The following is a 72,089-nucleotide window of genomic DNA, read 5'->3' as shown; positions in this document are numbered from 1 at the left end:
ACAATTTTTTTTTCCTTTTTAATTAGTATTTTAGTTTGTACATTTGATAGGATAAATGTTTTTTAAGTATAACTAAAATTTATAATAAATTATATATAAAAATATCACTATATTTCAATATATAATAGATTAAAAATTTTATAATATGTATTTTAATATATAAATTATATTTTAGATTTAAGATAAATAATTTATATTGCAGTACAAAATTTATTTTAAAATATATTAAATTTTAATTCATAAAACAAATATGAGATTCAATTAGATAAGAAGTTGAAAGAATTCTAAAAATTTATCTATCAAATAATAGTCTCTAAAAATATTTTTGTACAACATAGTTGTGTGCGCGTTATTTAATTCAATTTTGCTTAGAAAAAAAACATAGTTGTGTGCGTTTAATATATAAAAATTGATTATTTAACTATTTAACTTATTATTATATAACATTAGTTTAAGTTTACAAATAATAAAATTCAGTAGAACTCCACAATTTTGCAACATTTTTAACCATTAGCATGTAATTGTTTTTTTAAATTTCGAAATGTATAAATTTTTAAAAAAATTAAAATAAAATTAATCATGTTTATAAAATCCGACTTTTAAAATGGAAGTTACTTTTTGGAAACACGACTTCTACTTAAAAAAAAACTAAAATCATGTCTCCAAAACATGATTTCTTTATTTTTTTATTTTAGGTAAAAAAAAATATTATTTTAACAAAAAAATTAAACTTTATAAAACAAGATCTTCATTCGAAAGTTGTGTTTCACAAACACGACTTACCTATTTTAAAATTTTCAATTTGTCGTGCCAAGCATGTGAAATAGGCTGAGAGTAACTCTACATAAGTTATGTTTTTTTTAGGGATTAGATTAGGTCATTTTATGTTTTTTTCTAGCGGAACCTTAACATGTTTGGTTCATAGGGTCAGATAAAAACATATTCTCTTTATTGGGTGTAAGCTAGGGATGGCAACGAGGCGGGGCGGTACGGGTTTCATGATACCCGTCCCTGTCCCCGCAAGCCAAACTCATCCTCGTCCCCGTCCCCGTCCCCGTACCCGTCAGTTATGTGATTTTCATCCACATCCTCGTCCCCGTCGGGTATACCCGTACCCGTATCCGTACCCGTCAAAATTTTTATTTTTTATTTTTATTTTTAAATATAATATTTTTAAATTATTTTTTTAATTATATTATAATTATAATTAGGTTATTTCTCTATGTCATATTATAATAAATAATCACACATAAAAAATATTAAAATTCTTTAATATAATTAAATTGAAAGTGAGTATTAAATTAAAAATGGGAATGGGGACGGGTACGGGTACGGGGCGGGTAAGTACATACTCGTACCCGTACCCGTACCCGATTTAATATATCGGATTTTACCCATACCCGTATCCGTACCTGGTCAAACCGGGTATTTTTCGTCAAAGTCGGGACGGGTTCAGGTATTACCGGCGGGTATGAGTATATTTCTCATCACTAGTGTAAGCTTGCTTTACTTGGCAGGTGGCACCAAATTTAAATTAGGCACTACACTTCCATTTGCGACTCGGTGGGCTTTACTTCGCCATAGGCCCATACCCAATTTTCATTCTATTCATCACCCAACTCAACAATCAAACCAAACCAAACCATTTCAGGTACGCCTTCTAACTTTTAATCGCTTCTTATATTTTCCCCTCTTTTCTAATTAGTTCAAATTTTAGTGCTATATGGTGTTTGTGAAATTGAAGATGATCGCCTATGTATATGTATGTGTTACTTTGAACTTTGGGGGCTCTGATTTTTCTTTCCCTAGAGGCCCCATCAGGTGTTTGTGAAAATGCTGTAACGAGGAAAATAGTTTGACATGGTTTAATATTTCCGTTGTTGCTTGTTCAAGATTGTATGAGTAGGACGCTGGGTTTTTCACTTACATGGCATCATAGGAATGGTGGAAGTTCGTTGGAAGAGAGTATTTTGAATTTTTTGTTTTGGTAGCATAAGTTTGGGGTGGGTTATGTTATGTTATTGCTAGCCAATGGGAAAGGAATCTGGTTAGCATTCTCCTATATGTACGCAAATGGAGTCTATGAGATTTGGTCTCAACTTTAATTGTTAAATTTACGTTCTGTTAGGGTAAACTCTCAATAAATAGAAGTTAGAAAGTTTGAGAGTTTCTCTACGAAAATAAAGTTTTTTTTTACGGTAGAGAAGTTTTTAGAAACAATTCTAACTTGTATCTAAACATACTCAAAATGAATTGAGTTTCTTCCATAAAATAAAATCAACTTATGCTCAGTTTTGTGAAAAGTTAAATGAGAGAATTTCTATAAAAGGTGTTTGAGCACTCAAAAGTCTCTTAAAAATTTACACGTTACAGATATCTATTGATATATACAAATAGTATATATTTTCTCATTGCTTTAACTATTCCTATCGAGTTTTTAAGTTCACAACCTCCCCTCACTAATGGTTTCAGATTGCAACAAATACCCAGAAGTGGTACGATTATGGTCTGTTGCTTGTGATGTTTAAATACCTGTCTAATGGGGCAATAGTTCTGGGCTTTATTTTGGATAAAAACCTCTGCTAAAATGCTATGAATATTGAATAATGAGATAAGGTTTTTCCCTTAGAACTAGTGGTGATTGAACAGTCTGCCATAATTTAAATCTTTTCATTCTTTGAGTTTTGATTGATCTTAATTATTAATATTTTTCTTTCTTAAATTAGAGAGTTTGCTATGGTTGAAGTGAATATTTATAAGATTAGATACATGATATTTTATTTTATACCTGCTACTGAACGGGTTGGAAAATGATCTACAAGACTACAACCAAAGCTCAAATCCTTTGTCTTCAAAAAAGAAAAAGAATGATTCATATGCAAAATTTGTGGATTTTTGGCAGCCTTAGATGACATCAAGATTTTGGCACTGACATTAGTTATTCTTATTTGCCATATTTTCAGGGTTTTGTTCGTTTTGGTACAAGTTTTCTTATTTCTTATCATCTACCTATCATCATTGACAAACAACAATGACCACCTCTTTCCCTCGCTCAATGTCCTGTATAGCCAACACTGCTCTTCACCACACCAAATCTGAGCAGCTGAGACATTTTGTTTCCAACTCAGTTTCACGGCTCCTCTGCACTTCTTCGACTCAGCCACAACGCGAAAACCCTATCAACGAACAAGCACAGGCACCTCAAGAATCTCCCCATGATGAGAGCAAACAAAGCCATGAGCCCAAAGAAAAGGATGAAGATAACGATAGTTATAACAAAGAAACAGGTGAGATAGGTGGACCCAAAGGGCCCGAGCCCACTAGGTATGGTGATTGGGAACGCAATGGTCGCTGCTCTGATTTTTGAGTTTTTACTGCACTCTGTATATCATAATAATACACAATAATAATAAGTTCGATTAGTAATTGTGTGATTGTTCTGTTCAGTTCTGATTGCATGACTGTAAGTGATGATTATGTAATAGTGTTGTTGTCTTTTGATTCATTAGTCATTACTATTATGCAGTTAAAATTGAGTGAATTGGAATAAAGAGCTTGCTGCTTGCATATTCCCAACACTGAATTGATGATTTGATTTAGCAATTTTGGATTATAATTAGAAAGTTGATTGAATTTAACTTTTTGAACTTAACTTTAGTTAAAAGTGAGTTTAAGTTAACTTGATTTATGCTTGGATATCTTTTATCTTAAAAGTATTTTTAGCAAATAAAATTTGTTTAGATGATAATAATTAAAAGTACTTTCAAATGTATAATTGTTAAAATGGGTATGAATATAATAAAATATGAATGTTATTTTTTTTTCATTATTTTTTAGTTATATTTGAATTGATAATATATTATTATTATATAAAAGATGGTGATAATATTATAAATAAAGATTACTAAATTTAGTTTAATGACGGGTTAAAATAAGAAACAAGACAATTTAAATAATTTTTAATAAATTAAACTTCTTAAAGTTAAATAGGACAAATCAAAGTTTCTTTCTTACTCTTTCAACTTTTTGTTTCACAAAGCAATATATACTATAGAGAAGATTGGGAACTTGGTAAAGGGGAAGAGGCGTTTTGAGAACTTTCAAATCAAAGTATGTAGCTTTGTTCATACTGTGATGCTTTTATAGTTTTTTTTTTATTTGTGATGAATATTGTAAAAGAGAGTTTAATAACAAATAGTTAATGTGAATCGACTATTGGTAAGTTGAATTTTATCTATTTTCTAAATCTTGTTTACATGATCTAAGCCTTTAAGCTTTGCTCAAACTTTTAAAAGGCCTCATATGACCTGAAAGCTTATTTGAAAGTTTACTGTAGTTAAAAAATATTAAATAAGGTTACACATACATCTTAGACCTAATCAAAACTTCTCGATTTGTCCGAATCCGTGAAATCTAAAAGTAAAAAATGAAAAATCAGATGTTTAGAGTTCGGGTTACGGGTTTGAATGGTTTAAAAAAAATGATGAATATGGTTAAATGCTGTTAGTTTTGGATTAGAAAAGAATGAAATCGTCAGTACCTGAAACCAGTCGCTTCTCTTCATCTTTCTTTTCCCTTGAAAGCACTTTTTCTCCTCTCTTCTTGTTCCATCTTTCTCTTCTTCTCAATTTTATTTTTCACTTCTTCTCTCTACTGCTTGATGCTTCTTCTTCTTTGTTGATGGGTAGGTTTTTCTTTTTCTCTTCTTCTCTTTGCCACTTCTTCTTCTCCACGGTTGGGTATGTCTTTCTTTCTCTTCTTCTCTTCGCCACTCTACCACTCCTTCTTCTTTGTTGATGCAAATGAGAAATCTTACTTCTAATTCATAAAAATATGAAACAATTTTTTGTTGTTTTTGACTAAACATCCATTTCTTCAGAAGCTTTGAACACCAACACAAATACACACTAAGTAGGTTACAGAGCTTATATTTATATGTAGTTTAATAAGTTTAAGTCTTAAAAAAATAAATAAGTATATAAGTGTTTTGATGTGGATTAGGCAGCTTTTAATAATCTCTGACTTATTTTCATCATTGTTTATTTTTCTTTATCGTTTTTGAGTCAGAAATATTCAACATGGACTTGATCAGCATTCCACCAAGAGTCTTGCATGTTACAAGGTGTGGCATGGTTCAATATATTAATTTGGTTATTAACCAACAATTGTATTTTATTTATTAATTTAGTTCTTGTATATTGTGAAACTCCAATTCATTAAATAAGAACCTTCAATATATTTTTTCTTTCTTATTTATTAATTTGGTTCTTCTATATAGTTTTGAATTTCATAAAGATTGTCTCTCCTTATTTAATTTCAACATTACAAAACCAAGCCATACAACGAACAATACAGCCACAATGCATAGCTCATCCAAATTGGATATATACTCACTTAAAACAAATGAGAATTACATCAAGTTGTTTTTCAGAAATGTTTTTTGCACGTGGTTTTGATCCTGTATTGAGCCATTTAAAGCACCTAGTCAGAATATCTTGTTTCCTCTCATCTATGACCCTCTCTTTCTTCCAAGTTGGGCCGTGTTTGGTTTGTTTTCTCGACTTTTTGGTCATAATAAATAAAAAAAATAAAAAAAATATTTATCAAAATAATTTATTTTAGTCACGTAGGATGATGATGAAGAAAACGTCATCATATATGATGTGAGGCCCCGTTTCTTTCCTTTCAACTTTTCCCTTCACTCTCTTCTTCTTCCCCATTCATACCTTGTTTTCCTTTCTTTGACCATTGGTGACTTTAGGTGCTGAACTAGAGTCGGGTGGTGCTAGCTGAGTGCTCAGAATTTTCTCTCTTCTTCTCCTCCTTCATTGTTCAAGCTTTTTGGTGAGACCCCGTACGGAATTGTCTTTCTTTTCCCTAACTCTCTAACCCTCATTTCTCTTTGCTCACTTCTTTGCTTGGGACCCTTCTTTTTGGCTGATTCAACGTGGCAGTGCGGAGTAACTGAGGATTCCTAGCTGAGTTTCGGACCCTTCTTTCCTCCTTCTTCGGATTGTTCAATTCTTCTTCAACCCTCTTCTCCATTTTCTTCATCCCGAAGCTCGGAATCTTCTACCGAGGTAAGGGAAGTTAGTTTTACTGTAATTTGGCTGAAAACGAGCTCTAGAAGCTCAGATTGCCGGTTGATGATTGATGTTCCGGGATTGTGATTGCTAAAAATGAACTCTTGGGGGTTTTTGGGGTTCTTTGAGAAATTTGGGTTTTTCTCGATTGATGCATGCATGGGTGAAAAGGTGGTATTTTTGGACTCTATGATGAAAAGGTGGTATTGTGGCTGGTTTGCATGTGTTAGATATGTGGAATTTTGCAGGTTTTGGATGAAATCTTCGAACTTGGGGAAGCTGCTATTGTGTTTGCGTCGGGCGTTGTTCTTCGCGCCGAGCGCGATGACAGTGGTGACACATTTTCTGGTGCCGCGTTGGGCGCATGTTTCACCTCGCTGGGCGCGGAGGCTCCTTGGGAGTCTTTACCAAGAGGGCACTGGGCGCAATGCGAATTGCGCCGAGCGCGAGACCCTGTTAGGTCTCTGCCTTCCCCATGCAGCGCGCAGGTTAGGCTATGCCAGGCGCGTGAGGTCTCTGAATTGTGTGTGGGTTGCCCGGTTGTGGTGAATGAGAAGAAGTACAAGGTGAACCTGATTTGTTTACCTTTGGTGGATATTGACATAATCTTGGGAATGGATTGGTTATCTGTCAATTGCATTCTAATAGATTGTGCCAATAGACGGTTGATCTTTCCTCAGGAGGAGGATAAGGTGTTGATCTCAGCTGGCCAGGCTGAGTCATTGTTGAGAGATGGAGCAGAGTGTTGTCTTCTGCTTTCTGCAATGAGTGCGGAGACCGAGAGGGTCTTAGCTGATATCGATGTGGTGAGGGAGTATACCGAGGTGTTCCCTGATGAGGTGCCTGGGTTGCCTCCTGTTAGGGAGATGGAGTTCAACATTGACTTGGTTCCAGGTGCGGGACCAGTGTCAGTGGCTCCCTATAGGATGGCTTCTGCTGAGCTGGTTGAGCTGAAGGGTCAGTTAGAGGACTTGTTGGAAAAGCAGTTGGTGCGGCCGAGTGTTTCGTCGTGGGGTGCTCCGGTGTTATTAGTAAGGAAGAAGGATGGAGGTAGTTGACTGTGTGTTGATTACCGGCAGCTGAACAAGTTGACCATTAAGAACAAATATCCACTTCCCTGGATAGATGACTTAATGGATCAACTGAGGGGTGCGTCGTTGTTTTCTAAGATTGACTTGAGGTCAGGATATCACCAGACTAGGGTGAAGGAGGGTGACATACCGAAGACTGCTTTCAGGACTAGGTATGGTCATTATGAATATGTTGTGATGCCGTTCGGTATGACCAACGCCCCCGCAGTGTTCATGGACTACATGAACAGGATCTTCCGGCCGTTCTTGGATAAGTTTGTTGTAGTGTTTATTGATGGCATTTTGATTTATTCAAGGACCCGAGAAGAGCACGAAAGGCACTTGAGGACAGTGTTGGAGATTTTGAAAGTGAAGCAGCTATATGCTAAGCTTTCAAAATGTGAGTTCTGGTTGGATGAGGTGAAGTTCTTGGGCCACGTGATTTCAGCTGAGGGGATTGCTGTTGATCCGGCTAAGGTGGAGTCGGTGTTGCAGTGGGAGCGCCCGAGGACTGTCACGGATATTCGGAGCTTTGTGGGATTAGCGGGTTACTATCGGAGGTTCATTGAAGGATTCTCTAAGATAGTAGCGCCTCTGACCCAGCTGACTAGGAAGGAGCAGCCATTCATTTGGACTGATGCCTGTGAGCAGAGTTTTGTTGAGCTGAAGAGGAGGTTAACTACTTCTCCTGTGCTGGTGTTGCCGGATTCTGGTGAGCCTTTTGACGTGTATTATGATGTCTCTCATCAGGGTCTGGGGTGTGTGCTGATGCAAAACAGGAGAGTGGTGGCATATGCTTCAAGGCAACTAAAGATTCATGAGAGGAACTACCCCACTCATGATTTGGAGTTAGCAGCTGTGGTGTTTTCCTTGAAGATCTGGAGGCATTATTTGTATGGTGCTCGATTCAGCGTCTTCAGTGATCATAAGAGTCTGAAGTATCTGTTTGATCAGAAAGAGCTGAACATGAGGCAGAGGCGGTGGATGGAGTTTCTGAAGGATTATGACTTTTAGTTGATGTATCATCTGGGCAAGGCCAATGTAGTGGCTGATGCGCTGAGTAGGAAATCCATCCACATGTCAAGTATGATGATGAGGGAGTTGGAGCTGGTTGAGGAGTTTAGAGATTTGAATCTCTGTGTGGATTTAGCTCAGGATCACATTAGTTGTGGGGCGATTACCATAACTAATGAGTTCTTGAGGCAGGTTGGACTCAAGCAGTTGCAGGATGAGGAGTTGGTGAGACTTCTTGGTTTGTTGGGTACCGAGAAAGTTGCTGGTTTTGAGCTGGGAGAAGATGGGATTTTGAGGTTCAGAGGCAGAATTTTCCTACCTCAGGATGCTGAGCTGAGGAGAGCTGTATTGGAAGAAGGTCACAAGAGTAGACTTAGCATACACCCGGGTATGACTAAGATGTACCAGGACCTCAAGAAGACTTTCTGGCGGTCTGGTATGAAGAGGGAGATAACTGAATATGTGGCGGCCTGCCGGACCTGTCAGAAGGCGAAGGTTGAGCACCAGAAGCCGAGTGGGATGATACAGCAACTTGAGATTCCGGAATGGAAGTGGGATAGTATCACTATGGACTTTGTTGTTGGATTGCCTAGGTCGGCTAGGAATAGTGATGCTATCTGGGTGATTGTTGATCGGTTGACCAAGTGTGCACATTTCTTACCTGTCAACATCAAGTGGTCCTTGGAGAAGCTGGCACAGATGTACGTGAGGGAGATAGTACGGTTGCACGGGGTGCCTTCCAATATTATTTCTGACCGGGATCCGAGGTTCACTTCTAGATTTTGGCAGAGTCTACACCAAGCCCTAGGCACGAAGCTGAAGCTGAGTTCTGCTTATCATCCACAGACGGATGGTCAGTCAGAGAGGACAATTCAGTCCTTGGAAGATTTGCTAAGGGCCCGTGTGTTGGACCACTTGGGTAGCTGGGAGGAGGTCCTACCGCTGGTGGAGTTTACCTATAACAACAGCTTTCATGCTAGCATTGGAATGACGCCGTTTGAAGCCTTGTATGGCAGAATATGTAGGACTCCTCTGTGCTGGTACCTGGAGGGCGAGTCAGTGGTTGTGGGACCAGAGTTGATCCTACAGACTACTAAGAAGGTGAAGATGATTCAGGAGAAGATGAGAACTGCTCAGAGTAGGCAGAAATCATATGCTGACAAAAGGCGTAAGCCTTTGGAGTTTGCTGAGGGGGAGCATGTGTTTCTGAAGGTGACTCCAACTTCTGGTGTGGGGAGAGCGCTGAAGGCTCGGAAGTTGACACCGAGGTTTGTTGGTCCCTATCAGATCATACAGCGTGTGGGGCCGGTCGCTTATCGGTTGGCTCTGCCACCGTCTCTTTCAAACCTACACGATGTATTTCATGTGCCTCAGCTGAGGAAATATATTCATGACCCAAGTCATGTGGTGGAACTCGACGATGTACAAGTGAAGGAGAACCTGACCTTTAAGAAGTTGCCGGTAGCTGTAGTGGATCATAAGCTGAAGGAGCTGAGGGGCAAGCCTATTGCTCTGGTGAAGGTGTTGTGGGATGCAGCAACTGGTGAGGCTACTTGGGAGGTGGAGCAGCAGTGCAGGGAACGGTACCCGTTTCTTTTTCCAAGTAAGTCTATTTTCGGGGATGAAAACTCTTGTTGTTGGGGAGGTTGTGAGGCCCCGTTTCTTTCCTCTCAACTTTTCCCTTCACTCTCTTCTTCTTCCCCATTCATACCTTGTTTTCCTTTCTTTGACCCTTGGTGACTTTACGTGCTGAACTAGAGTCGGGTGGTGCTAGCTGAGTGCTCAGAATTTTCTCTCTTCTTCTCCTCCTTCATTGTTCAAGCTTTTTGGTGAGACCCCGTACGGAATTGTCTTTCTTTTCCCTAACTCTCTAACCCTCATTTCTCTTTGCTCACTTCTTTGCTTGGGACCCTTCTTTTTGGCCGATTCAAGGTGGCAGTGCGGAGTAACTGAGGATTCCTAGCTGAGTTTCGGAACCTTCTTTCCTTTTTCTTCGGATTGTTCAATTCTTCTTCAACCCTCTTCTCCATTTTCTTCATCCCGAAGCTCGGAATCTTCTACCGAGGTAAGGGAAGTTAGTTTTACTGTAATTTGCCTGAAAACGAGCTCTAGAAGCTCAGATTGCTGGTTGATGATTAATGTTTCGAGATTGTGATTGCTGAAAATGAACTTTTGGGGGTTGTTGGGGTTCTTTGAGAAATTTGGGTTTTTCTCGATTGATGCATGCATGGGTGAAAAGGTGGCATTTTTGGACTCTATGATGAAAAGGTGGTATTGTGGCTGGTTTGCATATGTTAGATATGTGGAATTTTGCAGGTTTTGGATGAAATCTTCGAACTTGGGGAAGCTGCTATTGTGTTTGCGTCGGGCGTTGTTCTTCGCGCCGGGCGCGATGACAGTGGTGACACATTTTCTGGTGCCGCGCTGGGCGCATGTTTCACCTCGCTGGGCGCGGAGGCTCCTTGGGAGTCTCTGCCAAGAGGGCGCTGGGCGCAATGCAAATTGCACCGGGCGCGAGACCCTGTTAGGTCTCTGCCTTCCCCATGCTGGGCGCGGGTTAGGCTATGCCGGGCGCGTGAGACTCCCTTGAGTCTCTGCCTGGGCTTGCGCTGGGCGCAATTGAATATTGCACCAGGCACGGGAGAGCCTTGGGTTCTCTGGCTGAGGCGCGCCGGGCGCGAGTATGCTTGCGCTGGGCGCGCTGGTCCCCTGGTGACCTCTGGATGTGCCACGCCGGGCGCAACCATGGGTACGCCGAGCGCGCAAGAAGGTGTTAACTTGATGTGCAAATTAACTGATAAACTTTGCTGAAATTGCTGAAAGAGGTTGTTTTACGCTGAATTTGATGTTATGCTATGCTGAGTTGGCTGTTATTGATAAGTTTAAATGCTTTATATATGTTATTGTTGTGCTCTAGAATGATGGGCTGAGGTGTAATTAGTAAGCTGTGTTGAATACTACTAGCTATGTTGTATGCTGATGTATTGTGTTGTGCTGTTAGCCACTATTGTGGTGCCGTTATAACCACTATTGTGATGTTGTTATAGCCGCTATGGCGGTGCTGTTAGCCACTATGGTGGTGCTGTTATAGTCGCTGAGCGGTGCTGATATAGCTGAATGGCTGTGGTGTAGTGTAAGTTGTGCGGGTGTGCTGATAGCTGTAGCTATTTCTATTTGTATATTATATATGTATGTTGATTTCTTTACACTAGCTTACCCTTTGTTGTTTCCATGATGTTTGGACTACAATGATCATACTATGTATGGGAGCTGAGCAGGAATAGGTCGGAGGCTGGTAGTTGGGCTGTAGCTGGTAGTTGGAGCTAATCCTCTTGGGATGTTTGTCTTTTTTGTTGGTTAGCTACTCGGTGTAGCAATTGATTGATGTATCTTGTTGTACACTTTAACTCTAGTCAGACTAGAACTTGTATATCTATATATTCTAGATCCTATATTTATATACTTGTTCTATCTGTCTGGTATTTCTAGTGTATTGTGCAGTGTGTAGTGACCAGCCGGATCGTTACATATGATGTTATACATGGAGAGAGAAAACAAAAAACATCAAAGCATTTGACATCTTCATGAAAAAAAAAACTAAAAACATCAAAGCAGTTGACGTTTTCTGCATGTCATTTCACGCACTTCTCATGACAAAATAAGTCAAGAAAACGTCATGCAAATTTGACATTTTTTATGCATGATTTTTTTTCCTAAAAACATCATGGCTTTTGATGTTTTTCATGCATGTTTTTTCACTTAAAACAGAACTCACTTATTACATATGGTTTATAACAAGTTCTTAATAAAGTGAACAAAGTACATTAAAACGTAGGTTTTGTAATTGTGCTTCTTTTTTTTTTTTTTTACAATATTACACTTATTTGCACTTTTTTTCATGTAGAACTAAATTCATTGAACAAGATCCATTTGTGAGTTACCGGCTTGGATATGCATGAAAGGACGGCGTGGCTGCAAAATAAGTGTAATATTGTAAAAAAAAGTCCAATTACAAAATGTGCATTTTAATGTACTTTGTTCACTTTATTAAGAACTTGTTATAAACCATGTGTAATAAGTGGGTTATGCGAAGTACATGAAATAGCACGCACTGCTATTACATTTTTGGTTTCTTTTTTCCATGAAGAAAAGTCAAATCTTCTGACGTTTTTTGTTTTTTTTTTCTCTCTCTCCATATATAAAACATCATACATGGTGACATTTTCTTCATTTTTACCATTCTAGGTGACCCAAATAATTTGTTTTGATAAATTAATTTTTATTTAATTTATTTTAATATTTATTTAATATTTTTGTTTATTATGGCAAAAAAGCCCTGCTCTCTATTGACATGGGCAAACTTTCCATCAGTTGGTTCAATAAATTGGCCCATCGTGCAAAGCAAACCAAGGTCTATCCTACTTACCAACCTAACTAAAGATAACCAGTAAAATTGTTATGGATATTTTTTTATTCTAAATATCTAACTAATTACCCATATAATTGATACTAATTACATTAAACTGATACAAGTTTATTCATTCTCCCTTACGGAGTATGAATAATAAATAAATATAAATTATTGTATAAATATATATCATTATCTCCCACTATATTAAGTAAAGTGAAAAATAAAATTAAAAATAAATCAAATAAAAGTTTAAAGGGAAGAGATACGTTATCAATAATTTATATATATATATATATATTAGTTTTTATATCAACTCTTAAGTCATTTGTAAGAGTTAATTTAAATAACTAACAATTTTAGAGCTTAAAAAGTTAGAAAAATAAAATACAAATTCATAAACCATATTAAAGTATTGTTGCATATGTGTGTATTTTAAAAGAAGTACCATATTACTTAATCTTCATATGATTTGAGTTTATATATCAAAATATTACTTACATTTCTTAAGATGTAAGCAATGAGTTTTAGGTTTGTTCTTACCGGAAATCTGCTATAGAGCTGATCTGTCAGGTAAGATTGGTGAGTCTCCTTCACTGGTACACTGGTGCTCCAAGATGGGGGTGATACCTGCAAAAGAGACTCCGATGCTAAAATTAGGGTTTGCATGAGTAGTAGTCTCGTATATGTAATGCACGTACCTTGGTGTGATTTAGGGTTGCTTTGGGCCTTGGGCCTGAGATGAAGTGTAACATGATTAGATAACGGATCTCATCTGGGGCGAGATCCTCGGGGATCAGTTATGATTCACCTACATACCGAGCTGATGTCACGCGGCGCGCGTCCGAGGTCGGCTTGCGTTGTGGTGTCGAGCTTGGAGCTCGGTTACACAGTACGGACAGTACACTAGCCCCCCGAGCTCCGAAGACCGTAGGTCGAGGAGTTGAGGCCGAGCTTGCTGGGGGGAGATGACCTCTCGCGTACGTTTGCTCGTTGAGGTGACATGTGTCGTGACCGTTCATTTCCCAGGAACGCGTAAGTGGCGTGTCATGGGAAATGACGGTTATGTAATGATGAATTTGCAATTGATTGTGTTGTCAGGCGTGCCCTTGAGTTGACACGTGGCGCGGCCGTTTTGAATTTTTGGGAGAAGACTTTCTTTTCTCTCACTCGCCCCTCTTTGCCTTCTTCACTTTACTCTTTCTTCAACTTCTTGCGTACGCCGCTTCTCTCGTTTTCGTCCATCCTCTGTCTCCGTTTTCTCCGTTTCAGTCACCGTTTTCGGTAACCCTTCGTTGTTAGGGTTATTTTCTGAAGAGGAGTACCAGGTACTTCCTTTTTACTGTCTTCTTTTTTCTTCTTCCCGGTTTTTCTTGTCTTTTCCATGGCTGGGGGAGTTGGTGCCAGTTCTTCTGCGCCTTCTCGGGGCAAGGCGCGTGGCAAGGCGATGGCTATCGGGAAGGCCGTCGCCGAAAAGAGGGGTCCGCCCCGGGGCCCGGAGCCAGGCATTCCTGGCTACGACTGGGTCAAGAGCGAGATGGTGGGGGTCCAAAGCGTTTTTTGGACCTTTCTAGAGGTCAATAGGATCTCCAGGTCGTGTAGGGTTTGCGACCCTTCTATCTCCCATATGATTCGGCTTGAGCCTTGTCAGGCCGATGAGGGCGTGTATATGGGGAAGCCTACTGACTCTTCCCATTTCTATATGTACCAAAGCTTTTTTAGGGATTTAGGTGTCTGTCTTCCCTTCACTCAGTTCGAGTGCGATTTTTTGAATTTTATCAACGCGGCTCCTTGCCAGTTGCATCCCAACAGTTGGGGTTTTTTGAGGGCTTTTCAGGTCCTGTGTGCGGTTCTGGGGATAGAGGTGTCCCTTCGCGTCTTTCTTCATTTTTATCAACTGAAGCTAGGCGCTCCGCCTTATGGTATTTTGTCTTTGAATGGGAGTAGGGATGGGGGTTTGTTTACTCTCTACTCCCAATCATATAAAAACTTCAAACAGGAGTTCTTCCGGGTTGCCCTTGTGGGTATTGACCCCCTGGAGGACGAGGTGTTCCACTTCGGCGGCTTGCCGAAATTTCCTTTTTACTGGTGTCCCAAACCATCTAGGTTTCACGGTTTGGGTAACCTGAAGGTGACGGCCTCGGAGGCAGCCGCCATTGAAAACCTTGCTGCGCTCCCTCGCCCATTGGATTGCAAGCTCGTTCTGTCGCTTGTGAATTCGCCCTACAGGGAGAGGGGCCTAGAGAGTGAGTATTTCGTGTTTTGGTGGTTTGCTAGGGCTCGTGTAATTTCCTTTTGTTGATGTGTTTCCGTTTTTGTCTGCAGGCATTATGGGGAAGAACTTGTGGCGCGAGCTTAAGCACCGCTACAACGTTACTGAGCTCGAGGTTCCCGAGCCTCCAGAGGAGGATGTTGCCCCCCTGAAGGTTAGCCGGAAGAGAAAGAGAGGGGGAAAAGAGGTCGGGGGAACCTCCGTCCCTCCAGGTGCCGAGGAGGTGACCTCCAAGGCCGCTGATGTTGATGCGGTGGATCTCACTGAGAGTCCACCGTCTAAAGAGGCTCCCCCAGTGGGGACTGGGGAGGCGGCCCACATCGCTAGAAGGAGGGCCCAGGCCACTCTCGCCCCTTAGCATCGACTGGGGGGCTTGTTCCGGTATGCCTAAAAGTCCCACATCGCTTAGGAATCGAGGCTAAGGGTAGTTTATAAACACTCTTCCTCCTTAACCCACCGAGGCGCCTTTTTAAGGACAAAACTGTGACGGCCCAACGAGCGCCAAAGCGGACAATACCTCAGATGCGGTGACCCTAACGATGACAACGGACTTACGCTCGGAACATTGGCGCTAGAAGGAGGGCCCAGGCCACTCTCGCCCCTTAGCATCGACTGGGAGGCTTGTTCCGGTATGCCTAAAAGTCCCACATCGCTTAGGAATCGAGGCTAAGGGTAGTTTATAAACACTATTCCTCCTTAACCCACCGAGGCGCCTTTTCAAGGACAAAACCGTGACGACCCAACGAGCGCCAAAGCGGACAATACCTCGGATGCGGTGACCCTAACGATGACAGTGGACTTACGGTAGGAACAAGGTTCATACCTCATAAAAATGAACTTTAGTGAATTTGTTGTAATGCAAATCTGTAGATTTACTCCTCTTGCATGTGAAAATAGAATTTGAAAATATTTTTATTTTTGAAAATTATTTTATTTAATTGAGGGAAGCTTATGTTTTAATATTTCATTTTAAATGTTTGACTCGATCTTGAAAATTTTATCTATTTTATTAAATATTATCAGGATCAAATATTTCATTCTCTGACAATCATCTTTAGATAAATTTAATCAAATTTTTTCTTTAACTTTTAATCTATTTATGGACTTCATACAATTTCTTCAACTTCATAAAGGTCTCTGCCTTATTTTTTTACACGTTCAAAAGCACAAACTCTCTCTCCTCTCTTCTGGTTTTCTACGAAATTTAATTGTCAATTATGATCCTTAATATTATTAAGACAACTTTATTGTATCTTAAAAAATTTGCATATATATGGCAGATATAAGTTCTTAAAGTAAGTACTATTACATGCTTAACAATTAAAAGTTAGTACAACTCAAAATATATAGATTATGGAACTTTTGGACACTGCCTGTTGCTTGGTGAAATGAATTAATGTTAAAAAAAAAATCAGAACCTCGTGTTTCGGAAAAACAAGAGTTGTCCTTATCGAAGTGGACTTAAGACTAACATAGAAGACTTTGCTTGCAGTTGCAGTTGCATTATTTGTTTGTTTTTAGCCTTCAACGCATTCTACATTGGAATCATAATTCGAGACCCCTCAAAAACTGAGATATAACATTTTAATTTGATTCATATGATAATAAATACACGAACAAAAAAACTTTTAATATATTATCATTCAAAAATCACGTGCACAATCTCCCAATCCCAAAAACATATATGTAAAACGGGAAAATCAAGAGCTTGTATGCTTGTTACTAGGATTAGCAACAACTTCCTATAAAAACCAAGCAAATAGAAACATATCCTATAAAAATAAATGGCAGATAGACATAAAAAGTAGAGTAACTAGAGTTGGCATGAGAATGACATGGTTAGAACTTAGAAGAGGTATGGCCACGCCTGAAAAGTGAAAAGTACTTGTGCCCTTTTTTGTCTTTTCATTTTCTGCCAAGTGGCTACATCTTAGTGGTCATTAACACCAAGAATGCTATTCACAACCCTACCACCTAGCCAAACAAATCCAAGAAAAAGAAAAGAACAAAAAGCTCATAAGAAAAAGTTATTAGACGATACAGAATTATGTGTCTATGGTGCATTTATTTATTTTTATCGAAGATTATAATGACAAAAAACGAATTAATTTCTCATGTGTGTACTCTGTTCAGTTCCCACTATTAGTCCACGCATGTTTTGTTAAGGATGAAGCTGACGTGCATCCGCCTTGATGCTATTCTGTCTTGTTCTATGTTTTTTTTTTCCTCAAAATTTTGAGGTTGTTTTCCACCTACCCATACGTAAAAACGTAATACCAAACACGTATACTTTCGGTCAAATTGTGTATATGTAGTTAAAATTTTTATTTTACGAGGGAAAATGATAATAAAATTTCATTACATATCAATTAATAAATGGTTTAACATATTAGTTAGTTTTCGTGAACATTTTAAAAAAAAATTAATTAGGTTCCTATACTTAAAAAAATTATAATTGAATCGTTGATTTTTTTTACATTTTTTGAAATTGAACTCCTAAAACTAATAACAATTTGTAGTTATTTTATTGAATTCAAAGACCCGATTACAAAAATTATAAATAAAAAATTAAAAAGTCAACTGTATTAATATCCTTTCCCTTTTATTTTCTATAGTAAAAAATATTTCATTTTAATTGATATATTTCCATTTTAATTCTTTGTCATATAAACTAAAATATAAAGTTTATGCAACTACATTAACTAAAAACAAAAATAAAATGTATTAAGACTAAAAAAATATTTTTAATTATGAAATTAAAAAATAAAATTATAAAAAAGGGTAATTAAACCATTTTTAAATTTAAGAAGTTGATTAAAATAAAAATTCTCAAATTTTTCGGAACTTAGTAAATTTTAACAAATCTAACCAAAACCATGGACACGTCGCTCCATATCATGCAATAATTTTCACTTGTACATTAACAAAGCAAAATCACCACGAAGGAGAAGTACAAGGGGAATCCGAGGAGGAAGAAGAGGGGCCATTGACGCTATGAGAATCACTCAAGGAGGTGGCATCTCTAAGAGAAACAGAAGAAGCCTCTGCTGGTAGCTTCTTGATAGGGGTGAGAGGTGGCGTAAGTATCACTTTAGGTGGTGAATGATGAGCACAACCACAAAGGGATGCTAGAGCCTCAGCCTCAGCATCATGATCATCATCATCGCCAGAAGAACCACTTCTCTCTAACCTTGAGGGTGAAGTGTGTGGCGTCTCGAACGGTGTGTTTGCTTCACTTGCTTTTCCCTCTTCATAAATGGGGTTGGAAATGTACACAAGGTGCTCCTCACTAGCACTGACTTGAAGTGTGTGTTGTGGTGGAGCTCTGGCCAAGAATGATGCTAGTGGGGATGGTGAAAGAGTGACAAGACCAATGCCACGTGGAGTTGTGCTTTGTTCATCTTTGGAAGGGAAAAGGAAGGTTCTAGGGGCTTGGAGGACACCTTGTGAATAAATGTTGGCCAAAGGGGGAGGAGGAGAGTGTGGTGGTGTGTGTGAAGGGGGAGCACTTGATATGGTTGTGGTAGTTTGAGTGGTGGAGATGGGAATGGTGTTGGTGTTGGTGTTGGAGTTGGTTTTTCTGCGGCGGAGTAAGAGAGAACAGTAGAGTTCAGCTAGTAGCACTAGTATGAGGCCTAGAACAATGGCGAGGCTTACCACCATTGCCAAGGTTGCTCCCATGATGAATTTGGATGTGCCCTTCATCTTTTTTGGTGTTTGGTTTTGGTGTGTGTGTGTGGACAATGGTCTTTTTGCGTAGAAAAGAGAAACAGTGTGATATAGGGGAGGGAAGAGGATGAAGCGAAGGGCTTTTGTGGCGGGAAATGGTACTTTATCCTTTGACAAGAAGGGATGGTGAATGGGAATCTTGAAAAGGGGTGATGGTCCTAGGGAAGGGTAAAGGTGAAGGCTTTTGTTTCTGAACTAATTAGGACTTACAAGTTCTGACAATGGTCAGATTGATCAATTTGATAGTGTTACTGTGAATTTTCACCTAGAGATGGGGAAGCCTATGTTGGGATTTGGTTGGCTTAATTTGGGTCAAATTAGTTTTTAAAAAATTAATATAAAAAAGGATTGTATCTAAAAATGATTAAAATTTTAAGGTGAAAATCCACTATTTATGGACATTTCCAGGCTATACTACATGACGTGAGGTATGATGGGAGATTCCACCCCTACATGGGTCATTACTGCGCTAGCTCACTACTTTCAGCTGAGCAAAGATTTTAAAAAATAAAAAATATAGTTAAATAATTAAATTTAAATTAAATATTTAAAGTTGTACCAAAAAAAATATTTAAATAAAAATTAAATTTATGATAAGCTGCTAAAATTACAATCCAACTGCATTTAAAAATAAAAACTAAAAAATAAAAAAATAAAAACAGAATTTACAACCAACTCACTTGATCAAGGCATCAACACTTAGCAGGGTCAACTAGGAAGGCATTTCATTTTCATAGCAGTATGTACCTGCACCAAGGTTCGTATACATTTCTTCTCTTAGTCACTCTCCTTTTCTCCTTGTTCCTTATATGATTCTTAAAGAACAAGTAAAATACCTGCAAAGACACTCGAGTAAAAGTATTTAGGAATGTAGATATGGAATGTATAAAATTAAAGAAATTCGTGTTTTTAGCGTTATCTTCTGTTAATGCGAAAATTCAGATGACATTAATTGATAGCGTAAGTCTCAAAATAAATGAGATTATGGTCTTATCTTTCTCAATATTCTTGTTATGCTTTTGTATTAGCAATAGCTGAGAGACACTTGGACATGCCTCAACTGGGATGTTGGTCCGAGAAGTATTCGGACCTACAAGTACAAAAACCCCTCAAGCCTCGAGTCCTTTAGGAACCAAAGACTTTTATGATGATGCAGAGATATTTGGACGTACCCATAGATACTGCTATCAAATTATTTCTGTCGTGTACAAGGATTTAAGAAAAGATATACATATCTACCTCCACCACATTGTTCATTTCAAGATCAATTTCATTTTCTTCCCAAACAAATTAAACCGCTGCAACAACTGTAACAAGTGTTACATCAGCGAAAATAATATTTGGATGTGTGTACTACAAAGACCATATATATGGTTGAGTAAAACAATTGAAACAACCACATATATCTCAACTTTTACTCGAGTCGAGAAAATACGAATACTGATTTCTTCTGTTACAAACACTTTTTCAATCATAACGGGTGAAAAAACTTGAATAAACTTTGCATATAACCATCATTAGTAAAAATGATGACAACACGACAATTGTAAACACAGGAACGACCATGGCTAATTAATAATATAGCTATGGCGTAATCGACACTTGGAAATTAAAGCACCACAATGCACTCTTGAACAATACCAACGGTACGTGAGATCAAAACATGATCATAATCACTGCAATCATGTTGGCAAAGGAGTATTTATTCATTGTGCTCCAGTCACTTATATTCCTCTCAATGCCGCAATCCTAGCAGCTAAATCATCACAGTCAGGTAAGTTGGGATGCACATGTGGAGCTTCATTTGATCTATCAGGCTGAAATGAAGCAGCACGAGCATATACTTTTTTAACTTCCCCAGATTCTGTTTGTTCATGGGGAAGTGAAACTGATCTTGGTGCATGAGTGACCCTCTCTGGTGTGTCAGGCCCCTCTCTGCTTCCATTCTTTAGGGATTCCCTGGTTGAGTTCTCCATTTGATGTGCATGCCGACTTCTAGACTTTCTTCTTGCTTTTTCAGGCAGAGACATAGATGGCTTTTTGCTATAATGGATCAGTAATCTATCTATTATCCTTTCCTCTTCATCATTTTTATGCTGCTCATCATCAAACAAAACTTGCAGGCCACGTTTTTGTTCATCTCGTCTCCTGCTCCTAGGTTTTCTCACAAGTTCAGCATCTTCATTACTAGTTTCATTGTGAATAGATCTTGATTTTGAGTGCTCCCGTCTCATAGATTTTTGTTTTAATACACTGACTTCTGTAGCATCTTCCTGAATAGAGAGTTCTTTTTCCTGACCCTGTTTACTCAGTCTTGCATGTCTAATGGCCTGCAAATTCTGTTCAGAATCATCCAAACCTGATTGGATCCTGTCCATTGTAGGAGCACTAGGCTTTTCATGCACTAAAGGATATGTAGGGATACGATCACTGTCAATATTTGAAGATACTGAATTGGTTCCATGAGTGCTGGTCTTCAGTTTAGGATTAGGTTTTACATAAGGAGGAGGGATTGCATTATTGAAGAAGGGCTTTACCCCAGGAGTTTCATCCTTTCGAGTTCTTCTTTCAGAGTTATCAACATCAGGTAGGACACCGCGATTAACAACAAATGGCTCATTGACATTGTTCTTTGAATGAGATTCTGCATGACCAGGAGATTTCCTAACAGTGGCAGTGTCCTGGTTTTCTTTTACACGTCTGGCATTCCCCCAACCATCATGCTGATTGGAACCACCTTCAAATTGTTCCTCTCTTATATAAGATGGCATGGCATTACTATAGAAGGGCCTTACCCTAGGAGTTTTTCTTTCTGGGTTATCAACATCAGGTAAGCCACCATGATTAACATAAGGCTCGTCCACATTGTTCTTTGAACAAGATCCTGCATGACCAAGCGAATTCCTAGCAGTGGCAGTGTCCTGGGTTTCTTTTACACGCCTGGCATTCCCCCAACTATCATGCAGATTGGAACCACCGTCTAATTGTCCCTCTCTTGTATCCTTGGAAGAACGTCCAATTGGTTTTAGCATACTACCCTCCTTCCAATAGCCTCTATCACTCATCTTAGGTAACGGGTTGCCATGGCCATCCCTTTTCGCATTGACTTCATCGTAACTGCTTGGTGGCCGGAATCCATTTTCGGGGATTGGGAATTTGGATTTAGAACGAAGATTATTTTCATCTCCTTTTGAGACAAAAGCCTCCTTGCCATTCTGAAATTTGTGCCTGCCATTAGGATGGTCATGACTTCTCTCATACAAATCCTCATAATTGACTCCTTTCGGGGTAGCCTCCTGCAAGAGCAAAAATGATTTTATAATATATTCTCAGAATGATTTCCCAAGGGGAAAATAAAAGCATGGAGAAAAATAATTTTATAATACAATAGCAAAAATGATCCATTAGAGATCAAAGGACTAGGGACAACACCTGTGCAGAAACAGAGGATTTCGACATCCTTAGTTCAAAAGCTTTGGAATCCCATCTTATTGAGAACTCTGAAGCAATGTCCTGCATCAAGTGAACCTTCTTCTCCAATGTAGAAGACTTTGAATTCAAATTTGTAGCAAACTAATAATTGGCAATTTAATAAGTCGGTTCAGCAGTAAGTCATAAATATGTAAAATTCTAATGAAATTTAAATTAAAAGGAAAAGGTGAAGAGTGACCTCTTGATTAACATAACATTCTAGGGAACTTTCATATCTATCCTGAAATATTTGACGAAGGTCACGTAACTCTGGTAGATCAGAAAATCTTGCAGCGGCAAACATCAGAGATGATATAGCCTCCCTGACCTCCTCAGGACATCCACTGTAAAAGACATGAGGAAAAAATTTATGAAATAGTTCCATGAACTTAAGAATATCTAGACACTGCATGTAACCAAACAATGCATATCAGTGTACAGAATAAGTTCAACATCAGGAACAGAAACTATTGAAGAACAATATTCCTACTGCTCCCACTCTTATCAAAAGAATGAAAGAAAAGAATTATTTTGGCCAATAATCTGATAGCCAGATCACAACTATTACAACAACACAACAATCTGATAATAAAACTTGGGTTTCCCATGAAATTAATATTTCTTGGCCCTTCTTTCACCTTTCTACATTTAACAATTTGCATGTATACTGCCAAACATTATTAGTTTCTTACTATTATTTTGGGATGAAAACCATAGAGCATTATCATATACGAAGTCTAGATGCATAAATTCCATTATATAATCATTAGTGTTGAAATTCCAATTATAGGATCAATTATCAATACAAAGGTCAACTTTTGCCTGACACTTAAATCCTATATACATGCACACACATGTACTTGTGGTGTTGAACATTAATCCTGTTTTATTTCACAAGTTATGACATAGCATGAGAGAAGGAAAATCTTTCCCCCTAAAAAAGAATTGCATTTCTACTATTGTTTTTGATTTGCACGCAAGGATGAAAGACAATTTATTAACAACATCAAAAGAAAGAAGACAACCAACTAGGGTATAGTCATTATCCAGGGCATAAATTCCATTGTCTATCTTGAATCAAAATTAAATCTCGAAACAGAACCATAGAACTTTCGTTCATTTTAATCTTGGATACTGGAAAGTAAAGTGAACACTGAACAGCAATGTGGAAGACTTTGTAAGAATGCTTCTATATCATCAGACACATTGAAAAGATCCCAAGGTTTATTTTGAGTCATAAACAGTGATTTCGAATGGGAAATGAGATAATGAAAGTTAAAAAGTAAATGCAATTGGACACTCAATTCTGATAGGAACAAATTGAGAAAACAAGGTACAGACTACAACTTGAGAAATATACAGCCTTGATTAACTGTTTCTTTCAAATAACTACCAAAAGGAAGTCACTATAACAGACACATCAAGCCTTGCAGATTTATTAATCAATTATCAGCATGGTTCAAATGACAAAAGAAAATCCATCAATATCTTAAGCATAAATCATTAAAATAGATTCATACCTCACTTTCTGCAACACTGAAAGGTGCTTCAACACAAAGTCACAAGATTGTTCCACAAAATCATAACAAGACGATAAAGTCAACTCAGCAAAGAGTCCTTCAACCTGTATAACCACCCACAAGTAGGATAAAACATGAATTGGGCAAAAATATTATGTTTCAAAGACAATATTTATGGGCACAATCCAATCCAAACATCTGTTAGTTCTAAAGTCCCTTTCTAACAAACAACAAGTTGATAGGAATTCATCATTCTCATACTTGAAAGAAGAAAAAAAAAGACGGTTGAAAAACAGTTCTCATTAGTCGTCTCTGTTTCTAAACCCAAAACACAAAGTTTCAATGTGTAGTCAAAAGATAATCAGAATCCATCATGCACCTTCGACAGGCAGAATTATGCATACAACTTATACTTTTATAATTATTGACTTAATTAACAATTCCTATATATTAAACTCAAGTCTTTACATTCTTGGCTTTCTAGTTTCTACATATCATATATCTTACATTTTTTCTTTTTTATTTTCCTCCCAAATATTATTGCTTAAAGTTATCCAATCCTATGCTATACGGTTGTTTATACCGAAAAATTTCTACAGTTACAAAATTACATTTCATACATTTGAATTTTGACACATTAAATTAATAATTTGATTGAGACAATTTATTTCCATAATTTATTCCTAATTTTTTAATTATCTCTTTAATTCATTCTTATACAATAAAAGGAAATAAAATCTTCATTCATGACAATGAGTTTATTTCCTATTATTCTTTATTCTAGCTCAATTATTTAATAACAGTGGTATTTCTCGATATTTTTCTATATAAAATTCTAAATAAATATATTGTATGTTACTAAAATGTAAATTAGCCAGTATATGTTGAAGGATTTTATTCTTCTAATTTGGTCATCGTCAACTTTTTGCTGGATCCACGCCAAACCTTTTGTTTGACTATCAGTATTTAGTAGAATCACGCATGCGTCTCTTTAGACAAAGAGATTATGAAGCAGTGTATTGATCTCAAATATCGATTCTAGTGTTACATTACAACAAACCAGATAAAAAATAAAAGAAAAATGAAAATAAAAAGCAATTACCCTTCCATAAGCATTGACATCCAAACCATTCGCCAGCAGATCAGCGATGTCCTTCTTCAGAAACTTCTCCGTCGCCTTCCTCTTCCTCCTTATCACATCGATCCGATTCTTCGTCAATTTGATCAACGATTTGCTAAAACGCAAAAGAAAAAATAAAACAAAACACAAATATCATATCATAATTCATAACTACATTATCAAACTTCACCACGGTTCCTTCATCAGAAACCAAATCAGTTAATAACTATCAACAAGTAAATAAGCAGAGAAACCGAAGCGTAAAACCATTTCGCGGCGAATCCTCGACCGAGCAAGCCGTCAAACATGCCGGAAGATCTGTGCCTGCGCCAAACTCGGTGACTCGACTCAGCTAACGATTCGACTCGGTAGCTCGGAATGTGAGATTCTACACTGACGAAGCCACGTTCGCGTTCGCGTTCGCGTTCGCGTTCGGCGCAGAGAGCAATAGCACAGAGCTGAAGTAGAAGAGGTTGAAAAAGTGAAAGAAGAAGGAAAAGTGAAAGAGAAGAATAGAGAAAAGGCTAATTTTGAGGCTAGTTAGTTACGATAATGACCTTCGCCCCTTTCCTAATGCATATGATGTTCACGTTGCCGCAGTGGATAACAAAAAAAATTGGGATGAGTCAAAATAACATTGACCGTTGATTTGGTGACTTCGGGAGTGTGGAATCATGACGGACGGAGAAGATCTAATGTGTAAGGAATCGATGAGAATCTGTGCGCTGAGCTGGGTCGCACTAACGGCTCACCAGGATTCTTATTGGCTTGGACCAAACGCAATAAGGGTTCAGTGGGCTTGTCTTTGAAGTGGATGTGGTAGGTTCTAAACGCCGTAACGACAGTTTTAACATGAACATGGAAAATTCACCCGAAAAAAACAAAAACATTAACAGAGAAATCTGCAAGAAATTGTATCATTTTTCCATTCCTACATATTACAACCTCTTTTTCTTTTTCTTTTTCTTTTTTTATCCAAAGCTATCTACGAGAAAAGACAATAAATTTTAGAGATTTATTAATATTTTTATTGTTTTATTTTTCCTTTATTATGAACTCTAATTAATTTTGTATTGATATAATTAATAAAATAAAATATTAATTATGGTAATTAAAAATATTTTAAATTTCTGACAAAAAATTTATACTTTAAATTAAGATAATTTAATTATTCTTAGGTGTATAATTTGATTAAATAATATATGTATTATTTTATATAAATAAAAATAATTACGTATAATTTATTTTTATTTTAATATATTGTAAAGAATAATTTTTTATTTTTAATACTATTCTTACTGTTAATTTATTAATTTAATTTTAATGTTATAATTTACTTAAACACTTATAATTTATTTTTAATATATTATTTTTTTATATTAATTCATTATTTTTATTTGTTGCAAATTAAATTATCGCATACAGAAATTTTGTCTCTAAAACCAAAATTAATAAAATCATTCGTGACGTATAACTAAAATTATGTAAAAAAAAACAAAAAAATTATTCACATTCAATAATGATTCAGCTATGTTTCCTCATATTATATTTATATCTTTATTTTAACGGAATTGCAAAAAATTTATTGTAAAATGAAAAACAACTGTCATTAAAAAATACGGAATAAAAAAAAAGAAAAAAGAAATAAATATAATTTAATAGTCCCTTTATAATATTAAATTCATAATTTTAATTCCTTTATTTTTAAATTTGTAATCTTAATTCTTCAATTTTATAAAATTCACAATTTTAATCTTCTTATTAAATGTTGCATTGATCTTTAAAATTGTTACGTTTATCTTAATCTAATATTATATATATGACACCAAAATTAACATTTAATAATACTTAAGTTAACTCTTATTTTTATCTTATTTTACCACTTTTATTATATAAAAATAAGGATTAAAAATAAAAATTATTTTTAATATTATTAAATATTAATTATTATATTATCTATTTAATATAAAATTATGACTAACGTTACAATTTTAATGAACATTCAATTAAGAGATCAAAATTATAAATTTATAAAATTGAAAAACTAAAATTGTAAATTTAAAAATAGAAGCCTAAAATGACAAATTTAATAGTATAGAAAAACTAAAAACAATTTAACCGATAATGTAACCAAAAATTGTAATACGACAACCAAAAAATAATACATAATACTTTTTTTTTTTTTGTAAAATCTCTCATATAACTTTTTTACGAGCAATTATAATACTTATTGCTTGTAAATTTTTTATTAAATTTTAAAAAGAATATAATATTACATCACATAACTCAATATTTTTATTAGACAATAATGTTTGAATTTAAAGCCTTTTGCATATTGTTTCAACTTTTTCTTATCATTAAACCAATCTTAGTGTTTCCACGTGTTTTACTGTGATGGTCGAAACTGTAACACTAAGTATTTTTTTAATAATTGTTTATTTTATTAATTTTGTTATTGTAAAACTTTAAGGATTTAAGAATTCTTATGATTTTTTGTTGTTTAGGAGTTGTTTTGAGTTGAGGTCAAAATTGACCAATTAGAGAATGATATATAAGGTTTTCCTTAAGACCTTAGCTTCGTAAGTTCATTTTTTAAGAAAACCTAAAAAAAAGTTAGTGAGAAGAGTTTTGGAACTTGAAAGAATTCCTTCTTCACTGATCCCATTAGAGACTTCTAAGAACCCTCCTGAAGTGAATTTTGTGTAGTTGAGCTAAGATTTGCAGCTTTGGAAGCTAAGGATTGGAGGGTTGGTGGTTTTGTGTAAAGTTCCCCAAATAGTCTTTCCTTCTTCCTTTTCTTCTAGTTGATTCAGAGGTAAGAGAAGCTATAATTTGAATTTTTTTATGAATTGTTAGAGTTGTATACTGCTTGAATTCATTAAAATTGTGGTTATATTGATGATTGTGAGGTAGAACTCCTATGTCGTGGGTATTTGGTGTTTCTTGAACATGTTGAAGAGAAATTGGTGATTTTAATCATATGTTGGTTGCATGTCACTTTCTTTTTGAATTTAAGTGCTTGTGAAGTGTATGTATGGTTTTATGAATTCATGTTGGTAATTTGTTGAGTTTTAGGTGGATTGAGCCAAGACAGGAATTTGCCAAATGCATAGATCACTATCGCGTCGGGTGCAACTTCATGATATCGAGCGTGATGCATGTCAAAGACTCTTCGCCTCACTAACGTCAAGCATGTGATTGGTAACGTCGGGTGTGAGTTGGAGGATAACTCTCTAATTTTGGTTATGTTGGACATGGATTGAATGGCGTTGGGCGTGAATACCATTGGAGCTCTCTTATTTGGTGATGTCAGACCCTAGTTGAGTGGCATCAGACGTGATCAAGGTAGAAACTCTATACCTCAATGATGTCGGGCGCTAGTGTTGTGATGTCGGACATGAGTCAGGTAGAAACTCTCTATCTAAAATGGGGTCAAGCATAGGTTTTGCTACACTAAGCGCGATTAACCCAAGGATTCTCTACCTTAGTCATACTAGGCACAGGTATATTGGTGCCAGACGTGTGCGAGCTAAAGGCTCTTTATCTCAATGACGTCGAATGCAAGAAGGATGGCATTGGGCATGAGTTGTTAATCGAAAATGTGTTGTATAATTGACTAAGTGTTAAATATGTGTATGATAGTTAGATCCCTCACATGTTGTATGTTGTTATATGTTTCTAATGTATGTATATGGAGTTAGAATGATATATGTGGATATTTAAGTTGTTTAAAGTTGTAAGTTGTAAAATGTTGAAATATGGAAAGAGGAAAATTTGTTTTAAAAGTTGAATATTTCATCATGAGAATATGGTGTTCTGGTGTTTTATAATCTCAGTTGTTGAAAAACCTTATTGAGAAATTGACTCTTGAAGTAGAGTGTTGAGTCTCCTCCATAACCTTAGTTGATGTTGTATGGAGATAGGTCGAGTCATACATATATAAAACAACCAATTTAAATTCGTATGGCGGTAAAATCAAGTCATACATATACAAAGCGACCAAATAGAGTAAGGTACAAGGTTGGGGGCCAAAATCACTAACTAAATACTGAAAAGGGCATAGTATTTAGAGGGTAGTTGGTGAGATAATCCCATAGGAAGTTTAGTTACGCATGTTAAGGTCGTAGTAAGCTCACACTCAAGTTGTCCTACCCTAACAGAAATATTAGACTTTCTTAGTTTAAGGGCTTTTTGACCATTGTGGGGTCATTTTGTAAGTTTTTTACGTAAATGGGGTTCTTTTGAAAGTATTTACGCCTTTGGGGCTGGTTATAACGGTGTCGCTATGGGCTATAGCGACACCAGTGACACGTGGCATTTTTTAAACTCCATGAAAGCCATATTGATAGTGTCGCTACAACCTATAGCGCCACAAAACAGCTTCACTAAAGTCGCTATAGCCTACAGCGCCACATATTTAATATAAAAAACGATTTTAGAAATAAATAAAAATGTGATAAAAAATAATTTATTTAATAATTTTAAAAAAAGTTAAAAATATAGTGGCGCTATGGCCTATAGCGACACTGTGTCGCTATAGGCCACAGCGCCACTTATTTTAAAAATTAAAAAACGTAAATAAAAAAATAAATATGTAAAAAATAAAGAAAAATTAGAAATAACTAAATATATAAATATATATTTTTATGATATTCATAAATAAATTAAAATGTAATAAAAAATCATTTATTTAATAATTTAAAAAAAAAAAAATAGTGTCGCTATGGGCTATAGCGATACAGTGTCGCTATAGCCCACAGCGACACCACAGCGACACTGGACCCCTCTTCTTCTGCTTGCAATCCTCGCAAACCCTCTTGGAATGAAGTTTTCGCTTCTTCGCGTATGTACTCAATTTTTTCCCCCATAAAAAGTTGCGTGCTTTTGTTCCAGATCTGTTCAAGTTTCTCTTTTTATTACCTATTCCTCTTTCATTTTGCTGAAATAATTAATCCAAATATTTATTTTTATTTTTATTTTTATTGAATAATTAATCCGACAATTTTGATCTCTTTTGTGTGTTTGTTTTTATCTTTAAATAAATTATACAGTACCCAGCACGTTTTAAATAATAAAGAAATTTTAAAACAACCCAAATAATATGTAATCGTTTAAAAATTATATAAAATTAAAAAATTACACAAAACATACATTTATAAATATAATCTTATGTTAAAATGAATAATAAAAAATTAAGTTTGTAAAAAATAATTTCAATGAATAATTTAAAAAAAAAACAAAAAAAAGCTTGTGGCGCTATGGCCTATAGCGACACAGTGTCGCTATAGGCCATAGCGCCACTTATAAAATTAATATAATTTAATTTATAATTAAATTTGTACAGAAGTTAATTTTAGTTTTTTATAAATATATAATAATTAAGTCAGTTTGTTATTTTTATTTTTACATTTCTATTATTTTCGTTTTTTTTTTCTTATAGAGTGTCGCTATGGGCTACATCATCTTTGTTGAGCCATCACCTGTGGTGGTCCAGCCTATAGCGACACTAATGTGGCTCATTTCCAGTCCAGCTTAGACAAAAAAAAAGGGCCACGTGTCACTTGTGTCGCTATGGCCCATAGCGACACTGTTGTAAACAGCTCCAAAGGCGTAAATACTTTCAAAAGAGCCCCATTTACGTAAAAAACTTGTAAAAGGACCCCACTTTGGTCAAAAAGCCTAGTTTAAGTGGCAAAATCCTATAAACCATGTTGTGTTGTGGATTTTTATTTAAACAAGTTGTTGATTTAGTTATTAGTTGGTTCAGTAGGGTCAAACCACTTAGATTATTCATCTATGTTGTAAGAGATTTCTTAGTTGAATGTGTGATGACAGATATAATTACTATGTTGTGCATATGATGTATTGATTGTGTTATGTTGTTTATATGCTATGTTGTTGAGTTGCAATGTTGATATGTGTTGTTAAGTTATTGCCTTGAGGTTGTTGAATGGTATGTTGAGGTGTTGTTGTGTTAAATAGTTGTGTATCTTGTTAAATTGTACTATGTGTTGCTAAAGTTAAAAACCATGATGAGTTATGTTGTGTGGTTTATATGTTGATGTTGATAATATATTTTCACTTTACTTTTATACTTAGTATGTTGCTCTTTATAAGCTTCCCTATGCATGTTTCATTGTGGTTGGACTATGAAGATCATACTTAGTATAAGAGCAAGGTAGGGATAGGCTAAAGGAAAAGTAAATTTTGATAGTCATGTTGGAGAATGTCGAGGTTATTTGGGATACTCTGATATAGTTACTTTTGTTTAGTCGATAACCTAGGTTTATAATTCTAGGTTTTGTATTACTATGTATACATATATGTATATCTTATAGATGTAATCCTAGTAAGGGATTTACTTGTAATTTTAGTTTGATACAATTTACACACACACACACACACACACACACACACACACACACACACACACACACACACACACACACACACACACACACACATATATATATATATATATATATATATTGTTGCATGTATATCCATAAATTGTTTGCATGTTAACCTTAGATGATTAGATTAATGTTTTCGCTATTAGTTGCTGATTTGTAAAGTGTAAGGACCTGTCAGGTTGTTATAAAATTTTTGTTCAATTTAGTCTCACTGTTTTTAAATGATTTAATTTATTCCTTTAATTTTTACATAATGTTCAATGTTTTCATTACATTTGATTTCATTTTAAAAAAAAATTAAAAAGATAACATTGAACATTTTTAAAAAAAATTAAAAAACCAAATTAAACCTTAAAAATAACATTGAACATTGAACATTTTTATATGTTCCTTTAAAAATTAATTTATTCCTTTAATTTTTATATAATGTTCAATGTTGTCGCTAGTGTTAATTTGGACGAAAAGATAACATTGAACATTTAAAAAAAATTAAAAAACCAAATTGAACCTTAAATATAAATAAAGAAAAAAAGATAATTTACCCTATAATATTAAAAAAAAAATTGTCCTTTGTCACATATGCACCACCTATCACGTATATTTATTAAAGAGAAAACACATAGAAAAATATTATTTTTGATAGAAGAAAAAAAAAAGATGAACAAAGATGTATGGCATCTAAAGAATAATGATAATGAAAGTGAAAATTAAGTTTAAAGAATGATGAAAACTAGGTGTGAATATCAAAAATCTTAACACATATAAAAATAAAGATAAAAAGTATAAAAATAATTAAATAAATGATGAGACCAACAACCTAAATTTCAAATGTCTAAAATTATAGGAATTTTATGTATAAAACGGTAGAGATGGGGTGACATCTCATAACTATAGGTAGAAAGTCAATCATGTTGAGATTCTCAAATTAAGCACCACCACTCATGAAGTGGTCAACCAAAACTTAATGATGTCTAATTTGATCCACAACTTTACTTACCTGAAACTTAGAAAATTTAACATGCATTGCAACAATCCTTATATACTCATCATAAACAACTTAAATTCATCCAACTAACAACATGCAACCATCAAATAACTCAAATCACCAAAATTATCTCAACATAGTTCAAAGCACCCAAAACTCACCAACACATGAATTTCACTCCAAATTCATCAACATAGCTAAAAATTTAGAAAAACTCAAGCACATGCAACTTCAACAAAATTTGAGTCATGGCTTATAGGAACCAAGGATGAAGGAAGAAGAAGACAAACTCTGAACTAGTTTCGCATCAACTTCGACTCTTAGCATTTTGAGCTTTGAATCACCAACCAACAATCATAACTTTTAAGGAGAGGATCTTGTAAGCTCTCGAAGGCCAGTAGAATAAAGAATTTCTTACTGCCTCCATAACACCTCTCTCTAGTTTTCTCTCTAGGATTCTTAAAAATGAACTCATGAAGCTTAATTCTTCAGAGAATCCTTATATGCCTTTCTCTCATGGTAAAATTGGACTTTTGTCTAAAAAACACTCAAACGCCTAAAAACTCCTAAGGGAACTCCAAAATTCTCAGAGTCTCTCAACAACAAACCACAACTCACCACAATATATAATTGATAAAAAATAACAATAATTAAAAAAGTTGTACAATGTTACACAACAGGCCAAATGGCCTAAGTTAGGGTAGCCTACAAGCTTATGGACTGACCCATTAAACTAGTAAGTAGAATTATTTGAATTATCATTAATTTGTAAATTTGTGATGTATATAATAATAATAATAATAAATATAATTATTATTATTGTTATTATTATTATTATAATAATTGTCTTTTCACTTTTTTGGATTTGTTATGGTGGTTACAAACTTAGAGTAAAGATTAACCATTGTGAGAGTTTTGTCGCTTTTGTTACGTCTTTGATTGCTTAACCCCGTGACCCATCATCTCTATTTGTTTATCGAAGAAGATGAAGACACAATCACGTTCGTACACTCATGGAATGGTGATAGTTACTCTCACCACTACTGCTCATACCATACGACTATAGGATACCACTTCACTTTATGAACCACTACAATTTTAGGTTGAATAGTTTTAACCTCAAGTAAGAAACCTTCTTTTTCTTTATGATATGATTTTTTTTCTTCATTGTTCAAATATATTTACCTAACTAAATGAGTCTCTTTTCATGTTTTAACATTTTTCCTATCTCATTTTTAGTTATCATATGCACAAAAATAACTAGGTATTTCATAATAGTAGCTTAAAACAACATTTTGGCCCGTGTAGATCAACCCGTCGGGTTTAGTAGCATGACATTTGAAGATAAAAAATTATAAATAGAATTTATTAATAAAATAAACATCAATTAAGTGTTAAAATAGACACAAACAAATATCCTTTGTACATTTTTTTTAATTTCTATTCCTATAAATCACGTTATTAAATATTATGTGACTTAAGCAATGATAGAAATAACTCCCTTCCAACAATATATTTGATAAAAGATAAAATAAAAATAAAATGCAATTGCCTATATGACTCTTACGAGGTAGAAACTCTTTTGACCTTAGTGGTAATAATTTTTTTGATACACATAGGACTAAACGTCCAAATTAAAAATCATAAAAGAAAAATATAATTAACATGTTACCAAGAAGAGAAATATGAATATAGAAGAGAAATCTCTACAAAATATGCAATCTTTCACTCATTTTTCTCCTATGTTTGACCAAAGAATCAACAACTATATTTGCTTATCAAAAATATGATTACAAGTCACATTTTGTCTTATTCTACCAAGCTTACCACCTTATTAACCAAGGCATAGTAAGGGTAATATCTATAACACTTACCATTTAAAAATTTTACCACCAAAAAAGATTTAGATTCTATTAACACCTTTTGTAAAAGACCCTTATCACACATCACCTTGAGCCCATATAAAATGTTTAGGAACAAAAATAAAAGTTTTTAAAACTTAAATAAACCTTAAAAGATCTTGAAAACTTATTTAACAATAAAGTACAATTTCAAGGATGAAGTTATTCCTTCATAACTATTTTTAAACAAATAATTATAAGTTTTTTTTTTTATATGGACATGATCTATATGTAATATCCTAAATCTGATATAATTAAAGATTAATTTGCATTTAAGAAAGTAACTTTTATTTATCAAACATTAATTTTAATTTAGACGAAAATGGAATCTAAAAATATCTTATCGATGCATTGTATATCAGAAGAGACCTTAGAACTGCAAGGTTAGGATGCTTGGTTTAAATAGTAAGAAGTTGAAGCATTAAAATCATCATTCGAAATATATTACCTTTACCAAACAATTGTATCCTCTCCTAACTCTTCCGAAAGAAGCATAGCAGCAAATATTTCAGTAAAAGCCCAATAAAAGATGAAAAGCCCAAACACCACCTGAAGTATCAATGAAGAACGTAACAACTTTTATACAAACAGAGTGGGACCACGCTCTCGTCGACGACGTGAAGCCCATTAACATCACCCAGTCTCTTTGACAATTTACCTTACCACCTTCACTGTCTCTGACCGATTTCATACACGCGCGTGTTAAAGGTGCTGAAGCGAAGCGCGTGGCCAATATTCAAATTTTCTGGTGGGGTAAATCCCAGAAACGCAAAGCCGCGGAACCCTGGTACACTACTTTTTTCGAAAATATTAATTGGACCCGCCCACGCGCTCCTCCTCCTCTTCACGATTGCGGCGTGACGACACGCGCTTCAACTCCGTTTCACTCTCCTCACAGAAAGAGCGCTTTTCCTTTTGAAGTTTCAAACTCTTCTTTCACTTTCTCCCCTCACAGCACTGTTTGTTTCCCAAGAATTTTTTAAGAAAAAGGGAAAGAGAGAGAGAGAGAGGAAGTATGATAAGCGTTGAACCGTTCTTCTCCGTTTGATTCTCCAGTTCTGACTCTATTTCTCGTCTCGTCCTAGTGCGTTTTGCATACTCGTGCTGGAACGAGAAATCGATAGAGAATCTCCAAGTGGATGAGTGTGGTTGGGAGAGGATGCCGCGATCCAGTTCGGCAGCGCACCACCACCGTCAGAGCTCCGATAACTTCATCCTCGACGCTCACGGAAGGTGGTTACACTCTTCGAGTTTCGCGCAGGTGAGCTTTTCGTTTTCGTTTACGCTCACTCGATCATTTGTTTCGTTATGTGAAAATCGAACACGGCGAGAGCTAAGTCTTATGTGTGTGTACGGAACGAATCGTTTTATGCAGGAGTTCGGGACTCGATCTTCGAGCTTAAGGAAAAACGACGATGATCGCGTTTTGACCAGTGGCTTGCTTGATCTGCATTCCTTCGATACCGAACTTTTACCTGAGGTTTGGTGTGTTTCTGTGTGTTTGGATTTGCTTATTTTGTGCACGGAAAAAGCTTATGATCAAATAGGCCTATTAGTTTATAACCTGTGAAGATTAAGCAAGAAAAGCTAGTAATATGTTTGAATTATTCAGTTTGAATTGAGCCGAGTTGCTTGAATGAGCATGATGCTAGTGTTTATTTGTTGCCTAATTATTTTAGTGAATCGTGCATGATGATTGCTAGTTAATTAGGTTTTTGGTGTTCAGCATGATGATTTGTGTGAACACACGAGTGACTGTAAATTTTAATTTGATTTGGAATAGGTGTATGGTGTTCACAATGAATATTTAACAAATCATACTGTTCGGGGACAAAGTTTTGATGACTATGAGTCAATTCTTTCTGGCAACAAACTTGTACAAAGGTCTCGGGGCTTGCCTGAGAGCCATCTCCTTAAAAGTGTCTCAACAGATAAAGAGAGAGCGAACAATGTGGCCAAGATCAAAGTTGTGGTATGCTTCTAGCAGTGTGTTTCCTTTTAGTTCCCCGTGTGCTTTTTTCTTTAGTTGATTAATTAAGGGCCTTTAGTGCCTGTAACAATTGCATTTTGTTTGATAATGCTGTTTTCTGTTGCAGGTTCGGAAGAGACCACTAAATAAGAAGGAAATAACAAAGAGAGAGGAAGATATCATTTCCATAGATTCAAATTTTCTCACAGTGCATGAAAGAAAACTAAAGGTGAGTTAGTGGATGGTTGTCAATAAAATCTACATTTTCATGATGTGAACCGTGAGTTGAATTTATTTTTAAATATATATTATTAAGTTCAGTACAAACTACTTTATGCTGCCTTTGCAGCAGTTGGCATGCGATATTTTGACATAAAATAACAAACTACTTTTCGTAAGCAATTTATGGGTCAACCAAACTACTGAACATCATGATATAATGCTCTCTGCTGCTTTTGACTCTGATACTTCAACAACATCCACATGTGCAATGTCTCATGTTTTATACGTTCTATTAAAGAATGCTTAGAACATAAGTTGCATTTCAAAGCTAATTATGCCTAATAGAATTTGATAAATATAAACTTCCTCAAAATATATTGCCAACGATCCTGGAAAATTTAAATAAGGGTTTTGCTCACTTATTTGTATCCAAATCCAAAGTAACTGCATAGTTCTTAAAAGTAAAGGTAAGGGGAAAATAATAGAAAGTAGATTGACTTAGATTTGGACAACCTTTCATGTCAACGGTTCAAATTTCAATGCAGTTCAAGCCAGTGTCAATAATTTCAAAATTGCTCTTTCTCATTCTGTGATCTGTGTCTAAACAATTAAAGTCACTCTGACTGAACCTTACAATTAGTGTCAAAGAGACAATTACTAAGGTCAAGAATTTTCTAATTGGTGATTCATTAATGTTTCGATTTGACAATTGAAACATTCATACTGAACTCGGGCGTTTGAGTATTTTACCTTTTTCTGAGTTATATCTCCACTTCACCTGTGTCTGCAGGTTGACTTAACAGAATATGTTGAGAAACACGAGTTTGTTTTCGATGCTGTGCTGAATGAAGGTGTTTCAAATGATGAAGTGAGTATTTGGCTAGTTGCGGCTCTTGTGACCATAGATTATTGACTAACTTTTCAATGGTTTCACTAGATTAATGACTTTTTATTTTGCTCTAGGTGTATGCCGAGACTGTGGAGCCAGTTGTTCCGCTGATTTTCCAACGAACAAAAGCAACTTGCTTTGCATATGGTCAAACTGGTAATATTTTGTTTATTGCTAATTGAGAAATGTGTCATTGAGCACAAACAACCAAATTATAAAAATTAAGAATCCTTTCAACATTTTAGAATTGAACTGAGAAATTACTATCTATTCATCATATTTGTAGGATAAAAACACCGAATGTTTCTTGAATATTTCAATACAATTTGGGTTTACAAGTACAGTGAAAGGTTTGAATAAAAGTGAAGGTGACCAATGATTTAAATTGTTTGTAGGTTCTATATGATTTTTTACTTCCATATTCATGAAACATATATAGTTGAAAATTAAGCATAGTAGTTTTCAACTATGAAGCACAAACACAGACACATGACGTGTCACAAAAAGGGGGACACATCAAATTGTAAAAATTGCAGTACTTGGATTGTGTGTAGGGAACGAATGCACTTACTTCAGTAGTATGTCTTGGATACTTCACTTATATAGGATATAAACTAAATAAATCTAAGCGATGAATCATGGAATATTATCTCGATGATCATGGACTCCATATGTTAGATTAAGTATATCCATAGGTATATTATCATATAGATGAGCTGAATTTTACTTTTACTTTAAAGAGTACATCATACATATTAATGAAGTTGATTGATGGAGTGTTAATTAGTTTTTAAATTATAGGAAATTTTGTAAACTTGATTTATTTAATAGTAATTTTCAATTCAATGGTCAGATTAATGAAATTCAATGTTCATAAAAAGGTATTAATCATAGCAAATTTGACAGCACTTAGTCCTAGACTACGTGAATCTCCCCACATATATAATTTCAGGAATAATTCATAATATCATATATAAGCTTCAAAACAATACCTAGATATATGTCATGTGTCAAAATGAAACGAAAAAGTTACGGAAAATGAAACTGGTAAATGATAAAGATGCTCATCTTATTATTATTATTGTTGTTGTAAGTTGCTTAAAGTATTGTTTGTGTATCTGAATAATTTTTTAAAATAGTCACATCCGGATATGTGTTCTCAATATGTCATGTTAGACACAGCAACACCAAAATGGCATCTGTGCTTTATAGGTTTGTGAGCTTATGTCTTTGTGGTTTTTACATTAAAGGCTTGAATTACTAGACAAATTCTGTCTGTTTTGTTTTAATCCCTATGGACCTATTTGGCTTTTATTTGAAGAAGTTCCTTGTGATAAGATTTGGAACTATTTCTGCAGGCCTTTCAACTCCAAAAAAACGTCTACATTTTATCCTCCCCTTTTATATATTAGCTGTATGTGGTATTTAGTTTCTATTTATATACACCTAGTAAATATTTTGTCTTGGCCACACAGTGGATTTAATTTTATATTACGTATACCACTTATAAAATTATCCAGATCAATAATTGTGTGTGCTTGATATCTTTACCTTTATTATTCATTTTGAAATTTCTTGTCTGAGCACTATAAACTCCCTGTACCTATTACTTAGTTGTACTGCACCTATTTTGTTTGTTTTCTTAGCTTGACCCCGTATCCTAATTGAGTTAGAATATGCTCTGGATCTCTGGCATTTTTTTTGGGAGAAATGAATTTGAATAGGTGTTGGTGTTCTGCTATATGTTGTGAATAAGTTTATTTCATCAGGGAATGCATAAACGATTTTGGTAAACCTATATGTATTTTATTTACCTTGATTTTCTTGACCTCTTAGCTTTTTAATTGATATGAAATTACTTTATTATCTAGGGAGTGGGAAGACATATACTATGCAACCATTGCCTCTCAAAGCTTCCCAAGATATTTTAAGATTAATGCACCATACATACCGGAACCTGGGTTTCCAATTGTTTGTTAGTTTCTTTGAAATATATGGGGGAAAACTTTTTGATCTCCTCAATGATCGAAAGTAAGTCATCATCTTGCGAGCTGGAATAAGTATCTCTTTGAGGGTTATTTGCTTGATTAGTTTATGATTTTGTAGAAAACTTTGCATGAGGGAGGATGGGAAACAGCAGGTTTGCATTGTTGGCTTGCAAGAATTTAGAGTATCTAAAGTTGAGACAATCAAGGAATTTATTGAGAAAGGAAATGCCTCAAGAAGTACTGGTACAACTGGAGCAAACGAGGAATCCTCCCGATCACATGCTATACTTCAGCTTTGTATTAAGAGATCAGCTAATGGAACTGAATCAAAGCCTGCTCGAATTGTGGGCAAATTATCTTTTATAGATCTGGCTGGAAGTGAACGTGGTGCAGATACTACAGATAATGACAAGCAGACTAGGTGGGATTCTTTTTTATCTTCAATCAGATTTTGTTAGCTGATATTTCGTTCAAGTAACTGGAAGGCTTACCCAATAATGTGTCTTATATTCAGGAGTAATTACTTTAGATTGCCTATTTGATTTAATTAACTTGTTTCCATTTTTTATTCTAGGATTGAAGGGGCAGAAATAAATAAAAGCTTACTTGCTCTGAAAGAATGCATTAGAGCTCTTGACAATGATCAAGGGCATATCCCTTTCAGAGGAAGTAAATTGACTGAAGTTCTGCGAGACTCTTTTGTTGGTGATTCACGTACTGTAATGATATCATGCATTTCACCTAGTTCAGGTTCATGTGAACATACTCTTAACACATTAAGATATGCTGACAGGTATGTAGTTTAAAATATTTCTGGTCGGGAAGTGATTGATCTGTATAATAAAATGTTCTAATTGACAGTTACATTTCAGGGTGAAGAGCCTGTCCAAAGGGAACAGTTCTAGAAGGGATCCCCTTTCTAACTCAAACCTTAGAGACTCCACTGTGTTGCCTGGGTCTTCAGTTTTATCTCATGATGATACCTTTGAGGAGGAAACAACATATGTTTCCAGTGATAGGAATCAATTTGGTTGGCCCAAACAACAGGAAAGAGAACCCTCTCCTCCAAATAATGTGGAGCGTGTTCCAAGTGGTAGAATGGGGGGAAATTTGGTGCCATCTGTGTATTCTGATCCACAAAATGGTCAACGAGGTAGTCAAAATGACAGAACTGCAAATGAATATGATTACCTAGGACCAACATATGAACAAGACAAAACAAGAAAGACAAGTAAGAGGGTGGATAACAACCAGTTATCTGCTGTGGAGGACAAGAGAAAGAAAGAATCTCGTGTTAAACGTGTGGATGCATCACATTCTGAGGCTAATCATTCTGATCCCGACGATAATTTAAATGCTCTCCTGAAGGTATATTATTCTTTTTCCATACTGACTAAAATGTTATTGACCATTGAAGTACTGAATGGTGCCTGTTATGCTTTGTAAATAGGAAGAGGAAGATCTTGTAACTGCACATCGGAGACAGGTGGAGGAAACAATAGACATTGTTAAGGAGGTGGGTACAACTCTTATACCGTTCTTTGATGATTTACCAAGCTTGGTTATTTTCTTTAATATTGTGAATTCCTTGTGCAGGAGATGAATTTACTCGTCAAAGCTGACCAACCAGGAAATCAACTGGATGATTATATTTCCAAATTGAATACCATTTTATCACAAAAGGCTGCAGGAATTTTTCAGTTGCAAACACAGTTGGCTCAATTTCAGAGACGTTTAAATGAGTATAACGTTTTTGTATCTTCTGGTAATTGATGGTGCTAATGAGCAAATTATTGATGTGTTGTGGATGAGGAGTTCTTCGTGCTCATGGATATTGCTTCTATGATTTCATTGCCGTGGATTGTTTCTCAATTGTTAAGAATGTTGATGTTGACAAGATTATTGTGGGTTTTGGAGTGCAGAAGAAATAGGAATCAAACCCGTCTTCGTTCTATAGTTGATTGTATAGACTAGTCACTGTTGTGACTTGAACTGAACTAAATATAAAAATGGTATGTCCACATGCTTATTTAAAATTCTATTATCACCTGTGGAGAGTACAATGTAAAGTCAGACTACCCTTTTGGGGGTTGCTTGTAGTTTGCAACCGAAATATGTAAAAAAATTTGTCTGTGCACTGTCTTCCTTACTTTGAATGTGGCATGTTTGTCGTGTCTTGTCCTGTATTATTGGTTCAGAGTGAACCCTTATATTTATCCTCCCGTTCATGATGATGTGAAACCTAGGCAGGTGTTATGGAGTGATTTTGGGTTGTTGAGCGAAGGATTCTGGATATGAAGAGTGAAGGGTCACTGCCTCACTGGAATCCCGTCGAAATGCCCTGATCGTTGTTTCTATTTGCTTCGGTATATATCAAGGTGTGCATGCTAGAAATTGACTCTTTATATGGATTATTATCAGCAGTGAAAGAAATAGTTCAAGAGCCTGCTAAATTCCCTTTAGTCACAATCTGCGGGTTGTACCTTTGTTGCTTGCTTCTCAAAATATTTCCAAGCAAATGCAGATAATGAGTTAGTTGGGTCCCCTGGTGATTCTGATAATTTCATACATAACTTGCAAAATTCCAATTGAATTCCTTTTTGTCGTTCTAGACACTTGTCCCCTATTGATCACCATTTTCGTGCCTGTCTTTCAAATCACGACGCAGACACAGGTCGTTTGACATGTCTATGTGTCAAAATAATTGATGCATTTTATCATGATAGGTGCACAGTCCAATAGGGATACTCACTGTCCATGCCCAACATGTTTTCGTCTGTTGTACCTAAAGTTTGGTGATGTGGCATTCTTTGGTACTATGATTACATCCAAACATTAAGCGTCGTCATGAATTCTAGTCGAGCTACGATCATTGGAGTCTACTAGGCCACGTATTTTATGCAACAAGAACATTGATTCAAAGGGGCGCTTTGATTTTCAGCCCAATGAAATTTATTATGTTCTATGTTAGCAACACCATGTTACATTTCTTGAGAAATTTAAATGTTTTATGAAGTTTGCTAAATTTTATATTTGTCACATCAAATAGTTTTGGCCTAAATTTTGATTGGGTCAAGGTATAATTTCATTTTATAATAAAATCATATAAGAAAAAAAAAGTATTTGTATGGTTAGTATTTCTTCCCTTTGAGAATGTTATCTTTGTCTATTACCCTTATCTTGATGAGGACCTTGCTGTAGTTTAGGCGGACAACAGGCATGACATGCTGATTCTAAACCCTACATCGTATTGGGATTTGGGACAATTGCTAATTGCCATAGCTTCCACCGTGCTTTTTACGCTTGGCCTGAAAAGTGAAACCTTTTTCAGATTCTGGTGAATGAATACACCAAACAGTGCCATTGCAGCAAAGAAAAGCTTAAAGCGTTTGCTGCTTTATGCTTATCATTGTCTTGTAAGGCTCTATATATAAATTTATCAAACATAAAAATTTAATTATAGTACACATTAAACACGGATTTAAATTAAATAATCAAAATCATTTAGATATTATTTTAAATGAATTAATCAAAATATAAACATAAATTGTTATATTATTTTTAAATCAATTATCAGTGTTACAATATGTTTAAATCTAATTTCCCCTATAAAAAAATATGTTTAAATCTAATTAAGTTTAACTGGGTGTCAAAAAAAATTAAGTTTAACTCGATTTATGATAAAATAAAGTTCTTAATTAATTTTTTAAATTTGGATTAGAAAACTGACCATTTTTTTGGGTTCAGTTTTTTAGATTTTGAAAGAATTAATTCGATTTCGAATGTCCTTATTTACTTAATTGTATCCATTTACGCCAGCAAAATAAATCCACGTGTAAGATCATGTTGACCTACTATAACCCGTACGAAGGCATAAATAATTTTAGAGGTCGTTAGTGAGAACTTTCATAGTGCAACTGGTGACGCAACTGATAAAACTTGACGAATCCCTACGATGTATAGATCCATTTTGCATCAAAAGATGTTCTGTAGCAAGAAATGCAAATTGGACATTTAATTTTAATTTAAATATATTTTTAACTTCTCAAATTTAAGATAAATTTATTTTTGCCACTTAAATTTAAAATTATTATTTTTAATCCTTATAATTTAAAAAAAAATTATTTTAGTCTCTTAAGTCTTCAATAACTTTTCTAAAAATGACATATTGAAATAATTATGCAATATCAATTAAATTTAATATGAAGCTTTCATTACCTAAGATATAGTAGATTTTATGTCACATTTGATAGATTTACTAATTTTATGTCACATTTGATAAATTTACTAACAAAATTTAAGCATGGAGACAAAATTTTTTGAAATTACAAGAACTAAAAAGACCAATTTTAAATTTGAGAGACTAAAAAAATTTACTTTAAATTTGAAAAAATAATATAAATTTAAATATGTTTTTAATCTCTCAAATTTAAAATTAATTTTTTAGTCATGTAATTTCAAAAAATTTATTATAGTCCTTATAATCAAATTTTATTAAAAATTGTGTCACATAAAATTTACTTATTATTTCTATTAGTGAAAATATCACATTAAATCCAAATAATACTATATAATTATTTTAATTTATCATTTTTAATGACATAAAGGATTAAAATAAAATTTTTAAAAATTTCATGAATTAAAAGTAACAATTTTTAATTTGAAGTACAAAAAAAATTTATTCTAAATTTGAGGAAGAAAAATATATTTAAGCTTTTAGTTTTATATTAATATTTTAAGTCGGTAGACATGGTTAACTGCACATGAAATCCAAAACCTAGCACACAAAAGTTCGAGTGTATCGTTTCACTGTAGTCTGTAGAGATATGAGAATCTCTAATGAGTAGTGACAGCCACCACCAGTAATTTGATTTGCCATCTACTCTCCACGTGTCGCCCTACTTTCTCCTGTTATCTGTCTTGTCTTCTTTTCAAGGACACCATGAAAACCTAGACAAAATGGAGCAAAGTCAAGGACGAACCTGTGATGTTGTTATTTGTCAAAACCTTCTCATATCTTATAGTTGCTTGGAAAATTGGTAACACCCCTCACACAAATAGAGAATGAAGCTATACTTTAATTTTATTTTACTTTTGGCTGGGCGAGAATCAGATTGATTTTGAGATTGGAAAAAGATATGATTGTATGTAACATTGGATAAAGTTATTTTGAATCATATGATTCATACTAGGGTCTTATGAAAAGCATAACATGGCAAAAAACCCCAACAAATTCAGGTCTTCAGAAATTTTCTTTTAATGAAGCAATGATATATAGGTACACATGTATCCCATTACCACCTTACCAAGTCATGAGAAAAGCAAGTTGAATCCAACTTACTAGCTAAACATTTATGCCAATACAAGTTGTTGATGTATACGTGCATGTCTTTATTTAAAGTACTATACTTATAATCGGTTGATAGAATAAATGACAAAAATGAGTTGATAGATAGAACTCCATAGTCACTTCAATTAATGCAGCTAAGAAAATTTTCATACAAAAGCATCTCCAAAGAACTTACTTGAAGTTGAAGATGTACTGGACCCTTCTTATTATAGATATATATATTTTTTATATACTTAATTGTATTATAAGTCGGCTTAAGACAACTTAATTACTTAAGTCACGGCTCTAGCTATAGTATTTCTCTTGATACGACACTAAGATTTTGTAAATGGTTCGAAATCTTTTTGATGTTACCTTAATGTGCCTATCATCTACTTTCTCTCAAACCCTCCTTAAAATTTGTTTCCATTGTTGTCAACAACCACTCGTGGGTAAACTACTAAGATTTTGAGGGGAAAATTGAAATCCATTGTACCTGATGAACAATTTAAGGAGGTTAAGTAAGAGAAATTATTAAATGATTCTTGAATTAATGCATTGTCTTTAATTAATCTCTATATTAATCAAGTGATAATAATTTTTTCTTAATTAAAAAATTTAAATATATATAGTAACTGACTGAGACTACAAAAACTTCACAGTTTCTCGTGAAGTAAACCTACCACGCAAATTTAGCTATGCAAAACTTGAATCTGGTAAAGCAAGTCAAAAACACTATTAACTAAGATATAAGGGGAATATTTTATTTACTTTTAATTTTAATTATTTCAAGTAATTTATTGGTTGTCTCACTGATTCAGGTGTTGGAAAACTTGTTCTTCAAGAGTTTGTTTATCAAACATAGACCTTAATAAAATGTTCCGCTGAATATACTAACAACTTAAATCAACCAATCAGTTACTTAATCTGCTTCATTACACGCAAATTATTTTTTGGTCACTTAACCAACTAATCAAACACTGGAATCTGCTTCACTGTTTAGTGCTATAGTTCTCTTGTTTACTTAATCAAGAGATAGGACAAAGAAGGGGTCGTCACTCTTTGCCCCAACTTAATGTAAATTTACCTAAACTTGACCAGAATTATTTCCACCACTAAAACGAACGTGACAAAACTAACCAAAATTAGTATATTTTAGTTCGAGTAAAGAATATATTAAAATAAAATTTTCTATCCATTTCTATAAAGAGTAGAGATGTTAAATATTGAAAAAAAATTGTATTAAAATAATATTTAATCAATAAAAATCGCATTTTGTAAATATAGATTAATTATTGATTATTAATTTTTAAATACTGCATGCACAGATATATCTATAGAAAAAAAATGTTAAAGAAAATAGTCAAATAATTTAACTATGATAACATTTGATGAACTTATGTATTTTATGTTTTATTTATTTGACCTAAAACATTAGCAATACATTTTTAGCATAATTTCTTAAAAAAAAACACTTCTATTCATTGATTCCTCGAGTTTTACCTTAGCGAAAACGGTAAACAAAAGCTGTATTAGTTGATGTAATCTAAACCTCAGATTTCTCATTAATTTGTGTCCAATTGGGTATGAATTGTCATAAATGGAAGATGAAGTCATGAATTAAATCAAAGAAGGGAATTCTCTTGCTTATCCAGTTATTAAAAGACAGGTGTTGTGTGTATACATAAGTCATAACTTTGTAGGCCCAGAAGTTAATACTAATTTGGGTAGTACCCTCAAGCCAAGGGCAGCAGAAATGCGGGAAAAGAAAATAAATCACAAGCAAACAAGAGATGAAAAGATTTAAATGCATGCATGTACGTCAAACTCCATATAAAAGTCATGGACAGGTGATGTTACTTTTTTGATGTTTTGTCTTTTTATTAATACGATATGTTCATAAAACTATTCACATTTCGGCTTTGGATTAAGGGAATTTTTTCTTCTTTAACCGTGGAGATGATCTATTACATTATCTACTCCATGTGTCAAAATTGATAAAAAAAAAAAAAAGAATTAATTTTTGTTTGTAATACGCGATTTTGTTAACCAAATATTATTTTAAGAAAATATTCGTATACAAGTGGACCTTTATTTTTTCAAGTGTTCCAATACATAGAGGATCCTAAAAAAAATCCAAAATATTAAAGCAAACAGTAACTTATTGCATCTTAAACATAAGTGAAGATTATATGTATTTGTGTTTGGATGTAACAAATTCTAGATTCTCCAATGATAATTTCTAAAATTTCTGTAATAATTTATCTTAATTACAGTAATTCTTATAGTTTTCAAAGTAATCAATATTTCTCTTGGTTAAATAATATATAAGTAAGAAATATCCACTTATTACTTAATATCTTAAAATTTTAAATTCTATTATAGTATCAAGTTTATTTGTATGATTTATTCACTATTTATTGTGTGGAGTGTTTCTTGATATAAACATTCTCTAACAATTATCCACTTCAATATATCCAATTCTATCCGACTTCCCAACAATTTGACTTAGAATCAAATCATTTAAATATGACTCTTATTAGAAGTTTATGATGTTCAATAAATGAAAGGGGAAAAAACAAAGATTTTGATTTTTGGAAGAAATAAAATTAAAAATTGATGTAATAAATAGAATAAACAAGAAAATGTCAAATAAAGACAAAAGGAAAAAAAACACAAAACAATAAAAATAAATAAATAAATTTGTACCATCTAAAAAATATATCGAAAGCGTTTGAACTAATTGATATATTTTTGACTTTGATTACACATTTTGCCAACAATTACATATTATACAGGTTGAAACATGGGTTTAAGTTCGACAGAGTTATTGATAATTTACAAAAACAAGATATTTAATAATATGTAAATCTTGAAACGCCAATTCAATTTTCACTTCTACTCTTTAAATAGCTTAGAATCTTGTCTTGAATTTCAAGTCATAACTTAAGTAGTTCTTTTCGACATTAGAAGAAAAACTCTTCTTACAACTCATGTTATGTCTTAAAAAAAAGTTATCTAACAACCTTATGTAACCTCTCGTAATATCTTTGCAAAATGCTATTCTAATTCTTCTTTGTTCTCCACATATTTTAAAATCTTACCAAATCTCGAGTCTTTTCAAATACTCGTTTCAATTTCTAAAATCAAAACGTCTTTCCAAAAATTCTTCAACATATGATTAAACCAACAAAAAGAAAAACTCTGAATTAATTTACATAAACTAATTTTAACTTTTCAATAAATTTATTTCATTTTGTTATGAAAAAAATTATTTAAACAAACTCGGAACATAATAAGTGCTTCTTATAGACTTATATATATAGTCGACATGCTATACCTATCAGATTAGACCTAAAAAAAATTTGTTTTTGATAACCTAAATAATCATTTTATGTAGCATGAATGACTGGTGGTGAGATAGCCAAGCATGCTTATAACATATAATATTATTTACGTCTCAATACTTTGGAACGTGATGATGTGGACAAGGTAGATTAATATATTGAAAAGCAAGAACTCTGAACAATGAAATTAGAGACACCATTTCTTGTTTGGGCAAGTAATGGATCACACTTTGCCTAAAGGAGAAGTGGCAATCATACGCATCATTGATAATAAAATATGAGTGATGATCTCTAGCATTATAGATATGTGGGGTAACTAGAATCTGGTTTGATAATCTCATCATTTAACTATGATACGCGCGCAAAACACTAGCACAATTGATCAATCAATGTTGTTTATGTTGCTGTTAGTACTAAAACAAAAATAAATTGAAATACAAATTGAAGAGAAGGAAATCATTCAATAAACATTTTTTTAATGTGTTTGTGTAAACTCTTTAATTTAATATATATATATATATATATATATATATATATATATATATATTATTTTTTAACAAGCTGTTTTTAATAATTTTTTAGTTTAAACAAATTAATAGGTCCTATATACGTTGTTTTTCCCTAGTTTCATTGAACAATAACTATAACGTTTTTTTGTTACTCAAGTATAAAAAGAAAGGTCAATAAAGGACAAAAATTAACAACAATCAAAAAGTTAAAAACAATGACCTCAAGTTATAAATTTTGAAGAACAATAAATTTACAACTCAGGCACGCATACACGCATATATATATATATATATATATATATATATATATATATATATATTTTTTTTTTTTTTTTTTTTTATTTTAAAGTCAAAAGGTTCAAATGCAGCCTCAATTACACATACATCCACCATTAATCAATTAGAGATTAGTCTCTCAATGAAAATTTATATAAAAAATTGTTGCACTTCCATCATACAGTAGACTTGGAGATTGTTATTATGACCATTTATTACCGGTAAACTTTTTATTTTCCTTCTAAATACCACAAGTATTTTACGTGAGAAGCAATTTGACTTGAGTCATATATAATTAGAAGGTGTAGTAAAAAAATTTCTTTAAATATTTAATATAATTAAATGTTTAAGACTTTAACTCAAGAATATTGGTTCAACCAATCTTATATTACTTTATTAACACACTTGAAAACACTTAGAATATCTACAATAGGAGTTGTTTATAAGCAATTTTCATCCACTTTAAATGAGTCTCACTGTGTCATATCACTCATAAGTAACTCATACTATATTTTTATAATTTTTACTTGAATGGAAGTTGCTAAACATTTTCACTTTAAGAAAAATGTAAGGGAATAATGGATATATATAAATATGCTCCCCAATGGTGAAGCAGCACTTGAAAAGTGCCAAAGAGGGAATGGAGGGTATAGAATTGAACGAATGAGAAAGAGACAGAGAGATTGAGAGTATGGCCCACCCACGAGTCATCTTTTCTTCCTTCAAAAGTAAAGCAAATGGCACTGTTTGTTTGGGAGAGAACTCTGTCTCTCAATTACCTCACACTCTACACTCTCTGCTCCCGCGCGTCTAACTCTTCATACTCTTCTCATTCTTTTTCGATACTTTCTTTTTTTCTTTTTTTCCTTTCGCAAACATCCTATAAACTTTATATCAAAGCTTAATTTATTTTTATAAAACCTATTTTTAATTTATTTAGGTTTGTGACAAAAAGTATATGTCACTAATTAATGAACTTATTTAATTGAAAATATAAAGATTGATAAATAAGTTTATCTTACTATTTTTAATTGTAATTTTAAAGTCTATAATGATTATTATTATTATTCTTTTAGTTTTACTCTCTATTTTAGATTTTTTTTCATTTATCACCTCATTTCTTATTGTTATATTTATATAGTTTATTTTAATTATCATAAAATTTATTTTTAATTTAATATTTTTATTTTAAATTAAATTAATAATACCTTTAAAATAATGTAAACAAGTCAAATTGAATTGAATTTATGACTTAATTTCTCTTCATCTTTATTTTGTTATTTTAATTTTTTGCTTAATGTATCTTGGGTTCATCAAGTATTACATTCCAGTAATTTTAGTCCCAAAGTTTCAATTATATAGTTTGAGTTTCTTAACCACTATATTTATGCATTTTTAGTCTTTGCCACATTAGTACCATGTCATTGTATCAATTTTACTTATCAATTTTGTATTTTTTTGTCATGTCATTTAATATTGTCAGGTCATGAAAATTTGTTATAATTTTAAAAAAGATTGATATTGAAGATTAAAAGCACAATTGTAATACATAGGGACCCAATTTGATCAAATAAATTTTAAGAACCCAAATTGCAAAAGTTTATCTTAAGAGTCCAAAAATATATTTAAACTTAATTTTTAATCTAATAATCAAATATGAGTTACTAATTAAAATCATTAGATTAATATAAAACAAAAATTAAAAATAAATATTAATAATGATTTTTTTAAAATTATTCTGAGTAAACCAATTATGTTTCTAAAAATTATATAAGTTTTATATCATTATACATTTATTAAATAATTAAATCCTTAATTTGATTAAATGTTTTTAATTCAATAAACTGATTTAACAACTTTCAAAAATGAAAGACATTTTTTAACCTTTAATTACCTTATCAACTGTTTTTACTAAATATAATCATATTGTTTAACTGTTTTTACTAGGTTTGATATTAACCTAGGGCAGCATCTTTAATTTGTCTAACTACATCATTTCAACGTAGGATTGCGTTAGTCTTTCTAATTAGCTACATCAAATAAATGCAGAAAGTTTGTTCTTAAAGATTAATTTCTGATAAAGAACTAATTTTAGCTGACACGAATAACACATTCTAATTATTGTTGTTGCGGCGGGTATGGGTGTGAAAACAAACTAAATAAATCGGTTTGAATTTGAATTCGAATTGCATCATTTTGAAAAACTTAAATCACCTTGTTTAAATAAAATAAATTTAAAATTAAACTACATGTATAATTAGGTTTAGTGCAATGGTATACTATTTTTAAATAATTAAATTAAATTAAATCAAAATAATTTACTTATATCTCATTTTTTACAATTTAATAATTTACAATATCGCATAAAATGTTTGAATATTATTTACAATCATTGTATTTTTATTTTTCTTTTTTTAATAATTATTTTATTGTCTTTAAATTATTAAAATAAATATTAGTTATCAAATCATGTTTCATAATTAATTTTTCACATGATAATTATAGATATCTAATGTTTTTGAATTGATCTTTATGAGTTCATTTGCATAAGAAAAATCTTTTAAATTTTTTTAATAAAATAATCAATTCTGTGCCTTTTACGATGTGTTTATCCATTTAATTAGACTTTGAGTTAAATGTCTAATTAATAAAAGAAAATTCCTCTAAAGAGTACATTAATCATGATTTTGTTCGTAGAAAAAAAATCTTAAAAAAACTAATTTAAAACTAGTTCAATTCTTAAAACTAGTTTGAAATTGATTTGGTTCCCAAACTAGTTATAAATCAATTTTGAACTGTTAATAAAAGTAGTTTAGTTTTAAACTAGATTAATGTAGTTCAAATGATTTATAAATCGATCAGTTCAATTTGATAAAATGATGTGATTGGATTTAGCGTAATTTTTTTAAAAAGTCGAATTATGTACAACCCTAATTACCATTGAAGTTGTATCATAAATTTAAGCTTTGATGATTATTAATTGTTTAATTTTTTTTTATAGATGTGATACGTACACTGTCTAAAAATGATAATAAAAAATTAATTTATTATTACATGACATAAATTTATTTAATAAAATATTATTTTGATAATAATAGAAATCGATTAAAAGAGTATCATGACATACCCGTATCCATTTGTTCGGTATTTCGTGGTTTTGTATCACGTTTTGGTGTCGGGATATTGTCCCATTTGTTTTTTTTTTTTGATGGATCTGCTGGTCACTCTGGTTTTTCTTGTCTATTATCAATAACTCTAATTCCCCACAGCTATAAAGAAAATTAATTTCAAAAAAATGAAGAAAAATAAAAGAAAGAGGTAGCATTTTACGTATAGTTTTAAACTCGTTTTCTCACTTTTCCTTCCAATTTTTCCATTACATAACTATGCACGATTAGAAGAATTTAAAGCTCATTGTTGTATAAAACAAAGGGACAAGGATGATTTATTCATCAAAAAATTTACAAGTTACATCTATATACACAAACAATTTATTTGGTTAATTAAGAATTTAACATAAATGATTCAACATTTATATTTTTTAATTAAGAAGTTAAATTCGATTACTAACTTGAATATGAGTAATAATTAAATGTTGACTTAAATATGATTTTAGTTCTTTAAATTTAGGGTAAATTTGTTTTTGGTCCATCAAATTTAAAATTATTATTTTTAGTTTATGTAATTTCAAAAAATCTTATTTTAGTTCCTATATTCAAATTTTTTTTAAAAATTTATTAAACATTATTGTATAAAATCTACTTATTGGTATTCCTATTAATGAAAATATCACATTAATTAATCCAGTTGATATTGCATAACCGTCTTAATTTATCACTTTTAAATATATTATTGATGATCTAATAGACTAAAATAAGATTTTTTAAAATTACAATGATTAAAAATAATAATTTTAAATTTGAAGGACAAAAAACAAATTTATCTTAAATTTAAGAGACCAAAAACATATTTAAACCTTAAAGGTGTTATATAAATTTTATAGAAATTGACTCGGTGAAAAGAATTCATATTTTTTTTATTAAAAATGAAAACTTTTGAAGCTACTATAAATTCTTTCTTTTTACTCATATATCCTCTTGTTAAATAAATAGGTTATCGAATATTTATAAGGTTTAATATGTTATTATGTCTATGAATTTTGTAGAAAATTTTAATTAGATTTTTAAATTAAAATGAATTATATTTGAGACCTTAACTTTTACAATTTTTGTAATTTTATAGTTGATTTTTGACGACAAAAAATCGTTACAAAAAATAATAATGTGTAATGATTTTAGTAACTCGGAAGACCCGATTATAAAAATTTTAGAAGTTCAAAGAACCAATTACAAATTTTGTAGTTCAATAACTTGGCTAAAAATTTTCAAAAAGAAAAAATAGATACCTACTAATTAATTAAACCAATTTATGAAATTTCTAAAATATTAAACAAATTTAATTTCTATTTTTCAATAATTATTCATAAAATATTTTAAAAAACGTAGCAACATAGTATAACATTATTGTTAAGAAAGATATGTGATAATTTGCTAATTTCTTTATATTCTTTGCCATATTAGTCCATTGAAAAAGGCATTATGGTGAAAAGAAAATAATTAGAAAACACAGAATTAAACATTAAGTGACAAATCCAGCACAATAGAGTTGCCCCAGTCGCACCTTTCGACCAAAAACACCCTGTCGTTTACTCGCACTTGTCCTGAACCTTGGGCGGGGACCACCGACAACCGCCGCTGCACCACCCACGCGCCATCGCGCGTGTTCCTTCGCCCAAAATATCTCCATCGGAAACGTGACGTGTACCAAAGCGAAGCGAGGGTAGGCCCCACCACGATCTTTGAGCGAATATCACAACCCCTCTCGATGCTTGCCACGTAGCACTCCTCCGCTACTGTGCTTGCGTCCCCTTTATATACGCGGTGCTCCCTCATCCAAAGAAAAAAAAAAACTTAAACTCTCCCATACATTTTATCTCTCTCTCTTTCACTCACTCTCACTCTCTCTGTCACGGACAGAGAAAAACTCAGACACCCACGTTCACATTTTGCACACACCATCCCTCACTGTCTGTTACTCTTCCTCTTTCATTTTCATTTTCTTCATCTTCTTCTTCTTTTTCTTTTCTTATTGATGGAATGATGGAACACAACATCATCGTCAACACCAACGCCAACAACAACGTGATCGCACCGTTTGTCATTAAAACGTACAACATGGTGAACGATCCCACCACCGATAAACTCATCACGTGGGGCCCACACAACAACAGCTTCGTCGTCCTCGACCCCCTCGACTTCTCTCACTCCCTCCTCCCTGCCTTCTTCAAGCACAACAACTTCTCCAGCTTCGTTCGCCAACTCAACACCTACGTTAGTATCTTTCTTATATTCTTTTCTTTATTTTTTCTCATATAAAACATTTTCATTAACATATATATAGTATATAACTATAGATGTGGAGATAAAGTTAACAAAACTCCAATTTTGTTTCCAAAACACAATCAAAGATACTAAAAACAACTACATCCAAGTTTTGCGAACTCACTTCTAAAATATCATTCAAGCCTCAGTTCAGTTGGTAGAAAGTTGTGGTTAAGTTTTCTGATACTAAATTCGATTTTTACGGATACAAAAAAACTCATTTCCAAAATCAGATTCTTCTTCCATTAGATGCCGTTTCCATTAGATAAAGCTCTAATTTTGATAGAGAATGATAGAGAACATAGGTAAACAGCAAAAACAGGTAAGAATTGAAACTAAATTTTAGAAATTGAACGCAACCCACTTCCCAAAATCAGACTTTTCTTCTGTTAGATGCAGTTGTTAATTGGATAAAGCTCTAATTTTAATGGAGCTAGAACAAAGGTAAACACTAAAAACACATAAGAATTGAATCTAAATTTTAGATTTTGAACACAACCCACTTCCCAAAATCAGATTTTTAATCGTGGGTATCTCTTTTTTTTTTTTTTTTTTTTCATAATTCGGATTACTTTATCTTCTTCTTTTTTGTTTTTAATTTTTAGGGTTTCAGAAAGGTGGATCCGGATCGGTGGGAATTCGCGAACGAGTGGTTCCTGCGGGGGCAGAAGCACTTGCTGAGGAACATCGTGCGGAGGAAGCACGGCGGAGGGAGGAGCAATTCGCATCCGTTGAAGGTGGAGGAGTTGGACGACGAAGCCATGGTTATGGAGATAGCGAGGTTGAAGGAGGAACAGAAAGCGTTGGAACAAGAGCTTCAAGGAATGAACAAAAGGTTAGAAACAACCGAGAAACGACCCCAACAAATGATGGCTTTTCTCTGCAAAGTCGTCGAAGACCCTCAAGTTCTCTCTCGAATGCTTAAGGAGAGAGAAAAAAAACACATCGGAGACAAAAGGCGCCGCCTCATACCACCGCCGTTGACGGCTGCGCCGGCAACCACGTCCTCATCGTCGTCATCCGGTGTCAAGACGGAGTTCGAAGAGGACGAGGGTAATTACATGATGTCTTCGTCGCCAGAGACGGGGTTTGAAATAGATTATAATAATAGTAATAATTATGGGTATGATTGCGCCGCCATGCCGGCGCCGTTGACGGTGGTGTCTCCGGAGGCGGCGATGGGAGGAGGCTATGTGGGGCGTGGGGAGTTTTTTGGGGAAATGGCGGCGGAAGGGAATACTCTGCCGCCTTATCCGTTTTCTCTTTTGGAAGGTGGCTTTTAGATTTAGTTTTATTTTTAGGTTATGAAATATGAATGAATGGATTAATGGATGAATTATATTACTGCCACAAGATTTTATCTTAGATTCTGTCTTTTTGTATTCAAAAGTTCTATCTTTTTTGTGCTTGATTCTATGTAAAGAAAAGGAAAAAAGTTTACGGAAAATTTGTTAGAAATTTATATTTGTGTTCAGCTTTTTTGGGTTAATGTTTTGCATATATATTGTTTTAAATAAATATTTTAATTTTGTAGTGAATGAGCATAAACTAGTAAGGGAATACTTTATATTGAGTTAAATATAATTTTTTTCATATGATTTATCTTTTTTACTTTTGTTTCTTGTAATTCCTGTTGTAGATATTTTTTTTCTTAACTTTTTAATGATTTTTTTAAGATAGTTTTTATTGATAATTTTTGTTAAAAAAATTATATTTAATAAACGAAATAAATATTATATTTGTTATATTTTAATTCTATTGTTGTCATGTAAGTAAATTTATTTTAATTATTTTTAGACAATTTAAAATTTATTTTATTATTATCATTTTATCATTTTGTTTACTCATTTCTTTTGGACTATGAAATGTCGCATCTTATGTGTGTTTAACAATAAAGTTAGATTAGTTTTTTTTTATATGGGTGTTTCGTACATTATTGTTATAGTGATTATAGTAGGTGGTCTTGATGGTCTAAAGCTATCTGACGCAATTATTTTTTACTTTGGAGGAGCAACATTGTTTATGACACCGATAGAGTGGGCTATTGCTCCGGTGCCCTTTTATTTGAAGGGGTTTTGGTGCCCCTTGTCTGTAAACCAATGACAGGTTGACATGTGGTCTTAATGAGGTGAGTCACCTTGTGAGCTGGAAAGGTGTGACTTTAAAGTTAAATAATTCGTAAAGGGCAATAAGGTTATTTCACCGAAGGCTATCAATGTAAATTTGCCCTTCTCTATTCAGGGGTTCGTATTGTGAATTTTACCCCGTTATTGAACCCTAAAATTGCCGTTTTCCGTGGAGCTCGTTCCGACCGTGAGTTTTGAGGTCGTTTCCCCATTATTGAACCCTAAAATTGCCGTTTTCCGTCGAGGTCGTTGCGACTGAGAGTTTTGAGGTGGTTGCGACTCTGATTTTTGAATGTCATTTTCCGTCTCCGCTTAGGGTTGTTGATTGTCGTTATCCCTGTTGTTGTTGTTCTCCGGCGAAGGAAGCTGGTTTGTCAGGCGTAAATCGTCATCATCTCCGACGAAAGAAATTTCTGACGACGCATTTGACCGCAGTGGTTAGCTGTCGGTAGTCGACGGTACATGTAAGTGTTATGTTCGACTTACGTTTTCTGTTGTCGTTTTGCCGGAAACAGTATTGTTGATATGGTTGGGTTTGTTTTGTGGTTAATTTGAAAATGTCATTTAGTGTTTAGTTGCTTTTATTGTGTTGTTTAGTAATTATTGTGTTTGATTTTTGACATACGATACGAATGACAAATTTCAATGATGAATCAGGTTTGCATAGTGTTGTTGTGAAGAATAATATTTTAGATATGGTTCGGTTTGTTTTTGTTGGTAATTTGAAATTGTGATTTAGGGTTTAGGGACTTTGATTGTGTTGTTTAGTAATATTTGTGTTGAATTTTTCACATACTATACAGATGGAAAATTTCAATGGTGAAGCATTTGTTAATTTAAGTGATGACGAAGAGTGTAGTTTTGAGATTGAAAATTTTGAAGAAGAGAGTGAAGATCTTTGTAATGATAGTGAAAGTGAAAGGGATTGTAATGATAGTGAAAGTGAAAGGGATAAAGTAGAAAATGTAGGTTTCAGTGGATTTGATGACAAAAGTTATATTAATTTAACAGCAGAGGAGATTTTGGAGATGGAGTTCTGTAGTGAACATGATGCTTATAAATTCTATTTTGATTATGCAAAGTATCATGGTTTTGGTGTTAGAAAAGATGAAGTTGGTTATGACAAAAAGCACAATATTGTAATGCGTCAATTTTTGTGCAACAAGGCTGGTTTGAGGGATAACAAACACTTTATTCGAGATGATAGGAAAAAACAACATAGACCTTTGACACGAACAAATTGTAAAGCAAAATTACGTGTTCGGTTAGATGAAAAAATCGGTAAATGGAAAGTGGTATCGTTTGAGCCAAGTCATAATCATGTTAGATGTGAAGAAAAATATGTTTCATTAATCCCTACATATCGTGGGCTGTCTACTGTGGACAAAGCACAGGTTGATTCGTTGCATGCTCAAGGCATAAGAACATGTCACATAATGGGTTTCATGATGGAGCAAAAAGGGGGCTGTGTTGGTTTAGGGTTCAACAAGAAAGATGTTTATAATCATATTTCACAGCAAAGACGATGTAAAGTTGAAGGGGGAGATGTATTTGCTGCCTTAAGTTATTTACAAGGAAAGGCAGATAATGATGCAATGTTTTTTTCAAGATATGTTGTTGGTGAGGAAGGTGAACTGAAGCACCTATTTTGGTCTGATGGTACCAGCAGATCTGATTTCCAATGTTTTGGAGATGTTGTTGCATTTGATAGCACCTACAAAAAAAATAAGTACAATAAACCTTTAGTCATTTTTTCTGGAAAAAATCATCATTCTCAAAGTGTGATTTTTGGTTGTTGTGTTGTTTCAGACGAAACAATTGAAACATACAAGTGGGTGTTAGAAACATTTTTGGATGCAATGTGCAACAAAGAACCGAAGTCCATTGTGACAGATGGTGATGGAGCAATGAGGGAGGCAATAAAACAGGTGTTTCCAAATGCTACACATAGACTTTGTGGTTGGCATTTGCAAAAAAATGCCTGTCAAAATGTTAAGAATTCTAATTTCTTAGCTGATTTCAAAAGAGCAATGTATGGTAATTTTTCATCAACTGAATTTGAAAATTTTTGGCAGGAGTTAGTTGTTAAGCATGAGGTTCAAGATAACAATTGGGTTAATGAAGTTTATAGGAAGAGGGGCATGTGGACTCATGCATATCTTCGTGATAAATTTTTTGCAGGAATAAGGACAACGTCATTATGTGAAGGGATTAATTCTTGTATCAAAACCTATATAAGGAGGAAAAATACAATTGTTGAGTTGTTGTATAATTTTGAGCACTCCTTAAGGGATTTTAGGTACAATGAACTAGTTTCTGATTATAATTCATTATATACTGAGCCTGTTCTGACATCCTCTCTTCGAAAAATTGAGCGACAGGCTGCTAATTTATTCACAAGAAATATTTTTAAACAAGTGGCATCACAAATTATAACTGTTGGATCTTTGAATGTGACAAACAAATTTGAAGGTGAGGATAAGGTTTGTTTTAAGGTGGACAAATTTTGTGAGCGTCACCGGGAACATAATGTTGGATTTGATAAAGAAGAAGGTAAATATCTTTGTGATTGCATGATGTATGAGTTTTGTGGCATTCCATGCTCGCACATAATATGTGTCATGCGATATGAACACATTGAGTGTTTTCCAAGTAGTTTGATTTGCAAGAGATGGTTGAAGGATGCTAAAAGTTCATATATGTCATCTTTTGAGTCAGAAGTTGAAGATACTGATATGAATGTTATGGCTCGTTTTGCATCATTGGCTGCATGTTTTAACAGTCTGTGCAGTATTGCAGAAAAAAAATCTGATAGTTTCAATTTTGTTAGAAATGAAGTCCTGAAGTTAAAAGAACAAGTTGATAAGAAGTTGCAATTAAATGAAAATTTTGAAAAAAACGATAGTTGTGATCCAAATGTGGTTAAGACAAAAGGTGCTGCAGTAACAAAAAAGCAGAAAAAGAATAGTAGAAAATGTTCTAACTGCAAGAAATCTGGTCACTTTATAACAACATGCCCTGCTGTTGTTTCTCAGCAGCATGATGCAAGTGAAATTCATGGTGTTTGTGGATCACAAAGTGGGCGTATTACAAGTGCACGACATAAAGTAAAGTTATTTTGTTGGATTTGAAATATTTTGATTGATAAATTGATGTTAATCCCTATATTTATTTATATTGAAGTTGTTATAATTTGTTTCAGGGTAAACAACCAATGTTGAACGCTTTTGAGGTTAAGAATGATAACAATTGTGAGGTTAATAGTTTGAATGAATTCCCAGAACAGGTAATTTTGTCAATGCCTAATCCAATGGGCACGTACATGGTTCGTTTAATTTTTTTTTAGACATAATTTGTGTGATTTAGAAATTTGAAGAAGTATATTATGATTAAGTGTATACATGGTATGCAGGGTTTAATGTTAATATTTGAATGTGTCAGGCAAGACAGCATATAAGTCCTTCGGCAGTATGGTTTGGCTCAAGTGGTGTTAACATTAAATGTGATGAAGGTGGAGTAATGTCCATGCCAAATTTGATGCCCACATATATGGTTAGTTTGTATATAATGAAAATGATTTTGTTGTTTTTTATTTTTATTTTGGTCTTTGTAATAAATTAATTGGTATATTGGAATAATCATTTCAGAATTATGGTGTTCCTTCGAATTATGGTGTTCTTTCGAATTTTAATTCTGGAAGTGGTTGGTGTGAATTCCTACATAGTATGATGAAAAATCAAGGTGGATGATGTAAGTTAATGTTATTTTTTGATTTAATTTGTTTTGCCATAAATGAATTGTATGATAGATGAATTATTACAACCCACAAAACAGTCGTTGTCATACGTGTTTGTATAAATTATTGTGGTAGAGTTATTTTGAAATGATACTAGCGAAAATTTGAAAAAGTTATGAATATTGTTGGAGAAAACGATTTATATTTGATGTGACTATGCATCTCGAAATCGACTAGTTAAATAAGAAAAATTGTGTCTATAACTGGTGATAAATTAATGTACTAATGTTGATGATAAAAAGGTAAGAATATGATTACAAATTATAAATGAAAAGTAGATAAAGTAATGTAATACAATATCTGTTATGTATAAAATTGTTACAAATAAAAAGGATACATCATTAGGCTTTTTGTACATATAGTATGTTAGGATTATGAGTAAAATAAAACTGAAGGACATCATCCACGACAAAGTTGTTGGAGCAGACAAACTGATACCATCCTTCAACGATGTACCTTTCATGACATGTTTGTTTCAAGTCACATAAATATTGATTTCCATGTTCATCCTGTAAGACTAATAATTTCTGGTCCAGTGGCATAAAATCCCTAACAACTTGAGATGGAATCGTCTACAAAAGCAACATGTTATGATTAGTGATGAAATATAACATTATATAATATTTTTGAACAAATTACCATATAAGTTGTTAATTAGGAAAAAAGTTACCAGTGTTTGAAATTTATTAAAATCTTCATCAGTAATTATTTTGACCCAACTTTTGTGAAGCATGAACTGTTGTAAATTTTCTTCATCTTTACCAATATTGTAATTAATTTCGATATTGGCTGCAGAGAAGACCCTTATTAAGAACTTATTATGTTCCAAATAATGAATCCAAACCACATGATTGTTTTCAAGATTATATCTTTGTACGAGTTGCAAAGCACCAGTCAACTCGAAATCAATACTATCGTATTGTAATTGCAAAGAAAACTCATTTCCTGCAGGATCAGTAATGACGGCAACGCCAACATTCATCTTATCTTGCCAAAAAAAGTTAAAAGTTCCTCCAAGTTGCAATATATCCTGCGTTAAATAAGTTAAAGAAAATGTTAAACAAAAAGATATTCATAGACAGAAGTGGACACATTTTGTGTATTGATTAGTAGGGTTTAAAATTAATACCTGTTCATTATTTATGTTGGTTCTGAATGTTTGAAAAAAGTTGGTCGAAAACTGAATAGTACGCCGGTTGAGGAATGCGTTTGAAATTGGGTAATCGATTTCATAAAATTTTTCATTGATTATACGTACATGGAAATGATTATTTCCTATAAAGTGCATGAAAATAAGATGAACTGTATTCATTTGATAAAAATTTACCATATCAGTGCACCCACTTGTAAAGGAATGCTTGTTTTTTCTTTTACCAATTACCAGTGTGTTGACATTGCCATTGGGATCCATGGCATAACATAAATCCGTAAGTAAACGATGACCCCAAAATTTCAGAAATTTCTTAGACATTTTCATTGAATCCTGCATATGATTCAAATAGTGCAGCTTACATTACAAACAACAATAGTTGATAAATAATATTACTGAACATGAAAAATAGAATGAAAATACCTTTCCTGGAGTTAATTTTCTAGCGGAAGTTTGAAACCAGTATTTGAACTTGTCGTTGTTTACCGATGTCGAAGAAGATGCCATGTTTAAAATCTGAAGAAAAAAAAACAGTAGTACGAAGTGAATGGTGAATAATACCGAAACGAAGATGTGATTTCGAAATTTTTAGACTCAATACAGGCATACCTGGATCAGAGAAGGATGGAGTGAATGTTGAATAAATCCGAAAATGAAGGCAACGGTGTTATGGTCGTCAGTTATGGAATGTGAAAATTGTGTATTGTAGGTGACTTTAAATAAGTCATTGAGGGGCGGGGGTGTAAACTGTAAATCCGTAACGCGAAAAGGAACGCGTGTTTTACACAAGTGGATATTAATTATGTAATAAACAAATCTATAAATTTTGATATAAAAGTGATGACACACAAACCGTATTTACATTTACATTTGCGAAGCACATAGAGATTTGAAGAGGGATATGTAATCTATTAATGACTGCGATTACATGATTTGGATAACTATTGATGATTTCAGAAGTATGCAGATGCCATAATTGTCATACAGGCGTGCAGTACGGAAGCATGCTGAGTTTGATTATCCCAATGTTTCATACAAACGCATTACAGTATAATAATAATAATATTTTTAATTATATTGAATAATTAATTAATTTGTTTATAATAAAAAATAAATTATTAACAATTTATTGAATAATAAATAATGACATATTATAAAAGAATTTATTAAATGTAATACAATTGAAGTAATTATGTAATTAGTTAACAGAATTATATATTTGTGTATTTTTTTGTCGTCATTGGAATTAAAAGAATGCATATGAGAGTAAATGACAGGAAAATAAAGTATAAAAGTTACGAATGTTTAACAACATAAATGTATTAAACGATTGAGCAAAACAAGAAACAGCCTAAATTTTGGAAACATTTATGACTAGATATTCCGAGTTATATAAACTTTTTCCAACTTCAAGACGTCACCCGCTTTGAATTTTGCAGTCTTCAAAAATTGCATCCAACCAGAACCCAAATAACACTCCTTAGTATGGCGGGACGATCTTCTGCTTATATATGATTCATATTGTTTTTTTTGATTGACATCAAATAAAAAACAATATCCATAATCATTTATATTCCAAGCAACCACGTATTCAACAAGAAAATGCTGACACCAAACAAAAAAAGAATTAGTAAAGTATATTATATTAAGCATATTTTAGTTTTGTTAATTAATTTCTGCAAATTTATAAAGTTTATTAATAAAATAAATTTTAAGTAAATAATTGACTCACTAATGGTTGTTTCCCTGTAGCTGCTGCTTTTGTTAGAGTCAAATACCACGGTGGATAAACGGGCAGGTTATCCTCATTGGGCTCTTGTATTATGTTATTGTCGTTGATAACAACAACTTCGAACATTGAATGAATTTTATAAAGTAGGAGTATAAGAATAAACAAGTTAAGAAATTTTATAAATTAAATGTTACCTTAGATTTTGAGGGTTTGGATTGTCCGGATAAATAATTTCTTCACTAGCCATATTAAAAATACGCATATGAAATGTACTATTACCTTTATACCGAAACTGAATAGTATGTCTATTTTTTATACCATAAAATAGGAGTAATTCCTTGACTCCTTGTTCAAAATATCCGACTGTCGGACCAAATTTTTTTGTTAAACCAAGAGTGAAACTGTTTCCTTTTGGATCAATAGTTTGGCATACATTTAACCTCCCTTGCCATTGTTTAAAAAATAAATAGTTCCAATAAATTTTTGGCTGCAAAAAAATTACATACACAAATTAAAAAAGACATATATAATGCTAACTTTTTGTTTATGAATTTTTAAAAAAAGTTGAGAAAAAAATAACATAAATACCTTTTTTGGTGCCAAAAAAGAAGTGAAATGTGTTACCAATGGCCTAAAAATAAAGAAAATGGCATTTATCAGTCGTAAATAAGGTTGACAAATAACAAATATAAATAGGAAAAGCAAATCGTATGTATTGTATATCCATGCAATGAATTAAAAAGTAAAAAAAAATAAAATAAGAACAAAAATTGAAGTTGGACACACTAATGATAACCAACATTAGCATTTGGGTTAAACATGTTAAAAGAAAAAAAAAAATTTAGTGACAGTCAAAATGAATAAAATAACAAACATGAGTATCTACTGCAAAACGCTAAACATATGGAATAACAACATAAATGAAACTTACTGAGGATTTTTGTTTGCAGAAACGACGGTATCGTCGGCCATGTTAACGGTTTAGAGCGAAGAATATGAGAGAAATTTTTTTTTTAGAAGAAGATGAAAGGGAAGAAAGTTAGAATTGTCTGTCTATGATGCAAACAAAGCGTCAGTCTTATATGTTACAAGTTACAAGTAATGAGTAATGATTACTCTCCGAATAATGCAATTTACAAGTTCACATTTTTCAAAGACAGTTGGTAGGGTACACGTTTCGAAATGGTTGTACTCGAGGCGACGTGGGAGGCAGGGGGTGCAGTTATTGTGAACAGAGGTTGCGTATGGGAGTATCTCTTCGTATACGTCATTTTTGGTATATATATCCGCAAATGTCATTTTAGTCATCATTCGTTCACTGCACAAGAAATACGGTCATGGTGTACAGTATACACCACCGTAAATAGAATGGCACTTCTAGTGGAGTTAATAATTGAGACTTTTTTGCGGCCTCCCGTCAAATCAATTTCCAGAGGCAAAGCAGTGTGTAAACTTTGGTTTTGTTTGTTTGCCGATTCTGTCTTCGCAAAAAGGCACTACGCTGAATCCAAAATCGTGAAAAAAATTATTTTGTTTTCATGTTTCGTAAATGAAATACTATGCGTAGACACAAGCAAGGCTCTTGTTGACGCAAGTTGTATTCTTCAGAAACCAATGTCCTACTCCAATGCGTACATGAAAATTATTGGTACGTGCAGGGGCATGATACTTTTTTGGGTTCCTACATCCTTGTTCATTTGGAATCCCTCTACCGGGTTTTTTGGTGCTTTTCGTGCAAATCCATCTACTATAATGAGAATCTCGGGTGATTTTTTTGGTTTAGATTTTTATGGATTTGGTTATGTCCCATCTGAACAGAATTATGTTGTGGTTCAAATTTATCTTAGTAAATATGATCCATCTCATCGTGCATTTGTGTATTCTTTGAATGCTGGTTCATGGAGGGATTTCCAAGATGAGTCCCTAAACACAATTACACAGCCTTCTATTTGTGTTGATGAGGGATCTATGAGACTCTATTTTTGGCATTGTCTTCATTGGATTAGTTTGAACTGGCAAACAAATGTTGGTGTTATTTTGGGTTATCATTTAACAAGTCAGTAATAATTTTGCAGGATATATGTTACCGCCGTGTTCCTCAGATGATTCAATTATCTTTGTCAACAATGAAACGTGAGTTATGGCCACATGGAATGCAAGGGATGAGACGTTACAATATAGGACTTATGATCGTGTTGTGCAATATGAGCACCAGATGATAGTGTGTGAAGAGACACTGCTGTCAACCTAAATTGAATGTAATTTAATGTTTAGGGTTTATTATTATATATGTATTTTAATGTTTAACATGATGTACTAAACATATTATCAATTGGTATTTGTAAGTTTATAAGTAGCGGGAAGAAGGCATTTTGTAATTGTATTATATTAAAAAAAAATTATTATGGAAAAAATGATAAATTACAGTAGTCATAGAAATAATAGTTATTGATAAATAAACAAATAATACAATATTTCATTTTAAATTGCGAATGAAAAAAAATTATTGAAAGTCATATAATTTTGATATATTAATATAATTTTTTAACATTATATATTACAAAATTTAAAATATTTAATTTTGGTATGCAATTTTAACGAAGAAGTTCATGAAAAAAATGAGTTATTGAAAACTAAAAAAAGTTTAGAGACTATCTAACAATGATTGATAAATATTAATGGGACACAGTTAACCATTGTTGTTGCATATTTTGCCAAAAGCCCAACGCAACATCCAAATATATTAATTACAAACAAAAATCATATAATATAAACTGAGACAGAGTTAACCATTGTTTGTTGTTGCATATTTTGCCAACTTAACCAACAAGTTGTGTGTTCTTTTGTTGTAGATGCTTCCAGTTTTTGGCAGCATAGTTAAGGACCTCATCTTTTTTGGTGTTATATGAAGTCAGAACCAAATGAAGGGCTATCTTCATCCTCGTTGCATTGTCAACCTATAATTATAATGAGTGTACACATCATATTGAAATAATATTACATAAAAGGTTATGTGAAAGATGCATATAATAACATAATTAATGATTTTAAGGATAACGAATTGGTTACCTTGATGTTGTAATCGTTTATGGATCCACTCGTCATCATCCAGTCACAAACCCATACGCCACAGTCATTTCTGTTAGTTTCACAAAGAATGTCAAATTATAAGTTAATAAATAAGTAAATTGTATTTAGTATTAGGCATATGTACAAAGTAGAATATTTGATATAGGAGACTTGCTTACGAATCAGGATTTTGTTTCCCAATATCATGTGGAACCTTGATGGAAAATTCTGAAATTCTAGGTTTGGTTGATGCCTCGAATTGGTTAAACGAGTCATGCAAAAACATCTCTTCCAAAAATAATGCCTAAAATATTAATCTGATAAGTACGAATATTGTTTTATTTATGTTCAGTACTGTTCGTGGCATAAGAGATTACATGACATACCATTTTCTTAACAGACATTTTTCTCATGGGGTTCCTGGCAGGGTGAGGTAGCGAATCCAACAGAACTAGTGTTTTGTCTCGTAGATCCACCACAAGCAGAAACCAATGCAAGTTCAAATCATTAATAGGAACATAAATCTATTCATATGTTAGTTACTCATTATTTCAATACCTAAAACACTTTTAACAAAATATAATTATGCTTTTATGCAAAGTTAGAATAAAAACCTTTGTTAATTCATCAATGTTTCCCATGTAATCTCCGTGGTAGTAGTCGATAATAGTTTCAGGTGGAGAACTCCAAGCCAACGCATATTGCTATAACATAAATATTGATAAATTAGGGTTTAGGGTTTAGGGTTTTGACTTTGTATATAAATAAAGTTTCGCTTCACATTTGACTTTACCGCGACAGTTGTAGGAAAATACCAAAACCCATTTCTGTTCGAATTGGAACGTTCTTCATGGGTCAACATGGAAGCAACAAGATTAATGACCTAATGGCAAATATATTTTGTATACAAAATTATGTATACATTAATAAACTAAGAAATATTAGTTAACACAGCTAAAATCACTAAGATCACAATGACACAATGACACATCTAATGTAACGTACCTCTTGATCCACTAGTCCTTTTGGTAACAATGATTTGAGAGTCTTCCTATCCCCGAGCATGTTAGTCGACGTAGTTATTAGGACTTCTTTGCTGAAAAATATTATAGGAAATACTTCATTGTTAATGATTGTGGTGGTCCCATGTTTAGGGTTACAATAATATACTAGAAGATTAGTTACGCATTGATGGAGTCATCTTTATTTGAGCCAAATATATACGCTGCAACCATGGCATGAACCTGGTCCAAAATCATCGTCATAGGTGGCCTAAATAACATTGGTATCCACTGCATTTAATGATAATGAAAATAGTTAGGTATTATTAATATGTAATTTTTGTAAATAATAAAGACACAACACACGATGCCTTACGGTGGGTATTTCGATACTTGTTTGCATCCCATCATACTTAGCATTATGTAGTGGCTCCATGTCTGCCAAGCATCCCCATTTGTTTCCTGCTATTGTATGTGAAAACAACCTTTTTTTTAAAGAATCGGGATTTTTAACAGCAGCTCTTGCAGTACCAACAATGTGTTCTTTTTTTTCTTGGTTGGAAACATGATCAGGCGAAACAAACTGTGCCACACGTTCCTCACTATTTGTGTGTTTGTTTATTGTTGAAAGAGTACATGGTGAATTTGAAGGAGTCATCAGTGAAGTTTGACTACTAACCAAATTAGTTAAGTTCTCCAAACCTTTAATAATCATTTCGATTGATGACTCTAAACGGGCCACTTTGTCCTCCAAAGCATCCTATAAGAAATGAAATGGAATATAGCAAGCATTAAAATTGAAATTCCGAAACATACATTACGGTCATTGAGTTTCATGTGAAGCTTTATTAATGATACCAGGCCATGCTTTCTATCCATGTTTTCATCGTTGATAGAAGGATGAGGAATACTCTCCATGTAGCTGATGTAATATGATAACAAACATTAAGTCATTATCTGAATGCACAAATAGTTTGAACAAAAATAAAGTTACCTATTATAAAACAACAAAATAATGAATTGTAACATATCAAACCTAGAAGATATCTCGATCACTTGTTTCACCTTGGCTGCCTTCTTGTTCCGAGTGTATGTCCTCCTCGTCGGTGGCGGTGAAGTCTTGGCCGGCGCTTTCCTTTTCTTTCCATGAGATACCATCTTGGTGAAAATGTTGGATATTTTTTTGACCCAAAACGGAAAAACGGATACTGTCCAAATATGACGGACTTAAATAACATTTTTTTGATTTATTTTTAATTCATGAAAATATTGAAAAAAATGTTGTACAAAATTTGTAACGATGTTGATATTTGTTATTTGTTATTCATATAATGAAATGTACTAAAATGTCAACTGTCAAAATTTTTGGAGGACCATGGTGGTGCAACGCAGGGTAAGGGATGAATTGATATTTGTTAAACAATGGTAGTTTGCTGTATAGGTTTTGTAGGGTTTTTTATTGCATTTTATTAAGAGAAAAAAAAAATGTTATGTAAACAGGTAGATGTATTTAATACTGGTGTTGATTGGACGTAAGTTGATGGTTGTTCTTAGTTGTCAGTAGGTGGTTTAGGGTTTGTAGCTTGCAGGGTTTACAGTAGTTGTCATCATTGTTCGAAATCCAAGTTTCCAATTTTCGGTGTGTATAGTACTGTTAAGCCGACTTGTAATAATGACGATTGTCATAGACATTAGACATATATTAATTTATACTTAAATATTGCTTTTAAACATTTCCAATGGATTTCGGAGGATTCACAATTTTAATTTGTTTTTATAACATAGTGACAATATGTTACTTAACACAAATTAAGGATTTTAATATGAATTTATATGATTCGGAGTGTGTTTAGCAGGATGTGTGATGAGCAAAATTTTAAATAGTTCAGCTTGTATGATGAATATAGTATTATAATATTCAATCATTAATATCAAAATCAGTATTTTATGGCAGTAATTTGTTAAATTAAGGCTAACCATAAAGTGTGATGTAGTAATTGAAAAACCAAACGGAAAGGTTTATAATTATAAATTTTGTTATATTTAAGTTATTTTACATTAGAATTTCATTAACAAAAAATTTTGACCATAAATTTTTTTACAAAATATTTTTGTAACGTCAAATAATGAATATTTATAATTAACATATTAGTAAATGTTGAACATATAAATAATTAAATAAGGCAATGTGAGTGGTCAACTTGGAAAATACAAAACATTACATAAGTCGTCGAACAACAGTATTGTTGACAAAAAAAACCCTACTTATAATGTTGAGGATGAACTCAAAGTGGAGCATTTGGCAGGAGACCAAAACTTTTCATCCATTTCGTTGACCCATTTCTTTAACACCGTCTAATCTGCAAGTAATAATTAAATATTTGTATAAGTAATTATAAATTTTAATTTTAATTATGTAATGGATAGCAAATTATTGAAAATATATTAACAATTACCTGACTTAAACTTTTTTCAGACACACGTAAATAACTTGTTTATCGATGACCTTGTGAAATTTAACAACATCGTTTCCACCTAACTGAAAATGTCGGCAAAACTGATACCATCCACTCCCGAACTTGAGTTCATTAGGGTACCATAAAATTTTCCAGCTACGTTGTGTTCCGTCTGGATAGAAGACTGCAACGTCCTGGTTTGGTCCAACAAATTGCGTGGCACAAATGTGTTTTGGAATACCCTTAATTCAAAAACATTAATTTTAATTAAACATGGACAAAGTCGAACTGTAAAGAAACAAAAATGAATTACATATACAGACCAAAGGTCGTCGTCCCCGTGCCATACTTTTCGTTAACTTTACTTCCCAAGAAACAATTAATTTTTGAGTCATAGTTGATGGCATACAACTTGTAATAGTCGTTGGATCAGTGATTTCAACGTTAAACTTGACATAACCGTCAAATGCAAACTTTGCCAATTTAGACACACACATTTGCAGAGAATTAATGACATTGTGTATTCCATCTGCAAAATACATATCGGTCATGCCATTTCTGTGTTGAATCTGAATATCAACGGCAAACACGTTTCGTCCATTTGTCTCCAACATGACTTGTTGTTTCAAAAAACTTCCCCAATTTTTGCAGAAAAATGTTGGAATCTTCACTTTATGCTGCACATAAACACAATTAGTTATAACCATTAATATAATCATGTATTATATTCACCAACCAAATTGAAGCAAAATAGAATCAGTATCATCGTTGCCTGTCCATTATGAAGGTGAATCTGAAAACTTGGAGGTACAGCCTGAACCATGTTTTAAGTCGGAGTTCGTAGCAAGTACCAACTAAAACTAAATGTTAAACAGAAGGGTAATTGTAAGACATACGCTTTAAACAGGGGAAAACACAACAACCTTTGCATTAAATAACATAATGAATACACGGAAAAACATATTATCTTAATAGATTTAAAATTTTAAATATATAATCATATTTTATTAAAAATTAAAATTTAAAATATGCCTAATTTAGAATTTTGAATATTATTTAATTCTTAATAGTTTTTAAATTAAAAAAAATTAAAACTTATAAATATTTGGTCTCCACTTTCTTTTATCCAATTTTACCCCATCATCCATAATTTATTTGACTTTAAAAAGATACAAAAATAAATAATACAATGTCATGTATCAATATGAGATATTTAAAATTTCATGTAATTTATCTTATTTTATGAAAGAAATAACCATAACCTAAAAAATACAGATATTTTATTTTGCATGAAAGTTGTCAATATAATAGGTAAACCCAATTTGATTGAAAAAAATAGAATAAATTTAAGATACACATTTAAGTTCAATCAAACATAGTGATATATTATTTGGGTAACATAAATCAAATTTTATGTTTCATGGTTGAATTGTAACATTTTTTAATATATAATATCTACTAAAATTATATTAGATATTTATAAATATATTTAAGTTTTTAAATATATTAAAATAATAAGTTTTCAAATAAAATTTTATAATATTAAATCTATAACTTATAAAATAAAAATCAAAATAAGAAACAAACATATTTTAAATATGGACATTTAAAAAATTGATTAAACATAAAATGAAAGAAAAATACATTTAAATTTACTATTGACTAAACTTGAAATGAATTCAATGCAAAGGATGTCCTCCAAATATAGTTAAATTTATTTAAGTCTTTGTAAATTTTAAAAGTTTGAAATCGAATAACTTGTAGACATGTTACATGTCATTTTTGTGTAACTAATAGCATTGATGCGATGTCATCATTGAGAAAAGAAAAATAAAATTACACTCCTTTTATTCTAATTTTTACCATATGTAATTGTAGATGATGTAAAAAAAAATAAAACATATTTTTGTTTGATGGACTTGTGAGTCTTAAGTCATTTCTTCATCCTCATGTAAGTCATGATCATCAAGGGTGTACTAATTGTCATAACCACAATCATTGTTCTTAATGGTGTCTTTATTGGGGTCAGAGTATTATTCTTTTACACCATGTGTCACTATATCCAACATTAAAGAAGATGACTTAAAATATAATACAACTTGCTTGCAAATGTCATTCATACCAGGACAGAGTGGGGATGAGTTTGGAATAAAGCGGAACTTGAGAATTCATTGGGATGACAAAAATGTAGAGAGGGAGAATCGAAAAAAATTGTACAAAGGAGGTAGAGAAAATTTCTAAGAGCGAGAAGATAAAAATCGATAAAATTATAGGAATATTGTGTAGCTATTATTTTAAAAGAAAGTAATCATCAATAAGGGTCAAATCTTAAGTTATATAAGTTATAGATAGAAGTTATAAGAGAATACTAACCTATAAACTATGAATGGGAAAGCATAAGATCAAAGGTACTAATGGCCTTCATCGATCAAAACACAATATGGAAGACATTGATGTATATCATTGGCAATGAGTCATGGAACCAGGATTCAAGCGGGTAAGTCAATTTCAACAATGTGTTTTGACTTTTTTTAGGACAAGAAATATGTTTTATTTCTTGCTTGAAAGTATAGGGAGTGATGTTGTCAGAAGAATCATGTGCAACCCAGTTAGATACGATAATTCTGTGATTTGGTGATAGCGTTGAATGAAAATTTTGGTGAGAGAAAAAAAACACTATGTTACAAAACGTTGGATTGGGAATTATAATAGAGTCATAATGGATTTGGTTTATAATTTTTTTAAAAATAACATACTTAACGACGACTATTTGAGTGATTATTATTTTGATAGAAAGTAACCA

General features: G+C 33.1%; 6 protein-coding genes and 1 long non-coding RNA gene across 7 annotated transcripts; 5 read left to right on the top strand and 2 right to left on the bottom strand.

The window, feature by feature from the left end:
- Positions 1-17,712: 17,712 nt before the first annotated feature.
- LOC109813477 (uncharacterized) lies at positions 17,713-19,675 on the bottom strand. Its single transcript, XM_020377669.3, has one exon. The coding sequence runs from the start codon at positions 18,550-18,552 to the stop codon at positions 17,782-17,784; it is 771 nt and encodes a 256-aa protein (XP_020233258.1). The 5' UTR covers positions 18,553-19,675; the 3' UTR covers positions 17,713-17,781.
- Positions 19,676-20,057: 382 nt separating this feature from the next.
- On the bottom strand, positions 20,058-25,224 carry LOC109813457 (uncharacterized). Its single transcript, XM_020377649.3, has 6 exons — positions 24,955-25,224; positions 24,670-24,802; positions 23,568-23,671; positions 22,247-22,391; positions 22,009-22,149; positions 20,058-21,872 (listed from the first exon to the last, which is right to left on the bottom strand). Exons 1-6 carry the CDS (start codon positions 24,993-24,995, stop codon positions 20,301-20,303), a joined length of 2,136 nt encoding a protein of 711 aa, XP_020233238.1. The 5' UTR covers positions 24,996-25,224; the 3' UTR covers positions 20,058-20,300.
- A 9,562-nt stretch (positions 25,225-34,786) lies between these two features.
- Positions 34,787-41,203, top strand: LOC109813454 (kinesin-like protein KIN-13B). The gene is made up of 12 exons (XM_020377645.3): positions 34,787-35,247; positions 35,362-35,466; positions 35,770-35,958; positions 36,083-36,184; positions 36,968-37,045; positions 37,141-37,222; positions 38,938-39,097; positions 39,173-39,475; positions 39,629-39,847; positions 39,927-40,422; positions 40,505-40,570; positions 40,651-41,203. Exons 1-12 carry the CDS (start codon positions 35,146-35,148, stop codon positions 40,825-40,827), a joined length of 2,079 nt encoding a protein of 692 aa, XP_020233234.1. The 5' UTR covers positions 34,787-35,145; the 3' UTR covers positions 40,828-41,203.
- Positions 41,204-53,475: 12,272 nt separating this feature from the next.
- On the top strand, positions 53,476-55,321 carry HSFC1 (heat shock transcription factor C1). Its single transcript, XM_020377655.3, has 2 exons — positions 53,476-53,905; positions 54,562-55,321. The coding sequence occupies exons 1-2, from the start codon at positions 53,672-53,674 to the stop codon at positions 55,237-55,239; spliced, it is 912 nt and encodes a 303-aa protein (XP_020233244.1). The 5' UTR covers positions 53,476-53,671; the 3' UTR covers positions 55,240-55,321.
- A 226-nt stretch (positions 55,322-55,547) lies between these two features.
- Positions 55,548-62,325, top strand: LOC145956835 (uncharacterized). Its single transcript, XR_014433124.1, has 4 exons — positions 55,548-56,546; positions 59,285-59,368; positions 59,524-59,634; positions 59,730-62,325. It is a non-coding gene; the product is annotated as an uncharacterized LOC145956835 (long non-coding RNA).
- On the top strand, positions 56,886-59,213 carry LOC145954187 (protein FAR1-RELATED SEQUENCE 5-like). Its single transcript, XM_083067982.1, has one exon. It carries the CDS (start codon positions 56,886-56,888, stop codon positions 59,211-59,213), a length of 2,328 nt encoding a protein of 775 aa, XP_082924108.1.
- A 1,617-nt stretch (positions 62,326-63,942) lies between the features above and the next one.
- Positions 63,943-64,824, top strand: LOC145953830 (F-box/kelch-repeat protein At3g23880-like). The gene has a single exon (XM_083067602.1). The coding sequence runs from the start codon at positions 63,943-63,945 to the stop codon at positions 64,822-64,824; it is 882 nt and encodes a 293-aa protein (XP_082923728.1).
- The last annotated feature ends 7,265 nt before the right edge of the window (positions 64,825-72,089 follow it).

This window comes from Cajanus cajan, chromosome 1 (assembly GCF_000230855.2).
Source record: "Cajanus cajan strain Asha chromosome 1, NIPB_CcT2T_4, whole genome shotgun sequence".
NCBI lineage: Eukaryota > Viridiplantae > Streptophyta > Magnoliopsida > Fabales > Fabaceae > Cajanus > Cajanus cajan.
Note: the sequence above shows the minus strand (reverse complement) of the source record. Positions and strands in the feature narration are given on the sequence as shown.

Excerpts from the sequence above, each read along its gene's own strand:
- LOC109813477 (XM_020377669.3), bottom strand. The coding sequence starts at position 18,552 with ATGAAGGGCACATCCAAATTCATCATGGGAGCAACCTTGGCAATGGTG.
- LOC109813457 (XM_020377649.3), bottom strand. The coding sequence starts at position 24,995 with ATGTTTGACGGCTTGCTCGGTCGAGGATTCGCCGCGAAATG. Across the intron at positions 22,150-22,246 it reads AATGTTATGTTAATCAAGAG|TTTGCTACAAATTTGAATTC; the intron begins GTCACTCTTCAC and ends GCCAATTATTAG. Across the intron at positions 21,873-22,008 it reads AATCCTCTGTTTCTGCACAG|GAGGCTACCCCGAAAGGAGT; the intron begins GTGTTGTCCCTA and ends TTGCTCTTGCAG.
- LOC109813454 (XM_020377645.3), top strand. The coding sequence starts at position 35,146 with ATGCCGCGATCCAGTTCGGCAGCGCACCACCACCGTCAGAGCTCCGAT. Across the intron at positions 36,185-36,967 it reads TGCATGAAAGAAAACTAAAG|GTTGACTTAACAGAATATGT; the intron begins GTGAGTTAGTGG and ends CTGTGTCTGCAG. Across the intron at positions 39,848-39,926 it reads ACATTAAGATATGCTGACAG|GGTGAAGAGCCTGTCCAAAG; the intron begins GTATGTAGTTTA and ends GTTACATTTCAG.
- HSFC1 (XM_020377655.3), top strand. The coding sequence starts at position 53,672 with ATGATGGAACACAACATCATCGTCAACACCAACGCCAACAACAACGTG. Across the intron at positions 53,906-54,561 it reads TTCGCCAACTCAACACCTAC|GGTTTCAGAAAGGTGGATCC; the intron begins GTTAGTATCTTT and ends TTTAATTTTTAG.
- LOC145954187 (XM_083067982.1), top strand. The coding sequence starts at position 56,886 with ATGGAAAATTTCAATGGTGAAGCATTTGTTAATTTAAGTGATGACGAA.
- LOC145953830 (XM_083067602.1), top strand. The coding sequence starts at position 63,943 with ATGGTTGTACTCGAGGCGACGTGGGAGGCAGGGGGTGCAGTTATTGTG.